The sequence below is a fragment of the Colossoma macropomum genome, unplaced genomic scaffold (assembly GCF_904425465.1).
Source record: "Colossoma macropomum unplaced genomic scaffold, Colossoma_macropomum, whole genome shotgun sequence".
NCBI lineage: Eukaryota > Metazoa > Chordata > Actinopteri > Characiformes > Serrasalmidae > Colossoma > Colossoma macropomum.
This window is the reverse complement of record NW_023494786.1, coordinates 121783-180000: the sequence shown is the minus strand read 5'-3', so window position 1 is coordinate 180000 and position 58218 is coordinate 121783. Positions and strand designations below refer to the sequence as shown.

Sequence of the window (58218 nt, the reverse complement as noted above, 5' to 3'; positions counted from 1 at the left end):
TGAAAGGGTTCTTTGGATTGACGGAAAAAATGTGCATGGATGTGCTATAGATGGTTCTATATAGAACCTTTTTGAAAAGAGTTCTTTCATTGTTGCAGGCTTGACACCGTAACAACAGAAGAACCCTTTTGGGTGCTGCATAGAACCATCTACACCCTTTAATCATGCCAAGGGTTCTTTGAGTGTTCATGGTTTCATATAGAACTATTTTCCTTACTAAAGAACTCTTGGTTCTTTGCATCATAAAAAGGTTCTTTGGATTGATGGAAAATGTGCATGAATGAGCTATAGATGGTTCTATGCAGAACCTTTTGAAAAGCATTCTATATAGCACCCAGAAGGGTTCTTCTATTGTTACAAGCTGTTCTTCTATTGTAAAACTGTTCATGGAATATAGAACCATGTTCTTTACTAAAGAACCCTTTTTAAGAGTGTGTCTTCCAACCAATGACCACTGGGACAAGCTCCAACACCTACAGTGAACTGGCTCCACCCAGTGGTCAGAGACAGAACTGCACACTGAGGTGAAAGCTGTGCATTTTACTGCCTCAAATGAGGTCTGAATGAGGCCTTCCACAAATAAGCACTTTTAAAACGCCTTTAAGAGTCACTACACCTTATTTACCTGTAACCTAGCAACAACAGACATCTGTTATAAAATAAACAGGATCAAAGTAGTATGTAAACATTGTTTAAACGTTTAAAAACAGTTCATACAGTCCATATAGGGAAACTTGGCTGCAATGGCCCATATTCAATATATTGTTTTTGTGATGCAACAAAAAACCAACACATATATCCACCTATTCCTTCAACAGCAGTTTAGCCCCGCCCACTCGTGCGTACAAGGAGTTATAAGGAGTGTTTCAGCCTGGACTGCTTGTTGAATGTGGTGCAATACACGACAACCAATCAGAACAGAGCTCATTTGCATATATCAGTCTTAAAGGAGCAGCTTTTTGGAAAAAGTTGTGTGAAACCAAATTACGGCTGTTTTTTGGCACATCAATGTAATTCTGAGTACTTAAATGTATTTAAAATGACTGAAATGTCTTAAAATCACTGTAATGTCTTCCTCTGTACAAACACCAACTCAACACTGCAAAACAGACGGATTTCCTCACTTTTTAAGCTGAAACAACAAATAATTTCTAAAATCTTACTACTTTTTGCGTATCGCTGTATTAATATTCAACATATCAACAGAAGAGCTGGAGCATTCGGAGCAGGACAGGAGCAGAATGGGAGCAGGACAGGAGCAGAACGGGAGCAGAACGGGAGCAGAACACTGAGAGAATGAAAGGGAAAGTAAACAGAAGCTTTTCGTTCGTTTCTGTGTGGAGTTTTATTTGAGTGAGGCTCTAAAACACAGACAGGGTCTCTAAATAAAGGTAATGAATCAGGTTTTCAGCTGGTAACAGATATTTAATCTAATCCGAGTCGGCGCCTCTTTAAAACCTCAACACTGTACAGTGTTTCCTGTAGAAATGATTACTGTAAAAAAGAGCTATATTCAATCAGCAGGTTAAAACGTGAGGGAGGTTCACTTTCCCGTCCTCAGGCCCCGCCCCTCGGTGGGTGTGGTTTATAATGACTGGAGAAGGGGGCGTGTCCGAAACACAGCTGTCTACTCCCTCTCAGCTATGGCCACCAGGTGAACCTCGATCTCCTCCTCAGTTAGAGTTCTGAAAGAGAGAGAGAGAGAGAGAGAGCGAGAGAGAGACAGAGAGAGGGGGGAAAAGGAGATACAGAGAGAGAAAGAAGCAAGAGAGTGAGAAGAAGAAAGCAGGAGAGAGGGAGGGAGAGAGAGAGATAAAGTGAAACAGACAGAGAAAGAGAGGTGAGAGAGACAAAAAGAAAAGACAGTGAGAGAAAGGAGAAAAAGAAGAGAGAAACAAGAGAGAGAGAAAGAGAGAGAGTTACAGAGAGAGTGAGAGCAAGAGAGAGAGAGGGAGAGAGAAAGATAGAGAGAGACACAGAGAGACAGAGAGAGGGAGAGAGAGAGAGAGAGGAGTGAGAAAGAGAGAGAGAGAGAGAGATACAGAAAGAGATACACAGAGAGAGAGATACAGAGAGAGTGAGAGCGAGAGAGAAAGAGATACAGAGAGAGTGAGAGCGAGAGAGAGAGAGATACAGACAGAAAGGGAGAGAGAGTGAGAGCGAGAGTGAGAGAGAGATAGAGAGAGAGTGAGAGTGAGAGAGAGAGATACAGAGAGAGAGAGAGAGAGAGAGAAAGAGAGATACAGAGAGAGAGAGAGAGAGGGAGAGTATTTGTAAGCACTGTGTCCATAGTTCAATCTGCAATGATTTAAGTTCTTGTAATAAATAAGTATTAAATTAATTAATTAATTGAATCTGAAACACACCTGAATTTGGGGTTCTCTTTACTAACCACGCCCACCTCCAGCTCACTGGACTTGAAGTCCAGCGATAAAACGGACGACAGGCAGGAGATCGCCATCTAGAGCACAGCAGGAGAACAGAAGAGTTAATCAGAACGGTTCTTTAGAAATGAGTCTGAGGCTGCGTTCACACAGCAGGTAAAAGTGGCCCAAATCTGATTTTCTCACCAAATCCGATTTTTTTGTTCAGCTGTTCACATTACCTTTAAAGGTGATCTGTATTCGACATCAGTCTGAACAGATCAGCTCCCAAACCGAAAAAGACCAGTGCTTCACATGGCGGCTCGTCCAGAGGTAAACAGTCATGACGGCCAGTGAACGCCAGTCGCTCCTGGAGCTTCAGTTTCACCTTCACCAGCATCACAGGAGCGAGTATAAAGTTCCAGTGGTTGACAGCTGGACTCATCACCCACAGTGTGTTCGAGTTTGCCGTAAAAAGGGCTCGTTATTCACCCACGGCCACTTCTTCGGTTCGTGTCCTCGGATTCTTTAAACCTTTGATGAGTCTCTTCTAATGTTTTAGTACAGAAACATCAGCCTAAATGTTCATCAGCCTCAGCAGCGCGAAATTATGACGAATGTCGAGTTGGACTGACGTAAAAGTTGCATGAATTCCGATCTGACTGTTCAGACTGAGTCGCGTTGCCGCAGATCGGATGCGTATCGGATTTCAGTACCACATATGAAAGCGTCTCAAATCGGAATTGAAAATGTCAGACTCAGTGTGTTTATCTGTTCACACTGACACACAGACACACATCTGAGTCTCATATGAGGAAAAAGATTGGATTTGGGCCACTTTTACCTGCTGTGTAAACGTAGCCTTAGTCACTCATTGAGCGCAAAACCTCGGGGCAGGTCACACTAACCAGACTCTACCCGTCCTCTAAGCACAGTGAGCGCGAACAATAGGGCCCCAACAACACTATGCTGCAAAACAGTGCTCAAAAACAGCCCCCTTGGTTGAGAAACCCTGGACTATATAACCTACTACCACCCAAAATGCTGCTATATATTTGCTATGCGACGCTATTATGGAGTTAATTTTGTGCCAAAAGTTTCAAATAAAATATTAAAATCCACAAGCAAAATATTAAGCATCAAAATATCCAAAATATGTTGCAAATACAAATAATGAAACTTATTTTTTCAAAAAGATTACTACTCATTTTCACTCATTCTGATATGTTTTACTCATTTCGACAGTCTTGGCTTTAATCGCTGATACATATTTTGCTTCTGAAACTTTTCTTTTGCTTCTGACTATTGGCACTTTTGAACAGGGGGTGGGTCTTAGAAGAGGGCGTTCACCTGCACTTTCTATTGGTCAACTGATTTGGAGTGACAGGTCAACACTATAGTGTATCTACTGGTTCTTAAGGAGGGAAACTAACTAAATCCACAATTTAACAGGTAACACTTATGTTCTTCATCATATTTGAAGTTGTACTGAAAGTAAAAGGGGTGGGGCTTATGCTATTGACACACCCACATTTACATGAGCCAAATCAACTATATACAATCAGTGGTGCATGATTACAACTCTTTAGAATCAAATACTGAAGAATTAAAATAAAAATCTAATTTAATTTGGGTGCAAGAATCAAAAATTATATCAAACGTGAAAATGTGTCGTTATTCCTACTACAATACTGATCATTTCTGATGAACAGATGAAATATGGTAGTTATAATATTTCACTGAGATACGAGGTTTTGTTCATACAGCAGCGATATATGACGTAGTGGTTTCTAATACTGAACACTTTTCCTTCTACGTCCGTCTAACCAGCCGAGTCGAGCCCTGTAATAGTTTCTGTCGTTATCTGTCTGATTTCCTCCTCAGTGTTCAAGCTGGTGCTGCTGTTCTACCTCCACCGTCCTGTCGAAGGTGAGCTCTGGCCTCTTTTTCAGCTTTTTCTCCAGGTAGCTGTTGGCCTCCGTCTGTTTGGCGCCGACGGCTGTGGCCCGGAACCCGCAGAAATACCCGGCCGGGTCACACTTGTACAGCACGGGGCCGAGCTGAGGGTCTATCGCCACCAAGATCATACCTGAGAGAGACCACCAGTCAAGAACAAGTCATGTTTTCACAGCATCCGATCATTAAATCAAAATCACACAGAGATAATTTAACACCTGGAAGCCACAGCCTGCTTTACATTTCATATTTTATATGTTTTATATTTCATATGAGCCCAATAATGTCTATGCAATTTCCTTTGGTGCATGTCAGAGTAGGATATCCAATCATTTTTCAAAGTTTCTGCATTATTAAATGGTTAAGATGTAAACAGAGTCATTCAGAGTGGTTTGGTGTGAAACACTCTGTTCTAGATAAACTTACTGAGTCAGAACTGAATGACTTTGTTTATGTTCCACCAGCTGAATTATGCAGACAATTTTTTTAAAAAATCGCAGGAATTCCCTTTAAAAAACAACAGAAAATCCAAACATTTTTGTTTGTAAATAAATATACAAATTGCATTTAATCAAAAAATATATCTGAGCACTGTTAAATGTCCTTGCAGAGTATAACTACATTAAATTTGTGTCACTTAGACCAGCCACAACAAGCTCTGTGGAGCTCATCCTACTAAACTTGCGCTACTTATTGCGCTACTTTATTGAGTTACTGCAAAACAAACATACAAGATTAAATATATATGTAACTGTCTGTTACAACATACAAACTCACATCATTTCCAAGCTTTAAAGCCCTGTGTTTCAACTAGAACGGCCTAAAAAATGTTCATGTGCACCAACATACTATTGGACATCCCATAGAGGAGCTAGCAAAGATGAGCATTATTATTGAGGTGGGTTTTGTGGCTGAAGGCCAATGTTTCACCACTGATATTGATACCACTTTTACAGCAGAACAGAGTACAGGGCACGAGACAATACAGAGAAAGAGGCGCATGTTGACGATAAACAGTAAACAGGAAGTGGACTCACAGCAGCCGAGCGGCCTCATCTCAGCGTTCTGTGTGTAAACCTGAGAGATGTCCGCGACGCGTCGGCACAGCATGTCCGCCGTGATCTCGTAACCGAACTTATACTTCCACTCGGCAGCTTCGATGCGAGCACGATGGACCTGCGAGCGGCTGTCCGCTAAACAACAACAACAACAACAACAACAAGAGTGTTAGCACATTAGCGCATGAGCTTTTGAAGACAAATAGAAATAGTGAAGCTTACCAGCACCAAACAGAGCATATCGCTGTTGTCTGCAGAAAACCTCGTATCTCCAAAATGGTAACTTTACAGGAGAAGGAAAAAACCTACTTTACTTTTAATGTAAGTCAATGGAACCAGACTTTTTTCCAAGTCATTTTGGGACGTTTCTTTTGGTCCATTCATCTTGAAATTCAAACACATTATAAAGAGTAACAGGTGTTTTCAAATTATGTCAAAAACTGGAAAATGTCAAAATTGGAGATACGAGGTTTCAGCAGCAGTATCCTGGTTTTGGTGGTGTCCAGCTATGCTAGCAGTCTTCTAGCAGGGTTAGCAGACTCTAGTACTGTTATTAGCAGGGGGCTATGAGTGAGTTTGACATGGGGGGGCCACATTTGCTACTATGAATCTGCCACTGAAGTCACAGAGCTGAATAGCTGCTTGACAACAGCTCTGAAGTGACTCAATGGGCTTACTGTAATATTTCTGTTTATTGATCTGAGAAACTGGCACTGAACAGTATGAAGACACTCGAAGAAGTGCTTACTTGTGTTCCCTGATGAAGCTGAAGTCAGATTCTTATTCAAATTTAGCTGTTCCACCTTAAATGGTGCGGCAGTTATTAGCGCCTGCCGCACTGTTTAAGATTAAATGGGCATTTGAAGAAAAAGCTCACGGACTGGAAGCTGACTTCGGCCTCGTTGGACTCCATGGCTAAAATTAGGCTGATATGCAATGTTAGTCCTGTCTCACATGAACATCTCGTAAAAATTAGACAAAAAGTTTGATTTTATGTGGTGAAGTTGTTTTGTTTGCTGTGAATTCCAAAGCTAATGGCGAAAAAAAATGATGCCGTTTTGGAAGTGCGATTTTTTGCCACAGAGTTCTTCAGCTGGGCAACCGTATGGACCCGTGAAAAAACATATGGAGCCCTGCGGAACCGTATGGAGCCCTGGGGAACCGTATGGAGCCCTGAAAAACCATATGGAGCCATGGGGAACCGTATGGAGCCCTGGGGAACCGTATGGAGTCCTGGGTAACCATATGGAGCAATGAAAAACCGTATGAAGCCGTGGGGAACCTATGGAGCCCTGAAAAAAACGTATGGAGCCATGGGGAACCATATTGAGCCCTAAAAAACTGTTTGGAGCCTTGAAAAACCATATGGAGCCCTGGGGAACCGTATAAAGCCCTGAAAAACCATATGGAGCCCTGGGGAACCATATGGAGCCCTGAAAAACCGTATGAAGCCATGGGGAACTGTATGGAGCCATGGGGAACCGTATGGAGCCCTGAAAAACTGTATGGAGCCATGGGGAACCATTTGAAGCCCTGAAAAACCATATGGTTCCCCAGGGCTCCATATGGTTTTTCAGGGTTTCAAATGGTTCCCCATGGCTCCATAAATTTTTTCAGGGCCCCATACGGTTCCCCATGGCTCCATACATGGCTCCAGCCCTGAAAACCGTATAGAGCCCTGGGGAACCATACGGAGCCCTAAAAAACTGTATGGAGCCTTGAAAAACCATATGGAGCCACAGGGAACCATACGGAACCCTGCGCAACCATATGAAGCCCTTAAAAACCATATGGAACCCTGGGGAACCATACTGAACCCTAAAAACTGTATGGAGCCTTGAAAAACCATATGGAGCCCTGGGGAACCGTATGAAGCCCTAAAAAACGTACGGAGCGCTGAAAAACTGTACGGACCCCTGGGGAACTGTATGAAGCCCTGAAAAACCGTATGGAGCCCTGGGGAACCGTATGAAGCCCTGAAAAATCATATGGAGCACTGTGGAACCGTATGAAGCCCTGAAAAACCATATGGAGCCCCGGGGAACCGTATGAAGCCCTGAAACACCATATGGAGCCCCTGGGAACCGTATGAAGCCCTGAAAAACCATATGGAGGGTGGGGGAACTGTATAAAGCCCTAAAAAACTGTATCAGACCCTGGGGAACCGTATGTCCCTGAAAAAGACCCTGTCTGAAAGGAAGCTTATGAGCAAATGGTTTTAGCTTTGAGTTTTTTTTCCTTGACTTTGTTGACTTTGTTGCCATCACATTTTTACTATGTTGTGCCTTTGGGGAGTGAACACATGCTTTATATGTCAGGATGGTTCACTGATAGTTAGGTTTATGTTCAGTCTTATGTGGAATGAAGCATCTGGAAAAAGGTATCTAGCCATGTTAGCCTCTTCAGCCTCAAACTCTGCCTCAGACGGATAACTAACTGTATGCGTATGACTGACTTCGTTTAATGGTGCATAGCGCCTGATTTTGAGTCTTTTTTCAAATGCTAAAATCCGTTAAGTCTCAAATATTAACTATAATCATTCATACACACGTGGTTTTTTTAATGAGGCCCAATACATGGAGCCAATCAGAACAGAGCTTATTTACATAAAGCAGTCTTAAATGTGCCAAAAAAATTAGCTATAAAATTGAAAAATAATATTTTTCACACTGCAGCTACACAAGAGGACCAAATTACACACATGGGTAATGGGTGTTCGTTATTGGTCAGACATTTTACTGTCACAATAGTAATAACAGTAAACTTTACTCGATACCTGCTTCTATTTGATTGTTTTACCAAGTTGTATTTAACCAATCAAGTCACTGATATTTGTCTAATAATATGCTCCATAATCTATGAGCCAAAATTAAAAGTAAATCTTCACTTTTATATAATATAAAATATATTATATATGATGTTTAAAGAGGCTGGTTAAGCAGACAGTACAGCGCTGATGTGCGGTCTGGTGTCAAATTGGTGTTTGATTCGGACAGTGCACAGCGAACTGAAGCAGGGGTCTCCAGACTCGGACCCTGACCTGGTGCAGACTTGAATACAGGTGTTAACATGTCTAAAACGGACTAAAGTAAAAGTTTGATGGGCACCAAAACAAGGTGGGTGCAAAAGTCTTAACTCTCAGTTAAGAAATATCCAAACTGACATTTAGTGAATTTCACAGTATAGTAACGTAAACTGTGGTCAAACGTACCAGTTCATGTGTCACAGTAAAAACATTTTAACCAGAATAGTGATCTGCAGCTCCTCTCACTGCACATGAACTCACTGTTTGAGAAACGTCCTGAAACGGAAATTGTGATTGGCTGTGCCAAGTTTTTTTGTCTAGGGGTCAGCGCTCTGCAAGCATTAGTGTCCTGAACTCAGTCAGGTAGCAGTGGGTTGTCACTTCAGCACTTGCAGTGAAAAGTGGTGAGTCAAATCCCACTCAGCCCTCCATCGTGGTCCTGGAAGCCCTTCAAATGTACCATCCTGTACGTTGTTATCACAGTGGTTTGATAAAAAACCTGGAAAATAGATGATGAGTACCCCCAACACTATAGCTTGGTGAGTACTCACTCACTGGTCATCTAAGTCGCTTATCCTCCTGCGTCACAGGGGGTGCTGGAGCCTATCGCAGCGTTCAATGAACTGGAAGGCAAGAAACACCCTGGACAGGCTGCCAGTCCAACACGGTACGGGTAGTTCACTTCAATGTAGAAATACAATGTTGTGTTTCTTTGCTAGTTGTGGTGTTCAAGGCACTAACGTTGCTAACGTTTACCTGGGCTGCATAAAATAAGCCATTAATTCAACATAATTAGTCATAATGTTCAGTGCACGGGATCCCCTTGCTCCATTGCTCAGGCTCCTACCTACAGCGCCAACCACAGTGCGTTTCAGGTGATGCTTGCACATTAAAATGAATGGGATCAGTCAGTCACTCAGTGAGAGACAGACTGGAGCGGTCCAGCAAACAAGGAGGAGTTCTGACTAAACTATGTTGGGAAAGTTAAAAAAAAGCACTGACTTTAAGTTTCGTGTTGATCTGATTTTAATTATTTAGTTTGTAGCTTTAGTGCTAAAAGGAAAGAAACAAACACGACACCAAACATGTCTTGGTTGAACTTCATTCAGGGGGTAAGTATTGTTTTTACCACACACACACCAATAAACTTCAGCCTAAGCGTACATTACAGAAAGACCAGATACTGACCATAATGTCCAGTCATCACACATCCGATGCGCGACGTGAGGCGGAACATGTTTGTAATAGTAGAAGCATCCAGAAGCTTATCCTGCATGTGTTTGAGGAGAAAGAGAAACAGATATTAATTGAGCAAACAAGCCGAAATGTTATACAGTGTAAACGGTTGAAGTCATTCAGAGTGGTTTGGCGTGAAACATTCCATTCTAGAGAAACTTACTGAGTCAGAATTGTTCACAGTGGTGGTGATAGGAACCAGGCGTCCACATCTAAAAGCTCCCTCAGGGATTTGTGAGACCCCAAAATAAAACATTTCCACTATTTTTCCATCATCAACATCCCATATAAACTCAGAAGACTCGTGTAGGTTCACTGCTGGTTCTGGATAGTAAATAAAATGTCTATATTTGTGTTGTAGTCATGGTGACCCCTGGTTCCTATCACCACCACTGTAAAGACATCTGAACCATTTCACACCAAACCACTCTGAATCTCTCTGTTTACATCTCACACACTGAATTATGCAGGCATTTCGAAAAATTTTAAAAATCAACAGACTTGCCTTTTTCTAGCATGAAAAGGCTGCCAGAACTTACCGGGATTTTCTTCTGTGTGACGACTACAGCGCAGTCTGTTCCTCTGATGCCCACGGAGGTCAGGCCGCTCTGGGCGATGGCCTTGAAGGCATATTCTGCAGGGGAAGTGTCAAGGCAGGATAGTATTTTCAGTATTAAAGCTGCAATAACTAGGATACATAACTAGACCACAGTTAACTACAAGGCTAATAACTACATTACAGTTAACTACAAGGCTAATAACTGGACCACAGTTAACTACAAGGCTAATAACTGAACTACAGTTAAGTACAAGGCTAATAACTGAACTACAGTTAAGTACAAGGCTAATAAGTGGACCACAGTTAACTACAAGGTTAATAAGTGGACCACAATTGACTACAAGGCTAATAACTGAACTACAGTTAACTACAAGGCTAATAACTGAACCACAGTTAACTACAAGGCTAATAACTGAACTACAGTTAACTACAAGGCTAATAAGTGGACCACAGGTAAATACAAGGCTAATAACTGGACCACAGTTCACTACAAGGCTAATAACTGAACCACAGTTAACTACAAGGCTAATAACTGAACCACAGCTGACTACAAGGCTAATAACTGAACCACAGCTGACTACAAGGCTAATAACTGGACCACAGTTCACTACAAGGCTAATAACTGAACCACAGCTGACTACAAGGCTAATAAGTGAACCACAGTTGACTACAAGGCTAATATTTACACTACAGCTGACTACAAGGCTAATAACTGAACTACAGTTGACTACAAGGCTAATAACTGAACTACAGTTGAATACAAGGCTAATAACTGAACCACAGCTGACTACAAGGCTAATATTTACACTACAGCTGGCTACAAGGCTAATAACTGGACCACAGTTAACTACAAGGCTAATAACTGAACTACAGTTGACTACAAGGCTAATAACTGAACTACAGTTGAATACAAGGCTAATAACTGAACCACAGCTGACTACAAGGCTAATATTTACACTACAGCTGGCTACAAGGCTAATAACTGGACCACAGTTAACTACAAGGCTAATAACTGAACTACAGTTGACTACAAGGCTAATAACTGAACTACAGTTGAATACAAGGCTAATAACTGAACCACAGCTGACTACAAGGCTAATATTTACACTACAGCTGGCTACAAGGCTAATAACTGAACCACAGTTAAATACAAGGCTAATAACTGGACCACAGTTGACTATAATGCTAATAACTGGACCACAGTTAACTACAAGGCTAATAACTGAACTACAGTTGACTACAAGGCTAATAACTGAACTACAGTTGACTACAAGGCTAATAACTGAACTACAGTTGACTACAAGGCTAATATTTACGCTACAGTTGACTACAAGGCTAATAGCTGAACCACAGTTGACTACAAGGCTAATAACTGGACCACAGTTAACTACAAGGCTAATAACTGAACTACAGTTAACTACAATGCTAATAACTGGACCACAGTTAACTACAAGGCTAATAACTGAACCACGGACTAATAAACAGACCCACAGCTCGCTCTGCTGGTCAGGCCGGATGTTTAAGGCTGGATTGGGAAGAGTGGAGGAGGATGAGTGGAGGGGGAACAGCGGAGGGGGATGAGTGGAGGGGGAACAGCGGAGGGGGAAGAGTGGAGGGGGAACAGCGGAGGGGGATGAGTCGAGGGGGAACAGCGGAGGGGGAAGAGTGGAGGGGAGATGAGCGGAGGGAAGAGCGGAGGGGAAGAGCGGTTAAGGAGGAGTGAGGATCTCACCGACTTGGTAGAGGCGCCCTTCGGGAGAGAAGATGGTGATGTGTCGATCAAACCCTGCGTTCGCTCCGCGAGACATGATTAAAGACTACAGCGCGAGATCAGCATCAACACGTCAGACTGAGCCCGGACGGAGAGAGAGAGACTCGGAGAGAGAGACTCGGAGAGAGACTCAGAGAGAGCGACCCGGAGAGAGACCCGGAGAGAGACTCTGAGAGAGAGAGACCCGGACAGACAGCGCGGAGAGGGAGCGGAGTGAATAAGCTCTTCTGCTTCCTGAAGCCGATTCTTTCACTTTCTGTTCGCCCGGCCGAGGCGGAGCTTCACGCGGAAGGAAGATGAACGTCTCGAGCTCAAAACAGCGCTTTTTATCATTTTTACATTTCATTTCATTATTTATTTCCGTCTGTGAAACAAAGGTTTTCTTAATTGATTAATCGATTTATTTATTATATTTTATGTTATCCGTCTCAGTCTGGGTCACAAAACAGCTTATTTTATTATTAAACCTTTAATTAAATATTTATTTCTGAATGTATTACTGAATTATTTGTGTCTCAAAGAGCAGAGGAATTCATTATTGACTGCTTTTTCATCTAGTAATACGTTTCAGCCTGAATCATTAAATAGTGCTTATTATTTTATTTTTAATTGTTTATTTAATAATTAATTTTGGTCTGAAACAAAAAGTCGGATTATTTATTTATTTATTTATTTAATTTATTTATTTATCTTTGTCATTTATTTGAGCTTGTATAATATCACAGCAAGTTTATCTATTTATTTGTATATTTGAACTTGTATTATATCACGATATGATTCTATATTTTTATTTATTTATTTATTTATTTATTTTATTTGTAATTTATTTTAGTTTGTGTAATATCACGGTATGGTTCTATATTTTCTTTATTTCTTTTAAATATTTTTATTTTAGTGTGTATAATATCAGTTTAATATCAGTTTCTTTTTTTTATTACTTTTTTATTGTTGCTGTTATGTGTATTTGTGGTAATAAACAGCTCATAAAGTCTCTATAACACACAGAGAGAGTTACATACACTCATCATCACCTACAGCACACACACTGTATCACTTACTGCTGGTGTTTTGTCTCGAGCTCGTCCTGGCCACGCCCCGCCCCCGTGCTCGCAGACACCCACATTCACACACACACACACACACACACGCACGCGCTGCGCGCTGATGGCGGGCCGCAGGGTGGGAGTGTGTGTGAGCGAGAAGAAGCGCAGGAGGATGAAGGTGGCGGCGCTGGCGGAGCTCTGCGCGTGAGTCTCTCTGAAACACTGAGCACCTCATCACACATTAAACAGCATCAATGACCACCCGGAGTGGACGCAGCAGCACATTAATGACCGTTTCCTCTGAACAGGAGCAGAGGGCTGCAGGTGGTGGAGGTCAGTCTCTCAGTCATCACTCACCCAGTACTGATCAGCCTGTTACCTCAACACTTACACCCAGAGCATCGATCAGCACTGACCACTGTCTAACACTGACCACTGTCTAACAGTGACCACTGTCTAACACACCCAGTGTGTGATTTATTTACTCATTTAGTTAGTTTTTTATTTTTAAATTCATTCAAGTATTTATTTATTTAAGAATTATTTATTTATTTATTTATTTAAGAATTATTTATTTATTTATTTATTTAAGAATTATTTATTTATTTATTTATTTATTTAAGAAAGTTTTTATTTATTTATTTATTAAATACAATATAAGATTGTTTATTTATTTTGTTGTTTGTTTATTAAAGTTTTTATTGTAACTGTAATTTTATGTAGTTTTTTACAAGTTCAGTTATTTTATCTGTTTCTATCAGTTAATTGTGTTTTAAGTAGTGTGTGTGTGTGTGTGAGAGAGAGAGAGAGAGGGTGTGAGAGAGAGAGACTGTGTGTGTGTGTGTGAGAGAGAGAGAGAGTGTGTGTGTGTGTGTGAGAGAGAGAGAGAGTGTGTGTGTGTGTGAGAGAGAGAGAGAGTGTGTGTGTGTGTGTGAGAGAGAGACTGTGTGTGTGTGTGTGTGAGAGAGAGAGAGAGTGTGTGTGTGTGTGTGAGAGAGAGAGAGAGTGTGTGTGTGAGAGAGAGAGAGAGAGAGAGTGTGAGAGAGAGAGACTGTATATGTGTGTGTGTGTGTGTGTGTGTGTGAGAGAGAGAGAGAGAGAGTGTGTGTGTGTGTGAGAGAGAGAGAGTGAGTGTGTGTGTGTGTGTGTGCGTGAGAGAGAGTGTGTGTGAGAGAGAGAGAGAGTGTGTGTGTGTTAAAGTGTGTCCACTGCAGGTGGTGTTACTCTTTACTGTCACTCACACCTGCAGTCACCTACTGTCTCTCACTCTCTCTCTCTCTCTCTCTCTTTCTTTTTCCCTCATTGTCTCTCTCTCTCTCACTCTCTTTTTCTCCCTCATCTTCTCTCTCTCTCACTTTCTCTTTCTCCCTCACTGTCTCTTTCACTCTCTTTCTTTTTCTCCCTCATTGTCTCTCTCTGTCTGTATGTCTCTCTCTCTCACTCTCTCTCTCTCTCTCGCTCTCTCTCTCTCTCTCTCACACACACACTCAAGTGAGGACCAGCAAAATGTCCTCACTTGAACCAAAGTGTCATGTCCTATCATTGTGAGGACATGTGGTCCTCAGAAGGATAGCAAGACAAGAACACAAACACACACACTTAAGGCAGTGGTCTCCAGCTCTGGTCCTGAGAGCTCCCTTCCTGCAGAGTTCAGTTCCTGTACTGAGTTAGCTGCCCCGCCCCCTTACTGAGCTCTAATACGTCTGATCAGCCAATCAGGGAGCTGGGAGGAGGCCGATTAGCTGGAGCAGCTGAGGCAGGTTGTGGTTGGAACTCGACTCCAGGGCTCCGTCTAAGCGTCGACTCTGTCATCAGCAGATCGCGAGTTCGATCCCCAGTGATGCTACCGCCGTCTGTGGCCGCAGGTCCAAGAGAGCACGACTGGCCTCGCTCTCTCTGGGTGGGCAGGATGGACCCCCCACTGATGTAACAGAGCTGGCAGTTAGTGTTCTCCTCCAAGCGTGTTCAGCTGTCCAATGGTGCTGCGTTAGACGCAGTGGCACTTCACAGGACTCGGAGGAAGCCTGTGTTTGCCTTGTCCTCCTAGCACTGGTGGTATCATGTGATTTAGGGGTCCTAACCAGTAGGTGGAATTGGAAACGACTAAATTGGGGAGAAAATTGGGAAAAAAATCCCAAAAAGTCCTGGAGGGGGGACCAGGGCTGGAGACCACCGCATTCACTCTGTCTCGTTTGCTCTCAGATAGACCTGACTCAGCCCATGGAGTCTCAGGGTCCGTTCGACGTCATAGTGCACAAACTGTCCGACGTCATCGTAGAGGCCGAACACGACAGCCAATCACAGCAGCTTCTCCACAACTTCCAGGTACTGCGACCAAAAACGGTGCACTTTAAATACTTTAAACACTTTTAAATACTTTAAACACTTTGAATACTTCGAATATGTTAAATACTTTAATGACTGTTTTACGGTCATTAAACACCGTCTGAAACAAGTAATGCGCCTGATTGGCTTCATTCAAATGGGTGTGCAAAAGTATGAACACCCCCGTCATATTATACGCTTTGTTGATTTTCTGTTACTTAATTACTTAACGTATCCTCCACAGAGAACACAGTTAACTACTTTTAGATTATACTGCGTAAGTGTTTTTAGTGCATTTAGTTACTAAATACTGGAAAAGTGAAACATAAAATATAAAGAAATTATTTATTTAGTTAGTTAGTCACCTATTACAATTTAATTATTTGTGTTTGTCAGTTTGTCTATATATTTGTTTGTTTGTTTCTGTCTGGATCACCAAGCATTTTTTATTTCGCTTATTTATTTATTCATTCAATAAGTTACTTAGTTATAAGTCTTGACCACCAAGTACCACTACTTGTTTGTTTATTTGTTTGTTTGTTAAATAGTATATTCATAAGTTACATGGTCTGTTGAATTTCTTATAAGCTATCATGTTCTCTACAGGGAACACACTTAACCCTCTATTGCACGATGTTGCCTCAGGGCAACAAACCCATTTTTCTCACTTCACAATAACATTATACACATTTAATGACAATGACAGGTTTAACAATAAAAGGCAGTCAGTAAAAAGTATGTACTTAGTCATACTATCTCTTAGTGGACACTTTTAAACCTCTTTTTAAACAATCTATATACCTTTATTTTTGTGATGAGAATTTGAAGAAATATGTTTGTTGCCTAGAAGCAACACTGGGTGACAGTGCAATGAAAGCCAGTCACAAGCCAGGTCTCACCACGTCAGGGAACACGGCTCTAAATCATTTCTTCCCATTGCCTCATGCTGCCCAAAAGGCCCCCTGCACACATTATTATTCCCAAAAATCTTTTTTTGAATTTAATAATTTGGTCCATTTTGTGCAAGAAAAGTGAAACTTTTTTTTTTTCCAAAACTTGTTTTCATAATGCATGCTGTAGGGAGTTAAATATGATGTATTCACTGAGTTTAATATATTGGAAAAATATATATATACTTATTTATCCATTTATTTATTATCCAGTATGTTCAATTCTGCAAATAAACAGCAACTGTGCAACTAAATGTGTAGATGTTTTTTTTTCACTTAAACTTTTTTTCACTTAAAAATTGCTATTTGACCAGGGGTGCACAAACTTTAGCACAAGACTGTATGTACTGGTTTACACATAAATAAAATCCATTGCGTTAAAGCCATTATTGTCAAAAGTCAGTAAACAGAGGGCAAAACCTGAGTAAAAGTCTGTATGTATTTATATACTTTAGGGATGACTGATAATATCAGAATCATATTGGTATCGGCTGATAATTAGTTTGAAAAAGTATTGGCAAATGTTTCTCAGTAAAGTTGTTCTCAGGTAGATTTAATCCCATGTTTTCTGTGTTTGATTGCTATCTGTCAGAATTATGTGTCTGCTCACCCTCGGACCGTCCTGCTGGACCCCCTGCCCGTCATGAAGCAGCTGCTGGACCGCTTTGCCTCCTACCGCATCATCAGCAAACTTCAGGACATGCTAAGAGGTCCTACTTAATTCAGATCAATTCAACTGGCCTCTCCAGGCTCCGCCCACAAACCCGCTCTTTTAGAGTTAATAAGTTAGACAAGACAGTTTATATCACAATACCTACATTTAGAGTCGGTTATTCATTCAGCCTAATGAGAAACTGTAGAACAGACTCGGTTTATATCACAATACCTACATTTAGAGTCAGTTATTCATTCAGCCTAATGAGAAACTGTAGAACAGACTCAGTTTATATCACAATACCTACATTTAGAGTCGGTTATTCATTCTGCCTAATGAGAAACTGTAGAACAGACTCAGTTTATATCACAATACCTACATTTAGAGTCGGTTATTCATTCAGCCTAATGAGAAACTGTAGAACACACTCAGTTTATATCACAATACCTACATTTAGAGTCAGTTATTCATTCAGCCTAATGAGAAACTGTAGAACAGACTCGGTTTATATCACAATACCTACATTTAGAGTCAGTTATTCATTCAGCCTAATGAGAAACTGTAGAACAGACTCAGTTTATATCACAATACCTACATTTAGAGTCGGTTATTCATTCTGCCTAATGAGAAACTGTAGAACAGACTCAGTTTATATCACAATACCTACATTTAGAGTCGGTTATTCATTCAACCTAATGAGAAACTGTAGAACAGACTCAGTTTATATCACAATACCTACATTTAGAGTCGGTTATTCATTCAGCCTAATGAGAAACTGTAGAACAGACTCAGTTTATATCACAATACCTACATTTAGAGTCGGTTATTTTCAGCCTAATGAGAAACTGTAGAACAGACTCAGTTTATATCACAATACCTACATTTAGAGTCAGTTATTCATTCAGCCTAATGAGAAACTGTAGAACAGACTCAGTTTATATCACAATACCTACATTTAGAGTCAGTTATTCATTCAGCCTAATGAGAAACTGTAGAACAGACTCGGTTTATATCACAATACCTACATTTAGAGTCAGTTATTCATTCAGCCTAATGAGAAACTGTAGAACAGACTCGGTTTATATCACAATACCTACATTTAGAGTCGGTTATTCATTCAGCCTAATGAGAAACTGTAGAACAGACTCAGTTTATATCACAATACCTACATTTAGAGTCAGTAATTCATTCAGCCTAATGAGAAACTGTAGAACATGACTGAATACAGAAGTCAGGAGAGGCCAAGAGGTAGTTATAATTTTCTGGATTGTTATCTTGAGATAACAAGTTGACTATCTTGTGATCTTGAGATAATGAGTTAACTATCTTGTGATCTCAAGATAAAGTTGTTATCTTGAGATAACGAGTTAACTACCTCATGATCTCTAGGTACCAAAGTTATCTTGAGACAACAAGTTCATTCTCCTGTGATCTCAAGACAACAAAGATGTTAACTTGAGAAACCAATTATCTTGTGATCTTAAAATAACGTTATTTTGAGATAGAGTTAATTATCATGTGATCTCAAGAAAACAAAGTTGTTATCTTGAGATAATGAGTTAACTATCTTGTGATCTCAAGATAATAATCCAGAAAATTATAGAAACAGCTCATGGCCTCTCCGCACTTCTGTAACTGAGTTTAGATCACAATAGCTTTTGAACTTGAAATGCAACACTGGGTAGCGACTCTGAACTCCAGCGTAAACTCATTAGGTTGAATGAGCTCTTGTCCAACGCAGCAGTTGCTAGGATGCAGTTGTGGGCGGAGCCTCAATAAGACAATTCAGTACGGTAAGCATTGTTGGCACAAATACATATAGTAACAGTACTGCACTGCTTTATGAAATGACCGAATAAACATGACGGTGGCAGTTTAGAGATGGATAAATGAATAAACTCCGTTTCAGCAGTTCAGTTTGGTGCAGCTTCATTTTCCTCATTAATTCTCTCCTGTTTTTTTCTCTCTCTATAAAGATAAGAATATTTGCTGCCCTCCATATTTAGAGATCAACACTGCCGACCTGTCCGCCGTCCAGGAAGCAGTGGACAGGAAGCAGCTCACGTACCCTTTGAGTCAGTCAAACAACGAATTATAAAACTTGATAAACACAATCCTGTCATGTTGTGTCAACTGACTACATTTCCCAGCATGCTCAGGTACACTTTTCATTTTCTGCCTGTTTTGTAGTCTGTAAAACCAGAGTGGCGCATGGATCTCGCTCACATGAGGTGAGTCCTCTCTCTCTCTCCCTCTCTCTGTCTCTATCTCTTTCTCTCTCTTCCTCTCTCTCTCTCTCTCTCTCTCGCTCTGTCTTTCTCTTTGTCTGATGCTCATTTCTCCTTCACTCTTCTCCTCTCTTTCTGTCTCTCCTGCTTTCTCTCCCTCTCTCTAACTCTTCTTCTCTGTCCTTTCTCTATCGCTTTCTGTCTTTCTGACTTGTGAAATGTGATTCACTTAGCACCAGCATCTGATTCCTGAACAGTGAGTCATTTATCACTTGATTCTTGGACAGTGAGTCATTTAGCACCTGATATATAAACAGTGAGTCATTTGATTTGTGAACACAGAGTCATTTAACATTTGAATTCTGAACAGTGAGTAATTTATTACATAATTGCTGAACTGGGAGTCATTTACCACCTGAATTCTGAACAGTACGTTGTTGATCATTTGATTCTTGGACAGTGATTCATTTAGCACTGGAATCTGGAATTCTGAACAGTGAGTAATTTACTCACTGAACAGGGAGTCATTTTGCTACAGATTTGTGAACAATGAGTCGTTTAATTCTTAAGATGGCTACTCACTGTTTCTCTCTCTCTCTCTCTCTCTCTCTCTCTCTCTCTCTCTCTCTCTCTCTTTCTGTAGATGTCTCTGATCTTTAATCCAGCAGGTCTGCGAGACGTGCAGCCCCCCTGTGTGCTGCAGAGTTTTGTAAATCATGGAGCTGTGCTGCATAAAGTGTTTGTGGTGGGTGAAGACCATTTCACTGTGGAGCGTCCGTCACTCAAAAACTTCCCCACTGGACCCCATGGTCAGAAAACTCTTCATGAGATCTCTCCATCATCAGTGTGTGGATTAGCTTTTCTTAAATTTATCCTGTTTTGTTCTTCATCTTTAGACAGAGAAACCATCTTCTTTAACAGCCACGAGGTTTCCAAACCAGAGTCCTGTTCACACCTCACAGCTGTAAGTCCGATTAATGTCATCAGACAATTATGCACAATTAATTCTTTAATTCTCCTGTTATTCTACATTTTTTTTATTACAAATAGCTTTCACATTTGTGATTTACATTTTTTGATACAGTTCCAAGACAACTGAGTCATTTAGAACATTATTCTTGAACAGTGAATCTTTTGATTCGTTTGATTCCTGAGCAGTGAATCAGTTAGCATTCAATTTCTAAAAAGTGATTCACTTAGCACCTGAATTCTGAAAAGCGACTTTAGCCCTTTGTTCTTGAACAGTGAGTCATTTAAGACCTGATACCTGAACAGTGATTCATTATCACTCTGTTCCGGAACAGTTAGTAATTTAGCACCTGATCCTTAAATAGGGAGTCATTATTCCTGAGCCATCAGTCAATTAGCACCTGAGCAACTGAGCCTTTTATAACTTGATTCTTCAACTGCAAATAATTTGGCACCTGATTCCTGAACAGTGAGTCATTATCACTTGATTCCTGAACAGTTAGGAATTTAGCACCTGATTCTTAAACAATGAGTCCTTTAGTGATTCCCGAACTGTTCACCTGATTCCTGAACAGTGATTCATTAAGCACCTAAACAGTGAATAATTACACCTGATTGCTGCACTGTGAGTCATTTAGCACCTGATTCCTGAACAGTTAGGAACAGTTAGCACCTGATCCTTAAACAGTGAGTCTTTTATCACCTGATTCTTAAATAGTGAGTCACTCAGCACCTGACTCCTGAACAGTGAGTCGATTAGAACCTGATTCCTGAACAATGTCTCATTTATCACTTGATTCCTCAAGTGCAAAGCATCTGGCACCTGAGTGCTGAACAGTGAGCCATTATCACTTGATTCCTGAACAGTTAGGAAATTAGCACCTGATCCTTAAACAGTGAGTCTTTTATTACCTGATTCCTGAACAGTGAATCATTTAGCATATGAACAGTGAGTGATTACACCTGATTGCTACACTGTGAGTCATTCAGCACCTGATTCCTGAACTGTGAGTCTATTAGAACCTAATTCCTGAACAGTGAGTCATTCAGCACCTGATTCCTGAACAGTGAGTCATTTAGCACCTGATTCCTGAACTGTGAGTCGTTTAGCACCTTATTCCTGAACAGCTGGATGAGACGATTCCTCGGCTCCCAGCCCCCAGCGACGATGCGATGGTTGCCTTGGTGAAGAAGCTGAGGGCGGAGCTTGGAATGGCTCTCTTTGGAGTGGACGTTATTGTAAACATACACAATCACACTCTCACCATCATCGACATCAACATCTTCCCTGGTGAGCACAAACGCATTGAACAACAGTGTAAAGACATCATGATCACAACATGGATTACAATGAAAAAATTCAAGCATAAAAATCTGTTCAAACCACACAATACACTGCGTTAATCTGGAAATCCAGCATTTTCTGTCATTTTTTTGTGTTAAAAAGGCACACCTTCCCATATTTTGGACATAGTTTGAAGAAAGTAGGATTAATCCATTATATAAACTCATATGACATCATTTCCAAATTTGATTTTGGGATTTTTTTGAAAATGAATGGCATGATTCAGAAATTTTCCTTGCAAAAAACAAATTTCTAGCAAAGTCAGAAATGTGGGAACGCTACATATAGTCAACATTTTCCAATGTTACCAACACATCGCTGCTGTCGGAAGAAAACCTCATATCTCCAAAATGGTAACTTTACAGGAGAAGAAAAAACCTACTTTACTTTTAATGTAAGTCAATGGAACCAGACTTTTTCCCAAGTAATCTTGTGTCATTTCTTTTGGTCCATTCATCATGAAATTTGCAAACAATGTAAAGAGCAACAGGCGTTTTCAAATTATGTCAAAAACTGAAAATTATTATTGTTATTCACCAGTTAATTTTTTGCCCAGTTAAAATCCAGCATTGACTGAGCAGTTAAGCAACATTTAAGAGAGAAAATTTCGAACCTGATTTGGCCAAACTTTAAAAACGAATATCTAAAAAACTATTTGGAGCACAGTTTTGAAATTTTACACAGTTGCATAAATTAAGCAGTTTTTTTAGTTCTTTTTCATAAAGATCTGCCAGTAATAACCCAGCAAATCATGTCTGTGGTCTTTTTGAGTTTGAGCAATGTTTCAGATGTTCCTTCACTCTGGTGAAGTCTCCACCCCTCTGTTTCTCACCGTGTGTCCTGCAGGCTATGAAGGCGTTCCTCAGTTCTTCTCCTCGCTCGTCAATCATATCGAGTCTGTGCTGGACCCATCACACACTTCTGAAGCCCAGGAAGATGTCACTGACTCTCAGGTGGAACAGTGACCCTCCAGGGCCACCGTACTCCAGCAGGAACCTGAGGGGAACCATGTACACAATATCTACTTAATAATTATACAGTTCAACTAAATATACGGTCTGAGAAAATATATGATGTAACTCAGTATTATTACTGCTATTATATTATACTACTTATATTATTTAAATAATTCAGTATATATAATAGAGTGATTTCTGCCATCCCACTCGAAGTTGCTGTTTCCAATTTGCATGCTGTTCTGATAACTGTAATGAGGTCATCTATTGATTGTTAGCAATATCAATATCATATTGCTGGACTGCTCGTTCATAGTGCTGACTGTACACAGGTTTGGCTTTCATATCATAAAGAATATGGATCGATCTCAGAACTCTAGCAGGTGCATGTGGTCTATAAACCAAAGATCTTACTGATTCACTTTTACTTGTTCAGTTTCACTTTACGAAGCCTGTTTAGACACAAACTCTATGTGCAGATAGATGCTGCTGTAGAATAAACCTGTATGGAATCGTTCATTATCAAAAAAAACAAATTATTATACGTTCATATGTAATTTTCAGTCTAACTATGAGTGCATTAGCAGTTCAGTGACTTTAATATGTTGCAGATATTTTGTTCCTTTAGCATTACAATTTGCCCTCATCCTCCAATTTTGCATGGAAATAACTCTCAGCACTTATTTCTGTGTACAATTTACAGACACGGCTAAAGTTAAGTGCCTGGAGTCATTTCCATGTAAACTTTACTAAAGTGTCTAGAATTACTACCATGTAAAGTTTACAAAGGTGCCTTGAATTTTTCCATGTAAAGTGCCTGGAGTCATTTCATGTAAAATAAAGTGGCTAGAATGATTTTCATATAAAAATACTGAAGTATCTAAAGTTATTTCCATGTAAAATGTACTAAAGTACAGAAGTGTCTAGGCTTATTTCTGTGTACAATTTACAGAAATGCCTAGAGCTATTTCTATGTAAACTTTACAGACATGCCTAAAGTTACTTTCATGTAAAGTGCCTGGACTCAATTCATGTAAAATAAACTAGAGTGCCTTGAATGATTTTCATATAAAAATTACTTAAGATCTATATATCTAAAGTTATTTCCATGTAAAATTTACAGAAGTGCCAAGAGTAATTTCCAAGTAAAATGTACACAAGTTCCTACAGCTATTTCCATGTAAAATCAACAGAAATGCCTACAGCTATTTCCATGTAAAATTAACAGAAATGCCTACAGCTATTTTCATGTAAAATTTACAGATGTGTCTAAAGCTTTTTTCATGTAAAATGTACAGAAGTGTCCAGGATTATTTCTGTTTAAAATTTACAGACATGCCTATTTTCATGTAAAATTTACAGAAATGCCTAGAGCTATATCCAAGTAAAATTTACAGATGTGTCCAGGATTATTTCTATTTAAAGTTTTTCCATGTACAACTGAAATATCTAAGTTTATTTCTGCAAAATTGGTTGATGAAGGACCCTGTGTAATGCAAAAAGAATAAAAAGTGTATAGACTGAACCACCGAACCGGACTTTCAGTGTGATCGTGCTGTACTTTCATTTTTTTTTTTTTTTTTTTGTTTTATTTATGTATTTATTTTTTGCTTAAGGAATCTTCCTCTCCCCTTCGCATTGCGACACTCCAGCCTATTTGGGAGCCACTACACAAAACCTCCACTTTACATTATGTGAGGATCCACTAAACTTTACACGTTCTTTGCACTCATTTACAAAAAATGTTCTTTAAATAACTGTTCACTGAAAGGTTCTTTAGGGACCCAAATGTGGTTCTTTGACAGCATCATTCTCTCCAAAGATTCTTTAAGAGCGCAGTGTATCAGATCGGCTGGACTGAACCAAATCTCCAGTGCTGAGGGGTTTCAGAGTTCCCCCCTTAGCATACTAATTAGAATCCAGAGGTAACTATGGTAACAGACAGTTATGTAATGTAGTGTCTACACCGACCTACATTTTTATGCTTGTGTGCTTTTGTGCTTGTGAACCTGAAATCAAACTGGTCCTTTTTATCTTGTTATTTCATGTTTTTGATCATATGAAACTTGATTAATCAAATCATATCATTTAAAAACTTTTATTCTTGTTCCATCAAAATGTAAAGACTGCCAAAAGAAGGGGGGGTCAAAGGAAAATAAATAGACAAAACAGAGTTTCCAAACCTGGAGTTCAAAATTGATTAAAAGCTACAAAATGGGATTCCTAACAACCACCTGGAAGAGCTGGTAGACACCAAAACTGCCCCCATCAGATAAACAGCACTTAAAGCTTTCATCTTTGAGAGGGAGGAGAAAATCAAGCTCCACTCTGTAATCTGATCTGAAAACATCCACGGGAGGGGTGGATTAAGGTTTTATGGACTGATAAGTCTAAATATGGAATTGTGGAAGAACTAAAGTTTAGGACCATACCTGAAACCCCACCCCCTTCCAATGTAAGGCCTATAAATTCCCATCTCTACCTTCAGTTTTCCATGATTTTTTTCCAATTCTCACCACCTACCCATCTACTCTCTGTTCTTAAGTCCTATGTCCGTCCTACCACTGTCCAGAAATTGGGTGGGGTGTCCATGTATGTCCAAGCAGAAGCTGCCCAGAACTCCGGCCTTAGTTCTCAGAGTTCTCTCCCCTCCCTCAGTCTGTCACCCCTCACACCACCACCATACGTTGAAGGTACAGTCTGAACTCACAAACTGCATTTGGGATTACTTTGATCCAGTGGCGAACCCTGTTAGAGCTTGGCCTTTAATTTGGGCCATAAATATCAAAAATGGGTCAAAACATGAGGAAAAAAACACCAACTCAACGACAATGCTAACTTCTGATAGCATCCCTATAGGATTCTAGTAGTTTGTTAGCGCTAAGCTAAAGGCGATTCACATGAACACTTTCACTTTCTGACGAGGCTGAAGTTAGCTTCTGATTCAAATTTTCCGTTCCACCTTAAATGGTGCATCGGTTATATTCTGGTGAATAGAAGAACCAGAATATAACTGCTGTACCATTTAAGGTGGAACGGAAAATTAGAGAAAGGCAGTTCTAGATTAAACACAGGTATTTGAAGCATCTAAAAGACATTCCATGTTCTACCCAAAGCTTATTACCTACATTTTAGCATTTACCATGTAGCAGTTTCACAGTGACTTTTAGTGCCCAGGCTTATTTCTGTGCTCAGTTTACAGACATGCCTAAAGTTATTTTCATTGAAAGTGCCTGGAGCCATTTTCATGTAAAATTAACTACTATTTCAATGTAACATTACAGAGATGCCCAGAGTTATTTGCATGTAAAATGTACAAAAATACCCAGGGTTATTTACATGTAAAATTTACAGAAATACCCAGGGTTATTTACATGTAAAATTTACAGAAATACCCAGGGTTATTTACATGTAAAATTTACAGAAATACCCAGGGTTATTTACATGTAAAATTTACAGAAATACCCAGGGTTATTTGCATGTAAAATTTACAGAAATACCCAGGGTTATTTGCATGTAAAATTTACAGAGAATACCCAGGGTTATTTCGCATGTAAAATTTACAGAAATGCCCAGGGTTATTTGCATGTAAAATTTACAGAAATGCTCAGGGTTATTTGCATGTAAAATTTACAGAAATACCCAGGGTTATTTGCATGTAAAATTTACAGAGATGCCCAGGGTTATTTGCATGTAAAATTTACAGAAATACCCAGGGTTATTTGCATGTAAAATTTACAGAGACGCCCAGGGTTATTTGCATGTAAAATTTACAGAAATACCCAGGGTTATTTGCATGTAAAATTTACAGAAATGCTCAGGGTTATTTCAATGTACAATTTACAGAAATACCCAGGGTTATTTCGATGTAAAATTTACAGAGGTGCCCAGGGTTATTTCGATGTAAAATTTACAGAGATGCCCAGGGTTATTTCGATGTAAAATTTACAGAGGTGCCCAGGGTTATTTGCATGTAAAATTTACAGAAATGCTCAGGGTTATTTGCATGTAAAATTTACAGAAATACCCAGGGTTATTTGCATGTAAAATTTACAGAGATGCCCAGGGTTATTTGCATGTAAAATTTACAGAAATACCCAGGGTTATTTGCATGTAAAATTTACAGAGACGCCCAGGGTTATTTGCATGTAAAATTTACAGAAATACCCAGGGTTATTTGCATGTAAAATTTACAGAAATGCTCAGGGTTATTTCAATGTACAATTTACAGAAATACCCAGGGTTTTTTCCATGTACAATTTACAGAAATACCCAGGGTTATTTGCATGTAAAATTCACAGAAATGCCCAGGGTTATTTGCACGTAAAATTTACAGAAGTACCCAGGGTTATTTCAATGTAAAATTTACTGAGATGCCCAGGGTTATTTGCATGTAACTATGGGCCTAGAATTATTTCCATGTGTATTTTACAACATATTAGCATTTTACCTTGTAGCAGTTTCACAGTAGAGAACTCTGCTAAAGAGCCGTTTTCCATTTCTAACAACCTATTAATTAAGCTGCTGCTCATATTCAGTCAGTGACATATCTAGAACCTCCAGAAGGCGTAGAGTAACATTTCGTTCTTTTATCATGAAATGATTTCCCACTAGAAATCAAAACATGACTGGTTGATTTGTCTGACACTGTATAATTATGCCCTAACACTCTAGGCCTTTTCTTCTGCTCCTAAAGTCCTAACCAATAGGAGAGCTCGCTTAGCTATATCTATAGAGGTACTGTGGAGAAAAACAATCCTGATTGGCCAGTTTTCTGCTCATTGTTTAAAAAATTTAGCCCTTTTGTTTACCTTCAAAATTTTTCAATGAAGCAAGAGCAGTACTGTAGTACATGCAGAGTTTAAATTCAAGCATGATTCTGTTGGTTTCTGCCACAGCGGAAGCGAGCTTTCTTCGCAGGGTGGCGGGCTACAGTCTACTCGACAGGGTGGGGAGCTCGGTCATCCGGGCGAACCTCAAAGTAGAGCCACTACTCCTCCACATTGAATGAATCTGTTGAATACAAATGAGCTAAAAATTAGAGACCTTTTTTTAGCTGGCAGAAATGATTAGCCCTTCTCTGAAAGCCTAGACAGCCCTGAGAGTTCCCCTCTGCCTGGAAGCACAAACAGCTTCTAAGACTGAACTTTAGAGGCGTGTCTGCAGATTCTTTGAGGAACTGAAAGTGAGTCTCCTGAAAAGAATGGAAGCTGGAATAAAGGTAAAGAGTGACACACTGAACACTCACACAGCTGAGATTCTGTTTAGTCATCTCTGCTACTACATTGAGAGGGAGGGGAAAGTGTGTAAATCAATTTTTTTGACCAAAAAACTGGTCGAGCGAAACTGGGTGAAATATTTTAGCAATACAAATGAAGAGTCGAGACGAGGGAAGAATCGTTCACATATTTCACTGCGTTTTTATTGATTCACTCAGAGATGTCTCAAAAAACACAGCAGGCACACCGTCTCACACTCCAGCAGGGCATATCAACATGACGCCTTCCCTCCCACAGTTCTTCCCTTTCCTGCTCATAAAGCTCTAATACATTTCCACTGACCAGAGTCAGATCCTCCTGACTTTGTCTGTATTGGCTGGTAACAATAACTCACCATTAAACTTTTAAACATTGAAGTTACCATCAGCGATAAGAAAAATACACTGTGATTATATATGAACTGTTTCTGACTCGTAGCCCAACAAAACAAGCAGAGAAGTTGTGCACAAAGTGTAGATTTCAGTCAGTGTTTTGAAGTTATTATGATATGAATTTTAGTTATTCTTGTGTCTCCAGTCTTGTTTTGCAGAAAAAAAAAAACATCCTTCACATTTTTATTAGTTTATTACATTGAAACAAACATAAAAAGTTAACATAATGCATAATGTAGCTGTAAATAATGATATAAATGCACACTGTTTAAATATTTAAGTAACGTAAATCAAATGTACAGCAAAAATGACAAAAACTTCTGGACTAGTAAACTTTTAGAGCACGGCAAAACTTTTATGCAGCTTTAGTTGCTTGAAACCTACATGAAACTACACTGGACTTGAGTTGCACAATGTGAAGCGTCCTGCAACTCATTTGAAACCCGGCTGTAAACAGTTGCAAGTGTCTCAAGTTCATGAAACCAGTTTCATGAAACAGTTAATCAAAATGTTGCTAATGCATCATATGATCATGATAACACTTCCAAACCTTTGACTTCAAAGCTGTTTTTGTAACCAGCTGCATTAACTAGCCGGCTAACGCTAACAGTAACTGAATGTGTTGCGAGCAACTTTCAGCATACATCAGTCAAGTTGCACGACAACTTGAAACATGCAACTAGTTGCATGAACGTTTTGCCAGCCTAAAGGTTAAAAAACACATTTTAAAGCTGATCTCAGTCACAACCACAGTGGCTACTGTTTTTGTTTGTTTGTTTTAGCTTCAGAGCCGTATTTATAGGACATCATTATTCTTAAAGGATCAAAAAAGCTAATGTTCCTAACAGTAAATTAAAATGAATGGCCATTATTTGGCATTATGCAAATGCAGTCATGCTAATTGGTGGCTACTAGCCATGCTAGCTATGTTAGTTTGTTTGGTGAGTTACAGGAGAGTGAACTTATCTACGTCATTTTCAATAAAAAAGACCCTAAAGAATATTTTCATTAAATCACAAATAACACATTCAGTTTAGGTGTAAATATGATACAGTTTTGTTAGCTTATTAAAAATACATTCATTACATTATTATCAAGATCCTACTTACTGTTTCATTTAACTCAATGTTTTGGTGTTAGTAGAGTTACTATTACTTAAGGAATAAAAAATACAATTTTAAAATTATTACTTTAGTTTTTATAATATGTTAATGCTTGGTTTTAAAGTGTCAGTGGTACACATATTAATATTACTTATTGCAGGACATTTTCATATCCTACCCTATAATCTCATAATGACCCTATAATAGTTAGGACTGGGTATCGACATTCATTTTTCTAACCCTCTACTGCAAGCATCATATGTTTGATTCAATTTTCTCAAATAAAATGGGCCTGATTACTAAAATCAAAAACAATTTTTTTTAAATATAATATACGCGGGGGTCCTTTTGGGGTATGTTGCCTTGAGGCAACATTGTGCAACAATGGAAAGAAGTGATACAGAAGGTTATATAGGAAATTATTTTTTAATCTAAATATTTGGAACAAAACTGAGAAACCACAGTTTCTTGATCTTTTTTACAAATGCTAAATATCACATTCTATTTTAGGCAATTTTCAAAGAAAATAGTTTGTGTTTACATGATAAAAACCTTTTGGAGTAATGTGAACACCAAACAACCATTTGAAATCACAAAAAACTGTGCTAAAACATAAAACGTTAAGTAATTTAATGCAAATTATGGTTCATTTTCTAAACAAAAGGACTGATACCAGGAAAATATATTGGCTTTTCATTGCAACATAATTGACCGGAAAGGGCTTCTGGCCTGTAAAAGTTCCCAAAATAAGAAAAACACAAAATATTTCTAATAAAAAATAATTCTAAATGAAAAACTAAAAAAAAAGCAATGTGGCTGCATCACTTGCTACTGGCTGAATCCATTTCACTACTGCACAATGTTGCCTCAAGGCAACAAACAAATTTCTGATAGCATAAAAACTATTTGTATGACAATAAATATAAAAAAATGACTTCACACAGTCTGAGCATGTGTGAAAACAGACGGTGGATGTCGTGAGACGCAGCAAAACACCATTGGAGCGGCGCTGAAACCAAACACGAAATAAAGGATGTGAATATTCTTCATGTTCTAGATGATGTATGTTCATATTTCCAGGTAAAACGGCGAAATGTTTAAAAAAAAAAGCTGCGGTATGAAGTTTGATTTTTACATTATGTTTACGTCACGTCTTCTTCTGTGAGTTTATTGGCTGACTGCAAAGCAGAAATCTGCAGTGATCCGATTATTGAGTGCATGTATACACACTCATTTTTAAGTGAGAAAAATGGGTTTGTTGCCCTGAGGCAACATCGAGCAAAAAACAGTTCATTTTGAACAAATTACTTGATTACAGCTGAATTGTTCAAATTTGGCACTGTTCTGTACCAAATTTCAATACTGCACTAAAAAATGATGCTTTAAATTAACAAGATTCAAATGTATCCAGTGGTTGCCTGTAATTTTAGCAACAAGAGAGCCAATCAGAATGCTTGTTCCAAAATCTAGACTAACAGAATAGAATAAGTAAATTTTAAAATAGTATGCGTCACGTAGCTAAACTATTTTGTATTTAAATTACGCACTGAAAAAGTATCGTCAGGAATCAGTATTGAAGTCTGTGTATCGGTATTGGTATCAGCATTGAAAAATCGAACGATACCCAGTCCTAATAATGACCATAGGGGGAAAGTGCATTCTTAAGCTGTCCACAAGAGGGCGCTGTTTCTTGGCTGATTTGACTTATTTTGAAACTATACAAAAACTGAATGGATGAGATACAGATCTGTAACACTGAGACACAGCTCACCACGTTACTCAGCAGAGTGTGTGTGTGTGTGTGTGTGTGTGTGTGTGTGTGTGTGTGTGTGTGTGTGTGTGTGTGATGGCTTTAGGAGCTGTCTGAACAGACTGCCTCATCCTCCGTGGCTGGTTTAGTACTGAGAGAACCAGCAGTGACCGTTTCTGAGGGAACGAACGCCGTAAAACTCTACACACTAAAGGTTTTCACTAGAAGTGATTCAACTGCATCAATTTTAGAACATTAGAATCAATTACCATAATATTCACATGAATAAAGTTTGAGGCCGGACGTAGAATTCTGAGTCTGTTTTGCCTGGTGTGCTGTTCTTATTGTCTATATTATGTAAACAGTAAACATTTGTGTATTCAGTGTATTTTTAAACATGCGTTACCAGTCAAAGGTTCAGACTCACCTTACTGAAGGTACATTTGGTCTACAGGCTCATGAAGCTGCTTAAGAACGGCCAAGAGTGTGTAAAGCTGACATCAACTGAAAAAGTCAACTGTGAGTAAAGGTGTCTAAACTTTTTACTGGCTGTGTACCAAAAGAATCAAATCAGATCAAATCATGATGAGAATCAATGCATGTTTAAATAAAAAAATAATCGAAAAAGAATAAAATCAAATCAAATCGCAGGGAAATCTGAGATTTTATGACAGAGCGAATCATTTCCTAAAGAACCAAATCTAACAGACTTGTGATGAAATTTAAGAATTCATGATGCACTGAATCATTTCCTAGAGAATCAAATCAATTTGAAATGCGGAGAACTTGATGCACTGAATCGTTACCTAAAGAGTCAAAAAAAATTAATCTGAACTGCAGTGAAATTTGAAAATTCATCATGCCCTGAATTGTCTCCTAAAGAATCAAAACAAACTGAACTGTGGACTGTAAAATTTCATGATGCTCTGAATCATTTTTAAAGAATCTACTTGAATCAAATGAAATGAATGATGAAAAAAAGATGAAACGTGAAAATTCACAATGCAAAGAATCATCTCCCGAAAGAATCAAATGAAACCAAATTGTGAAATGTGAGTTTGTATGATTCACTGAATCATTTAATTGAGAATCAACTCAAAAGAAATTGTATTATTTGAAAACGTATGATGCCCCGAATCTTTTCCTCGAATTGAATCGTGGAGAATTTTGAGACTTCTTGATGCACTGAATCACTTCCTAAAGAATCGTAAATGAATCAAATCACTGAGCTTCTTCAAACCTAACACACACATTCATACCTAGTACCCTGTAAAGGTATGTGTGGACCCTGTTTATCACACTGCATTAATATCCCAACACACACACATTCTCCCCTCTGAAACGGCGCCTGCTCGGTTCCCCCTTAACAGTCTGACCGCGTTCGAACAGTGTTGGAGCCAGAAAGCACTCGAACCTCACGCAGCGTCATATAGAAACACTATCACACACGTCAGACAGAGTTTACACTGAAAATCTAACACAAACATTAACACGTTATTACCAAAATCAACACGCAACATCGTTACTCAACCCACTGCTATCGATTACTGACACCTAGATTAAGCAACAGCTCCATTAATCCACTTAGAAACAAATACAAAGAATTATTGTATTAATTAGTAGGCTAATAACCTGATTCATTCATAAAATAATGATTATTGATGATTTGGAATGAGCTGGTAAGACAATTATTTATTCTAATCTAAAATACAGAGCTGATATTTACAGGAGAGTTTGGTTTTCTTTAGTTTGTCATCGTAAACATCCATATTATCTACTTGTTGAGGTTGTACTGCCGGCGTCAGGGCCGTTTCTGGACTTTTCGGGGTCCTGCCTCCCGCCCACGGCCCACAGCCCATCATAATAATCAGTGGACGAGATTTTAAAGCAGAGTAGAACGTAATAGATGGAATTAATAAATGTTTGTGGAATCAAAGTCGTTACCTTATTCAACTCTTCGTACTGTCCAGGTTCCAGGCTGAAGCCCAGCTGCAGTGATTGTAGCCCTCACGTTCAAATACAGCTTTTAAATGGTAAATTCGATTGACAGCTCTCTTGTGAAAAGTCACCAATAAAGTAATAGAGCCTGAAACGTCATTTACAAGCCAAACACAACCCAGGGTTTCAGTCACGTGATCTTTCTGTTGTGGCCGCCATATTTGGGACCGAATTTCTGCCTTCGCTGCTCCACACGAACATAACTAGAGGTGAAAGATGGCTAAAATTACTCTCCTTACTTTGGATGAGAAAAAACGTGACCTCGACAAAGTCGATAAAACAGGCTGTGATACTTACACAGCTTCCCCCTGAACTACTGGTCCCACATAAACTGGTAGAAACCTACCAAATTTGTGTTTTCATGATATATTTCTCTCATACACAACCTGAGAGTCTGTCAAAGCATTTAAAAGCACAGAGGCCCACCGGCTCTTCACATCTGGGTGGGTAAAAGATCCCATGGTGTTGCATAAAGAGGAGAAAACACTCTGGACATCAGCTAATTAACACAGATCTGAACAATGCTGGCCTTTAGAGAACTTTAGCTGATGTTAACAGCCGAGAGATAACCAGTCGTCCCCCTAACGGAGCTGCAGACAGCCGGTATAACTTTACTCTCTGTTTCTGATTTAAATGACATTTGAACGGAGAAACATAAGCGTTAAATATCAGACTGAATGTCGTGGGTCGGAAAATGACGTCGTGTTTCGACAGACGTGATTCTGTAAGTTTGCAAGTGCAGTTAGTTCAGAGTTCAGCTCCAGTCCTGAAACCCCTGCACTGCATAACTGTGGTTTCCTGGTTAAAATACCTGATATTATTAGCTAATTAATCCCTTCTTGAGCTGAACGAGGTGTGAACAGCAGAGAGAAACACTGAACTATACAGTGCAGGGGCTCCAAACCTGGAGTGAAAACACTGAATTAAAGGTCTGTTTGTCTCTCGTCTCTCAGCTTCTGTCACGTCTCGCAGGTCAATCATTCACAAAACACAGCTGATCAAAGGCATCGCACAGCGCAGTCGCTCCCTGATTCAGTCCTGAAAATGGCAGTGGCTATACAGTGTGATGTCATGTGAAAGGCGAGAATACTGATGCACTAATATCAGTGACGTTATCACCGAAGGGTGCCTTCCTCGGACTATGCTGGATAGCGCTTGGATAAATCAACAAGCAGCAAACTAACAAAAGCAGCAGCTTGGCGGAGCTCCAGTTCCCCTCCACCATAACAAGAACCCACGAGCTGTATGAACGAGAGCGAGAGGCTACAATCACAGAGGAGCTGAACCACTGACTGCATACAGATCATTCTACTGTATTCATTCAAACTGCGCTCACACAGTGAAAATGCTATTTATTAAACAATGAAGGATTCAGAGCTGAGATATCTGCAAATATTATGTTATGATCTATTTACACTCAAGGCATTAATGAAGCTAAATATACAATCCTCATCATCATCATCATCATTAACCACTAAGTCCAGATAGGGTCGCGGTACAATCACCATTTATTTCTAAATAAATACTTTCTATTGAGTCTGTCCTGATAATCCTGACGATTGAGATGGTTTAAACAACATGTTTTTAATCTTGTTTTTCCTTTTAAAGTGAAGCTGAAATTTTTAGATTTTTTGAGATTTAAAAAATAAAAATTGCTGTCGCACGTTTTCATGTCACCACCGAAACATGGAGACATGGGGAACAGTTAGATCCCATTGTTTTAAAGTAAATGTGTCCCAAAGTCTAAAAACCAGCGTGAAACGTTAAGAATTGACATATTTTCTGCAATCAAGCGTTTAGCGTTTTAATGAAAAATATGATGATTTTACGTGTGTACAGCTGTTCAAAGCTGCTAGTCTTGTACTGGTTTGCATTTTTGAGCTAAAATCGTCACTACCGAAACAGTCACTACTGAAACATTTGGTAAAGTTTGGGTAGAGTTACGATTGTTTTGGTAGTAATAAAATGAAATGTTCAAATATTAGTTTCAATAAAATAAATATAATTAAGGTTTAGAGCAAAAGGATTTTAGTCTAAAGTCCAAGTTCAGTTAAAATCCCAAATGTGTTTCAGCTCTGACTTTAAACCAGTTCAGTAGATTCATCTGTAAACACTCACTGGTTGGAACGTGCAGCCACTGCTGCTCTCACTGGACGTCGGTGAGCTGCATTCGCTCTATTTCCAGGTTCAGCCTGCGTTTGAAAGACTTTATGTTGAACTTTAAGTTGAATTATTAATTGTAATGAATATATTCTGCTTGTTTTGTCCCGTAATGTAGCTGTAACAAAATGTTCTGCTTTATAAATGGGAGAAAAATGTGATTCACTGTGATTAACTGCACTAATGTAATTGACAGCCCTAATATTTATATATATAACAAAATAAATCATATATAAACTAGATTAAATAGATACTTCATGCTCGTAGGCGCCCCCTGGTGGCTCGGAGGCTCTAACCAAACACGTATCACTTATAGCTCGAAACGGCCCTGACTGCAGCGAGGAGCTGTGTGTGTGTATATATGCATGTTTGTGTGTTATGGCTTGTGTCTTATGTGTGTGTGTGTGTTTAACCCCGGCGCAGTTCCCTCAGCTCTGCAGCGACTCTCCTCAGCTGAGCTTCGATCTCCAGCAACTCCTGTAAAACACAAACACATCCTCATTACTGAACTGCTGGATGCAGAGTTTGAACACTCACCATGAATGACGAGCTTCGTTGATTTTCTAAGTGAAAATAAGTGAACACATCATAGAGAACATGGGAGCACACTTAAACATGACATTTTTCTGCAGAAATTATTGGTTAATTTCTGTATTTATTTTCTTTTATTGACTATTTAACTGTTTTTTTTTATGCGCAGAAGTTCTGTTCGAAAGAAAATCAACAAAACCTCATTTGGCCAGGGGCTTTTGCACATGAGTGTATGTGTTCTGATGTGTTCTGGGTTTGAGAGACGATCAAACGCAGTTTCTTGCTCGCCAGCTTCTCATTAGAAATTTCCGTTCCACCTTAAATGGTGCTGCAGTACACTGAGGCACCTTAAACCTAGAACGGATTTTGGAACCTAATGTCAATTTACCTCAGTAAATGATCCTTCATCAAAGAATTACCTCAGACTTTCTCTTGGAGATGTTAACTGAGCAGCTAACAAGCAGCACAGCGAAGCTAATCAGCCATTACAGCTGCTCTATTACAGGCTGATCTAGCGCCGCGTCCCGAACCACAAATCTCTCTGACAAATGAACTTTTTTTAAATAAAATACATTTTTTTTTTTAAATGTAGTATAAAAGTTAATGATGTAAAAAGTAAACATGAAACTTTTTTTACACAAATTCCTCAGTTAAACCTCTTAAAAATATTGTTTTACATTAAAAATGGTTGAAAACTGGTTTAGTGACCAGCTGTTCAACAGATGCAGAGCGACTATGAAACAGGATAAAAAGAGAAAAATCAGAGAAATCATGAGGGAAAAGTGTTATTTAGTCTTAGGTCACCTGTGTAAATGTACAGACTGACTTTTGGAGCTGTGCCTGATATTTTAAGCGTCTTTTTAAGCCCTGAAACCTTTGTTGCACGGTTTCCCCTCCAAATGGAGAATGGCCCCCAACACATTTCAGTGTGTTATAAAAAATTTTATAAAAAACTCATAAAAGTGGCTACCAAAGCTCTTAAACAGTAAACTCGTACATAAATATCAAGCTCAAATTAGTTTCTTACTCATCAGCTTCTCACTGGAATTTTCCGTTCCACCTTAAATGGGGCTGCAGTTACACTGAGACGCCTTAAACGTATCGAAATTTGGCAAATACGAAGCCAACATAAGCGTAAGTCAATAAATTAATCAATTTTCCTTCATAAATGCACCAATTTACCTCAGTAAATGATCCTTCATCAACAAATTACCTCAGACTTTTGCTTAAAGATGGAGAATGAACTTGAAGATGCCGTTCAAAATGGCGGCAGCGCGACTGAGAGCCTGCACTTCTCCAGAGTTTACAGCATTTCAGTGTGATATTTTACAAAAACTAGTAAAAGTGGCTACCAAAGCTCTTAAATAATAAACTAATTTATATAATTCAAGCTCAAATTAGTTTCTTACTGGCCAGCTTCTCATTTGAATTCTCCGTTCCACCTTAAATGGTGCTGCATCTACACTGAGCCACCTTAAAAATCTAGAATGAATTTCCAAAGTTGGCGAATACGAAGCCAACATCAGCTCAAATCAATAAACTCATCAATTTACCTCAATAAATGCACTAATTTACCTCAGTAAATGGTTCTTTATTACCGAATTACCTCAGACTTTCTCTGGCGATGTTAACTGAGCAGCTAACGAGCAGCGCAGCGAAGCTAATCAGCCATTACAGCTGCTGATCGCGTCTCACCGGCTGATCTAGCGCCGCGTCCCAAACCACACACTCCCGCACTTCACCTACCACCCTAATGAGTGCACTTCTAATGGTATACGCGCCATTTCTGTACCCTACTTAGTGAACTAGTAAGCGGTTTGGGAAGCGACACAATAACGCGGCGGGGAATCTCAGCCGTTTCTCATCAACACGACCACAAATCGAGTGAAATCAAGTCAGCGACTCAAACACACCGATTAACGTGCTTTAATCATTTAAACCGTGTTTAATAAACGTGTTTTACTGCCTTCGCCTTGTCGCTCATGGCTTTTTTGTCTCACTACAAACAGCCGGAGCTCTGCTGAATGAACCGCAAGGGGCTGTCCAATATGGCGGCAGCGCGACTGTGACGTCATCGGAACACCGTCCATAGGAAACTGCAGGCATTGAAATGTCGGGGTTCGCTGCTGAATGATCGGTTAGGACATATTTAACACGTCACTCGACACTCGAGTGACGTCACAATGGCCCTCTGTGACGTCACGTTGGGGGGAAAAACCTATAAATATCAGCCCGCAGGAGATCAGTTCTCCACTACTGAACTTCGCAGAGCAGTGAAAGGTCGACGCCTCTCGTCCTGTTACGGTAAATATCGCATGTTTTATTTCTTCAAAATAACTTTGCCACCTTTTTATCGCAGAGTCCCGACTAGAAGCGTGAAAAATAACCATGGAAAGTGATTATATGGAGGACGTAAGAACCGACATAGAGTTCTTGGATCGAAAGATTTCTCGTCTTCACGAAGACGGAATCCAGGCGGCGTGGAAGAGGCTTCAGGATCACCTGATGTACATGAACCAGCTGCTGGTGACCGAGAGGACGGACAGACGGAAAGAAAGAGAGCGGGCAGAAAGAATTACGAAGCTGGAACGAGGCTGGTGGATGGCCAAGGAGGTGCGCCTGTTGTCAAAGGTAAAGAAACTCAGTGTTGACCTGAAGAGAAAGGACTGGCAGTTGGACCAAGCCAGAAAGATGGAGGAAGCGTCCAGAGAGACAGTCGAGAGGGTCAAGCACGGAGAGGCTCCGGAGAAAGACAGAGGGATGGAGGGAGGAGCCCAAAAAATCATCAGCAAAGAGTGGATAGAAAAGATGAGAAACGTTGCTGATGCGCTGGACAAAGAACGTACAGAAGCTCCGATGAAGCAGCTCCAGAAGCCCCAGAAGGCCAATGTGCAGCTACAGGATGAGCTGATGATGAAAGACGAAGTGATTGAGAAGACGACAAAGAAGTGGAAAGCGGAAAAGAAGAAGGTGGAGAACATCTGGAAGATGTCGGACGAGCTCCGCTCCAAAAACCTGGAGGTGAACGTCAGGTACAAGGCCATGATGAAGCAGAAGATGGAGGAGCTGGAGCGCGAGCGGGAGACAATGAGGGATCAGTTAGATGCGATTAAGGAGAGCGAGGACAGGATCCTCTCAGCGGTTCCTCTGGTGGTCATTCGGAAACACAGGCTGATGCAGGAGCTGCAGAAACGCGTGATCCAAATCCCGAGCGAGAACATGAGCAAGGAGGAAAGACAAGAATGGAAGAAGATCCAGAAGAAGAAGTCGAAAGAGCTCGAAAAGCAAAAGAAGGCAGAGGAGAGAAGGAGAAAGGAGGCCTCGAAAGACGAGAGCAGAGAGAAGATGAGCTTCTGGAAAAGACTCTGGTGTTGAAAAGGAGAGAGTGAAGAACCAGAATGTGTGTTTTTCATTTAAAACATCAATAAACTACATCAATAAACACTTCAAATCGTCTCTGTGTGTTTGTCAAAGCAATAATATGCCAATAATACAACACTATAAAACAATAAATAATTATAAACAGAAGAAACAGAATCTTAAAAACACAATAATATGTAATCTGGTTATTTTGTCCTTTGTATTTATTTTATTTTAATATTTATTTTAATGTTTTTTTTAGGTGCAGAAGTTTTGTTACAAAGAAAATCAACAATAATGTGTAATCTGTTTCCTGTACATTACTGACTTAGTAGGAATTCTGTTACTGTATTCTGCACTACTCTTATGTCTCTAAGAGAAGAATATTAAGAGAATAAGAGAATAATATTAATGCAACGCATTCAAATAAATTTCCTTTATGTAGATTATCTGTGCCTGTTTTCAGGGGCAGCGTATTTATTGCATTTACACACATTGCTTTTACAAGCTGTATTTATGCATTGAGGAGTTGCCTTAGTATTGTGTGAACAAGATGCATTTGTGCAGTTGCATCTTTATTGCATTAAGATGTGGCATTTTTATTGCATTAATAAGCCGTACTTAATAATAAGCGTTAAGGACTTAGAAGTGTGTTTTGTAAACAAGTTGCATTTGTGCAATTGCATCTGTACTGTGTTAAGATGTATTTGTATTGCTTTAATATGCTATATTTATTGTATTAAGAAGTTGCAACTGTATTGTGTTAACAAGTTGCATTTGTGCAGTTGCATCTTAACACTATACAGGTGCATTTGCATTTTTATTGCATTAATAAAGAGTACTTATTACATTATAGACTTGCAATTGTATTGGGTTAACAAGTTGCATTCATACAGCTGCATCTGTATTGCATTAAAAAGTTGCATTTGTATTACATTAATAAACTGTATTTTTGCATGAAGGAGTTGCAATTGTACTAAGAAATTGCAATTGTGCGGTTGGTTGTATCTGCATTGCATTAAAAAGTCAGATTTGCATTGCAATAATAAGCTGTATTTATTGCATTAAGGAATTGCAATTGTGTTAAGAAGTTGTAACTGTATTGCATTTACAAGCTATCTTAATTACATATTTATTATTAAAGAGTTGCAACTGTATTGTTTTAACACGTTGCATGTGTGCAGTTGCATGTGTATTGCATTAATAAGCTGTGTTTATTGCATTAAGGAGTTGCAATTGTATTGCATTAAGGAGTTGCATTTGTATTAAGAAGCTGCATTTGTGCAGTTGCATTTGCATTAAGACGTTGCATTTGTATTGCATTAACAAGCTGCATGTGTGCAGTTGCATCTGTATTGCATTAGGAAGTTGCATTTGTATTGCATTATTAAACTGTATTGCTTTAATGAGTTGCAATCGTATTGTGTTAAGAAGTTGTATTTGTATTGCATTAAGAACTCACATTTGTGTTGCATTAATAGACTGTATTTATTGCATTAAGGAGTTGCAATTGTATTAAGAAGTTGCATTTTTGCAGTTGCAATTGTATTGCATTAACAAGCTGCACTAGTGCAGTTGCCTCATTTGTATTGCATTAATAAACTGTATTTTTTGCACAAAAGAGTTGCAATTGTACTGTGTTAAGAAGCTGCAATTGTATTGCATTAACAAGCTACCTTAATATCATACTAATTATTGAGAAGTTGCAACTGTATTGCATTAACAAGCTGCGTGTGTGCAGTTGCATCTGTATTGCACTTCTTTTGTCACTTTATGTTTGTGAAATTTATAACAGGCCTACAATACAACACTAGAAAACAAAACAATTATTTATACACAGGATGCAATTCAAATGCAACTTCTTAACGCAATACAGGTGCGGTTGCATTTTTATTGCATTAATAAGGAGTATGTATTGCATTATAGACATTTATCACAATTGTATTGGGTTAAGTTGCATTCATGTAGTTGCATCTGTATTGTGTTAAGCCACATTTGTATTGCTTTAATCTGCTGTATTTATTGCAGTAAAGAACTGCATCTGTGTTGTGTTAACAAGCTGTAATTGTATTGCATTAACATGCAACATTTGTGGAATGTAATTCTGCAAATTTGATTTTGTACTGAAACTCTAGTCCAGAACGTTACCTCTCCTTCATCTTCCTCATCTTCATCACCATCATTTCCTTCTTCCTCTTCGTCCTCCTCTTCCTCGCCCTCTCCGCGCTCTCTGTCTTCCTCCGTGTATCTCTCTCTCTCGAACTGCCTCGTCCTCTCATCGCTCGCTTTCTCCATCTCTCTCTTCTGCTGCGGCTCTTTCATCTCTCCGCCTTTCTCCTTCTCTCCCTCCGCCTCCGCCTCTCCTTCTTTCTCCTTCTCTCCCTCTGCCTCCCCCTCTCCTTCTTTCTCCTTCTCTCCCTCCACCTCCCCCTCTCCTTCTTTCTCTTTCTCTCCCTCCGTCCCCTGCGGTGTCACCTCCTGCGTCTCCCCTTCCTTCGCTTTCCTCTCCTCCTCCTGCACTCTCTTCATCTTCCGGAGAAGCTCCCGCAGCTCCTCCTCTTTCTCCTCCCTCTCTCTCTCCTTCTCCTTCGCCTTCTCTCCGTCCACCTCCTGCTGCCTCAGTGCCTCCAGCTCTCGCTCCACCTTCTCTTTCTCCTCCAGCAGCTCCGCCTCGTTCTTCCTCATCTCCTCGCTCCGCTCCCTGCAGGTCCAAAGACACATCAACTGTATTTGCATTCAAAATACAAATTTGACAAATTGGGCTTAGAGGCTTAAACTAAAAAAGAGCCAGGATGTTTCTAGCTAAATCACAAAAATCAGGGCAGTTCTTGCTTAGTCACAATAACGGTGACATTTCTAGAGAAAAGAACCAGGACAACATATAATAACCAAAACATTTTTAGGTAAGCCAAGGAACAATCAGGACAATTCTAGCTAAAACACATAAGGACCAAGATATTTCTAGCTAAAACACTTCAAAACCTGGACATTTCTAGCTAAAACACATAAGAACTAAAACATTCCTGGCCAAAACACATAACCAAGATATTTCTAGCTAAAACAATTCAGAACCCAGACATTTCTAGCTAAAACACATCAGAACAAGATATTTTTAGTTAAAACATGCAATAATCAGGGACATGTTCAGCTAATACACATCGGCACCAAGACATTTCTAGCTAATACACATCAGAACCAGCACATTTCCAGCTAGAACACATCAGAACCAGGACATTTCTAGCTAAGACACATAAGAAACAGCACATTTCTGGCTAAAACATACAATAGTCAGGACATTTTTAGCTAAAACACATCGGCAACAGAACATTTCTAGCTAATACATATCAGAATCAGCACATTTCCAGCTAAAACACATCAGAATCTGGACATTTCTAGCTAAAACACATCAGAATCTGGACATTTCTAGCTAAAGCCTATCAGAAACAGGACATTTCTTGTTGAAACTGCTAAGAACCAGATATTTGTAGCTAAAATGCATCAGAACCAGGACATTTCTATTTAAAACACATCAGCACCAGGACATTTCTAGCTAATACACATCAGAATCAGCACATTTCCAGCTAGAACACATCAGAACCAGGACATTTCTAGCTAGAAACAAACACGAATTGGCTAAATGGCATAAGAAATAATTCATTTTGTATATAAACCACACAATCAAAACAGACACTACTTTCTATTTTTAGCTACATTTTAAAATTAATGATTTAAAACCGCTGTTAAAGACTGATAAGATATATTTAAATAATTGATGGATTGAAATATAGCAGATTATTAAAAAGTTAGGTTGGGAGTTTTATGGTCTGCCTGAAAAATCTTCTAACTTATAAGTTGTTTCTAAATCACCAAAGGCTGATATTTCTTCCTACCTTTCCCTCTCCAGCTTCTCCACCTCCTTCTTCTTCTCCTCTTCCTCTCCTCCTCCCTCTTCCTCCTTCGTTCCTGCCACCTTCCTCTGCTGCTCCTTCTCTTTCGTCGCCTCGTACCGTTTCTTCTTCAGCTCCTTCAGCAGCTCCTCCAGCTCTTCATCGTCTTTTCGTTTCTCATCTTTCTCCGCTTCTTTCTTCCGGATCTCCTCGGCCAGCAGCTCCTCCAACTCCCGGGCGCTCTCCTCGTCCTCCTCTTCATCGCCCTGTTTCTCCACCTCCATCCTACCTCCATCCCTCCGTCTCTCCTCCTCCGGCCCCCAGCCTTCTACCTCCTTCATCATCCTCTCCTCCTCTCCGTCCTCCCAGTCGCTCTCGTCGTCCGTCTCGTTGCGCTCGTATCCCTCCTTCTCCCGAGCGTACTCCCTCTCTCTTTCTCTCTCTGAGGGAGTAACACACCGTTCTAGAGTTGGTTATTTGCAGATAGGACACTACAGTGCAGGCAAAGCGATTGATTGTATGGCAACAGGCATGACATGGTGTCTCTTCTGCACTTTGTTTGATGCTCCTGCTGCTCACAGATGCATTGTTGGTGAATATTTTGTTCTGGCGTTAGTAGTAAATTTTAGGTGCCCCTGGTCTAATTACACATGCTCTACGGCAGGCATGTCGAACTGGGGACCTCCCGGGCTAAAGTGCTGTGGAGATCAGCGTTTACCCTCATCTGACGCTCTGAATTCAGTTCATGAAGGCCTTGCTAATTAGCTAATGAGCTGAATCAGGTGTGTTTAATGAGGCAGCGTGCTGAAGTCTACAGTGTTTCGGCCCACGAGGACCAGAGCCTGACACATGTGGACCATGGAGAACACGTCTGTACACTTTAATTCACAACTACGGTTTATTTACCGAATTTAACACATTAGGGAAAATAAATTAAAATCAAATTTTGGCCCTGCAGAAAAGTTTTATATTTCAGTATGTTCTCTGTAGAGGAACTTTCATGCAACTTTTATCTCAAGGTTGGTAGTTTTTCATTTTCTGAGCTCAGATTAATTTGGGTTAGATTGCAGCTGTTAAGAATAGAAAGAAAATGGTACGAACTATAATAATTTATTAATAATTGCTGGATAAAAAACAAAGATGATAGAAATTCTGCAAACATGTAAATTACACCTCATGGAGGACTTTATAGTGAGAATGATACAGCTTATCTAAAATACAAGCTGCAGCTTCAGTGGAGTAACTGAATGTGTTGCATGCAACCATTGTTTATGAGTTGTGTTTCATGTAACTGTCAAGTTGCAAGGAAATTATGTTGCAGGCAATGCACAACATGCAACAAGTTGCATTAAAGTTTCAGCCTAAAAGATCACAACTGTCTCTCTTTCTGGGTGTGTAGGGTGGTCCTCCCTCCCCATGACAGTGCAATGGTAGCATACACAGATGTCTGTTAGCTGACATAACAGAATTAGCAGTTAGCATTCTCCTCCAAGCGTGTTGAGCTGTATGATGTTGCGTCTACGATAATTTTCAACAGTAAGCATCATCAGACTGTTATATTCTATTCGAAATTGTTTGTGCATGACTGACCGTGTTCGGCCAGCTCCTGTAGCTCTCTCAGAAGACCCTGGTGCCTCTGTTCATCAGTCAAAAGCTCATCTGAAAACACAAACAAACACACAGTATATGTATATGTATATGCAGTATATGTAGTTTCTCCAGCCTTAAAAAGTCTAAATAGTATAGGACAACAGCAGTCCTGTGGACAGAAACTGACCAGTGATAAATGGGCTAAAAAGTGGAGTTATGAGATTGTTATTAGCATTATTATTATTAAAGTGTCAGAGAAGCGTAGAATATTTTCCGTGAATGTCATGTCTATTAGAATCTGCACTCACTGAGCACTTTATTGGGAACACCTGTACACCTACTCATTCATTTACTTATCTAATCAGCCAATCATGTGGCAGTAGTGCATAAAATCAGGCAGTTATGCGCAGCAGCTTCAGGTAATGTTCACATCAACCATCAGAATGGGGGAAAAAACATCATCTCAGTGATTTTGACCATGTTGGTACTAGACAGGCTGGTTTGAGTATTTCTAAAACTGACCATCTCCTGGGATTTTCACACAAAACAGTCTTGAGAGGTTCTCAGAATGGTGCAATAATGCAATAAAATAATCAAAACATTTCTAGCTAGAATACATCATAATTCTGACATTTCTAGCTAAAACACATAAGAACCAAGCCATTTCTAGCTAAAACGCCACAGAACCAGAACATTTCTAGCTGAAACACATAAGAACCAGATATTTTTAGCTAAAATACATCAGAAACAGGACATTTCTAGCTATAACACTTCAGAAACAAGACGTCTTTAGCTAAAACACATCAGAACCAGGACATTTACTGCTAGAACACACCAGAACAAAGACATTTCTAGCTAAAACACATAAGAACCAAGCCATTTCTAGCTAAAACGCCACAGAACCAGAACATTTCTAGCTGAAACACATAAGAACCAGATATTTTTAGCTAAAACACATCAGAACCAGGACATTTACTGCTAGAACACACCAGAACAAAGACATTTCTAGCTAAAACGCTTAAGAACTTAGACATTTCTAGCTAAAATACATCAAAACAAAGACATTTCTAGCTAAAACACTTCAGAACCTGGACATTTCCAGCTAAAACACTTAAGAATCTAGACATTTCTAGCTAAAATACATCAGAACAAAGACATTTCTACCTAAAACACATCAGAAACAGGATGTTTTTAGCTAAAGCCCGTCAGAAACAGGACATTTCTAGCTAAAACACATAAGAACTCTGACATTTCCAATCAAAACACATCAGAACTATGACATTCATAGAGCACTATAAACCTGTTTAAAATATTTATGAAAATGGATTACACTTCTTAGGATGCATTATGAACTGTTAACATAATGCATTATAAAATTCAGCCCAGGCTTGCGTAGTGCATTATAACTTCATAAACACATACTTTGCAAGCTTCAAATAAAGTGAAAGAGATGTAGATTATTGTTGACTGACATGATATTACAATCAAATTATAGTGACTTATAAGTTGTATTTATCAGCTATAAATGACACAAATTACACTAAAGTTTATTCAAGCAATGGCCATCATAACACATCATGGCTTACTTTGTGTTTACAATGCAGTATGCAAGCTGGGACTCATTGGGGCTCATTAATAATTCATAATAAAAATATCATGGTTACTAACTTGAACAAAACACCAATATCTTTCACCGAGCACCTGATTTCTGACGTTTAACGAAGTGGCTGCTGGTGGGCGGAGTCAGAGACTCACCTGTCACCTGTCCATCACAGCCCGGGAGCGGCAGATTTGCATTTGTCCTCATGCTGGCATCCTCCAGACAGCTGTTCCCCTGAGGACACATCACACACCGTGACTAATCCACATGAAACAGCAGTTCTGTTTTCAGTTTTGAATATTTTTACACATCAAACTATTGCATGAATATATAAATGTATACAGTAATAAATGTATAGAAATGATTCTGACCTTCACGTCCAGCACAGGCAGACATCTCACTGAAAAAGACATTAAGGATGAATCAAAACCACACCATGATAAATACACCCACTGGCCGCTTTATCAGAAACCCCTCTCTTGCAGCTCCACCTTGCAGGTGTACAGTTAGAGACTGCAGATCATCTGTTGATGTCGTCCTCTAGACCTTCATCAGTGGTCACTTTCTGACCACAGAGCTGCTCTTGTCTGGATATTTGGGTGGTGAACCACTCTGAACCAAGCCGTGACACTGACCTTTGTAAAAATCCCAGCAACAAGGTGCGTGTTTCTAATACAGTGGCCAGTGAGTGGAAGCGCAAGGTCAGCGTTTCTAATAAAGTGGCCATTTAGTGGAAGCACAAGGTTGGTGTTTCCAATAAAGTGGCCAGTTAGTGGAAGCACAAGTTCAGTGTTTCAAATAAAGTGGCCAGTTAGTGGAAGTACAAGGTGGGTGTTTCTAATAAAGTGGCCAGTTAGTAAAAGTATAACGTAGGTGTTTCTAATAAAGTGGCCAGTTAACAAAGGCACAAGGTCAGTGTTTCTAATAAAGCGGCCGGTACACGCTTTAACCTCACTACAGGTGACTTTCTCTGCTCGTTAAAAAGTGAAAGCTGATTCATTACCCACTTACATGAGGCCTGAGAGTGAGGAAAGAGGCTTAAGGGCTCGTTACATCACGTGTCAGTCACTCCACAGCCCAGTCATGTGTAGTATTACTAATAATAATTGTTTCCTCTGGTTACCAAGGTAACCACCAGCTAGGACAGCGACTTTGGTGTTTTTATGGCTTTTTTGTCATCTAGAACTCAAGAAATGACACAAATACTACAGCACAATTGCTATTGCTGACTGTGCTTTGGCGCCCCCTGTGGCGAGAGGAGGAACAGCAGGCTTTGAGCAAGTACAGCCATGTGTATTGCCGTGTGTGTGGTGGTCTTCTGTATGAGGGTGTGTAAATGCAGCTACACCCCACCTACGCCAACCCTAATCTTAACCTCAGCAACCAGAGGATCAGCTTTGGACACCTTATGTAGTAACGTCCCCACAACCAATAAAAGTTGAGATTTCATCAAACTGGAGGGGGGTGGGGTGGAGTGGGGGTTGGATTCCCCTTTTACATCTGTTTGTGCACAATGCCTGAGGAAAACCTGACCGATTACGAGATTAAATATTCCTGCCGCGCTCGTGTCCCGTCACCTCACACGCGACCCGGTAATCCCGGAGAGATTGAGAGGGAGGCTGAGATTACCGGCCTTTCCTATTTCCGTCCCGGTTCAGGGTAACTGTGATTTAGGCAGCGTTACAGCACACAAAACAACTCAGCCACCTTAAAACACATCAGCTTATAAATCAAACCGCCGACGGGAATTTTCCCTCGACCTGCAGTGAGTTCTTTACCATAATCTGATGTTTGTTGAGGAGAACAAGTTTAGAACAGCAACAAAGTGATGGGAGACTCTCTGTGTGGAGAAGAACCCCAACCAGACTTGCACTAAAGGGTTCTGTAACTAGCACTGAGTTAGTTTTGATCACAGAGTTACGGGGAACAAAGAGTCACTTTACTAGACACAGCTTGTGCTTCCACTAACTGGCCACTTTATTGGAAATATCCACCTTGTGCTTTCACTAACTGGCCACTTTATTGGAAACATCCACCTTGTGCTTCCACTAACTGGCCACTTTATTGGAAATATCCACCTTGTGCTTTCACTAACTGGCCACTTTATTGGAAACATCCACCTTGTGCTTCCACTAACTGGCCACTTTATTGGAAACATCCACCTTGTGCTTCCACTAACTGGCCACTATATTGGAAACACCCACCTTGTGCTTCCTCTAACTGGCCACTTTATTGGAAACACCTACCTTGTGCTTCCACTCAATGGCCACTTTATTAGAAACACCTACCTTGTGCTTTCACTAACTGACCACTTTATTAGAAACACCCACCTTGTGCTTCCAATCACTGGCCACTTTATTAGAAACACTGACTGTGTGCTTCCACTAACTGGCCACTTTATTAGAAACACCTACCTTGTGCTTCCAGTCACTGGCCACTTTATTGGAAACACCCACCTTGCGCTTCCACTCACTGGCCACTTTACTGGAAACACCAACATCGTGCTTCCACTAACTGGCCACTTTATTGGAAACACCTACCTTGTGCTTCCACTAACTGGCCACTTTATTAAAAACATCCACCTTGTACTTCCATTAACTGGCCACTTTATCAGAAACACCCACCTTGTGCTTCCACTCACTGGCCACTTTATTAGAAACACCAACCTTGTGCGTCCACTTAGTGGCCAATATACTGGAAACACCAACATCGTGCTTCCACTAAACTGGCCACTTTATTGGAAACACCTACCTTGTGCTTCCACTCACTGGCCACTTTATTAGAAACACCTACTGTGCTGAGTTCTTATGTAATGAATGAATGAGCTCATCACAGTGCTGTACAGTACAAACTAATGCTGACAAAAACGGCTAAAAAAGCTGCATTTAGTGTTTTACTTGTTCATATGTTAATTTGCAGGTCAGTCTCTGTGGGCAGATTTGAGGTCAGCCTGCTTCCACGTGACATACGAGCTAACAAAGCCAATTCAGGCATCCGGAACATTAAATAGGCTGAAAGAATACATATTTATTATGTTATGTTATGTATTTACATATTATGTATTCATTTATTCACTTGTCGCTCCATATGAATGCATTGTGAATGACTTCGAGCTGCGTTCTGTGTATGAAAGGTGCGACACAGAACAGAAGATAACAGGATATTTATATAGAATATTTGAGAATCAAAGCGGCTCAGTGAAGCAGAGGAGACCGCAGGTGACATAATGATGAGATCAGAGCAGATTCACTAACGCAGCGCCTCTTAATGTGGTCATAAACAGGAATAGGAGAGCGAATGGATGGATTTGAGCCTCACCTCCTGCACTCACGCACAGAAACGTCGTCAGGAAGAGGAGCATCCCGGAGAGCCGAGACAGACGCAGGCCTGAGCGGAGCGGAGTAACCTTGAGATCCAGACGCTGTGAAGGCCTGAGAGAGGAGGAGGAGGAGGAGGAGGTGGAGGGATGAAGGCTCTTATTCTGACTCCAAAAACGCGCTCCTTCAATCCCCGATCACCACACAGCTCATTTCATCGCGCAGAACATCTGACCGCAGCCTGGACGAGCTGTTCCTGGGGGGGGAATCAGCAGGGGGCGTGGCCTCAGCGAGGCGCCGGAACTATCCAATAGGAGACGGTGCTGAAGCATGAAGGGGCGTGATGACGGCGAGGAGGAGGAGGGGCTTGTTTTTAGCCCAGCAGGTTGATGCTTCACTTAGAATGCAAGGATAACAATGAAAAGGGGAACTCCACCCATTTTTCAAAATTCCCACATAATCCAGTGGTTAAGATGTAAACAGAGTCGTTCAGAGTGGTTTGGTGTGAAACGCTCTGTTTTAGAGAAACTTAGTCAGAACTGTTCACAGTGGTGGTGATAGGAACCAGACGTCCACCTCTAAAAGCTCCCTCACAGAAAGTTACTACAGGAAATGGTGATGAATTCACTGCCTGATGACTGAGACACTGTTTTATGATAGTTTAGAGAAGATTTTGTTCTAAAACGTAGTTGTGAGGCAAAATAGTCCCCAAAGAAATCGTATTATTTCAGATTTTCCACTATTTTCCATCATCAACATTCCATATAAACTCAGAAGACTCGTGTAGGTTCACTGGTGGTTCTGGATAGTAAATAAAATGTCTATATTTGTGTTGTAGTCATGGCGACCCCTGGTTCCCATCACCACCACTGTAAAGACATCTGAACCATTTCACACCAAACTACTCTGAATCACTCTGTTTACAGCTCACACACTGAGTTATGGAGGAATTTCAGTAAATCGGTGGAGTTCCCCTTTAAGCATTCAGACCTTAGATGCTTACAAGGATTATATTATGATCTGCTTAAACCCAAAGACATTAATAGATTGTAATAAGCATAAAACACAACAGATGTGTGTGTGTGTATATAAGACGTGCACGTGTGTAGATGTGCTTATGTGTGTACATAAAATATAGATATTAATAAGTGTATACACACAATAAATACATACAGTATCATCAATCACAGGGTGTCTGTCCCAAACCCCTAAATTTACACTCATGAAAATAACAGTTGTTTTTCAAAAGCTGTGAAGCTGAAAGATTTATATTTATCATGAGTTTCATATTTAAATAAAAACAGCGGTCCCACATTTTCACGTCACTACCGAAACAGTGTGTTTAGGTCTGTAGGCGGAGCCTTATTTTAGCCACACCCCTGCATGTTAGAGCAAGAAGTGAGGCTGCATCCCTGTCCCTCATGGCCACATGCAGTGCGTCCCAATTCAGGCGCTGCGTCCTTCAAAGGCCGCATTTGAAGGCCGATTGCGTCACAGCGATGCGACTAGGCCGCCCCATTTCAACGGCTCCTTCATATGCGGCTGAGAAATGTTTCCATGGAAACGAAGGGTTCGACAGGTGGATCCTTCGCCAGCCAACACATCCCGAGGTTCACTGCGTGATTCAAGAACATGGCGGTGTCAGCAGAGGAGCGAACGGCGGCTGAGGAGACACTTTAAATGTCAGTACTGGGTTTAAACTGAGGCGAATGGCTAAGAATACAAATCTCATCAGTAGCCGGCGGTGAAGCATCTCCAGCTCTAATAAAGGAAAAAATAAACAACTAGAATCAAAGTTTGTGGCTCCGTCTTTAAAGAACTTTACAAGAACTTGACAGCGTTTCGTGGCGCAACGGTAAAAGCAGGAACGGAACCTTCGAAGGATGCAGCCCCTGAATTGGGACACACTGATGGTGAGCAGTTAGATCCCATTGTTTTGAAGTAAACGTGTCCCCAAGTCTGAAAACCAGTGTGGAACATTAAGAATTGACACATTTTCTGCAGTTCAGCACTTTTTAGTGTTTTAATGTAAAATATGATGATTTTCTGTGTGAACAGCTGTTCAGAGCTGGGTTTGCTGGTCATGTACTGGGTGAGATTTTGAGCTCAAAATGACCCAAAATTGTCACTACTGAAACAGTCACTACTGAAATATTTGGTAAAGTTTAGGTAGCGTTACGATTGTTTCGGTAGTGACAAAATGTAATGTTAAATCATCAGTTTTAATAAAATAAACATCATTAAGGTTCAGAGTCACTCAGAGCAAAAGGATTTTAAAGCCCCAAATGTGTTTCAGCTCTGACTTTGAACCAGTTCAGCAGGACCATTTAAATGACAATCAGAAACAGTGCTAAAATATTTAGACACCCGAGGAGCCGTCCACTGAGTTGTGGTGCTGAAAGTACTGTCCTTTCTCTACAATTGCTGTGTGCAAAATTTTGGGCGTCAAACTGACGTTTTGGAAGTAAAAAAGCCTCGTCTACAGGGAAACACGCTTCTGCACATTTTAACGCACAATTACTGTTTATTTGCTGAACACTCAGATCTGCTCGCTGATGGTATGACCGTATCACACCATGCCACAGGTAGGTCCCCGACGAGCAAGTGAGAGCAAGTTTTGGAACAATGCATTCAGCTCATCCTCTTTAGAGACAGAACATGAACGATCCCAAGAATGCCCACAGTGAAGCATGATGGTGGGAGTATCATGAAATGGAACTGCTTCTCCGTAATAGGGAGCACAAATTGAGCAATGTGCCTGAAAATATTAGAGCAGAATTGAATCTTGTTGGCGAAGAACGAGGAGGAAGACAGATGTTACAACACGACAACAACCCCAAACTTAGGGACTTAGAAACTCAAGACTGGTTTCTAAAACACAAAGATGGTGCCTGCATGGCCTTGCGAATCTCCCGACTTAAAGGCCATTAAAAATTTGAAAGGATTTTAGAAATTTCAAGCTCATAAGTATTTTTGTCCCAATCATTTTTTTAATCTCTCTTTGTTTATACTTACGAATACCTGTTTTTATTAATTTTTATAAGCACAAAGTCAAAAAGACATGGGCCCACATTCATCGAAGTTGTGAGAAAGAGCGCAGATTTCAGCTACGTACCAACTGCGCCGAGTGCGATTCATGAAACTTTCGGATAATGCGGAGATTTGAACGCAGTCAACTTAAGTGCGTGAAATAAAGCGCCAGCCTAACAGCACCTCGTTTACATGAAGCACGCCCTGATTTACGCAGAGGTTTCAGTAGGGAGGCAATAAAACGACAGCATTCAGCAGTTTGTGAGCCAGTGGCTGTGCTGGTAGGCGGAGTCTGAGGTCTGGCTGCGCCCTCTACTGACCAAACTTTATAGCATTAAAATTATGAAACATTATTATAATAAAATAATGAAAGTCTTAGCGTTTTTAAGATATGAGAACAACATGATTGTCTAGTGTAAAATAACATATTTAAAGGCTGTATTATTCCAGTGTATGCGACGCTACTGCACTAGTGGTGTTTTGTGCTGTTTATTTTGTGGGCGGAGTCAGCAGTATAAAATAAAAGCACAGCGTCATGCGCCTTTAAACGAAATAAGGAATAGTTACAGCATTTATTTATACTACTGTGCATGTAAAATAAGTACATCTTTTGTACTGGATAGCCACGTGCACAAGTTATTTGTATTAATATTTTCTATATTCTTATTATTGGTATTATAGATGATGATAACGATGTTAAGTTTGGTTAGTTAAACGCAAATCAGGCACTTGTCAGCTTGTTAAATGTTTAACCAGATGTGAGTTTGATCGTATAGATGCACCAAAATGAGACTGATCAATGATAAAAACGCTGTCGTGATCATTTTATGATCATATTTCATCGTAGGCGCTCGTTTATCAGTATTAAATTCACAGCCTGTTTATTATAAATCTGTGTGACCCAGCGGTACAAAGCAGAACCGAAAGAAAGGAAGGAAAGCAGACGGTTGTTTCAGTAAATAAGGTTTTACTAGATAAACAGACCAGGCTCTGCAGAGAATAAAAAGCAAAACAGAGACCGCCCCCCGTTTTCTCACTTCTCTCTGACACAGTGGCTTCTTAAGACTTCAAGCTCAATGCACGTTTTACAATTCATTACCATACTGGGCTGTACCATCAGAGGATAATAGGAGACTCAAAACAACAAAAGAAAAACAAAAACAAAACAATTATTTATCATATATATATTCATATAAGCACCTTTCATGTTGTGATTCATAAAATCTCTCAACTGGCCTCTCTCGCGGCAGGGAGGGAGGGGCTTAAGAGGATGAAAAGTGAAATCTGATTGGCCAGGTTGGCCTGCCAATCTTATTCGAGGCGGAACCTGACAGGCGCTTTTTCACCTGTCAGTCGTGGCTGAAGTGGGCGGGACTGGTGGGATCCCGTCCAAAGAAATATAGGGAACGGATGAGTCCAGCTCTACCTTTCCGAAAACTACAGCCCCCAGAATTCCCCTCGGCATAAAAATCAGGTTTAAAGGAACACTCCAGCGATTTTCCACATAATCTCGAAAGGCTGACGTTTCTATAGCGCAGAGTCGATTACCACAGACCATAATTTCATCACATTTAGGAGAAGACAGAAAACAGACTGACTGGCAGCACATTGGTAACAGAAGTCAACGGGCAGGTGCTGAAATCTGTAAATAAACATTAATGTAACAGGTTTTTGTAAATTACGCCTCAAATCTGTTCTCTTTCAGAGATGGAACTGGTTCTCCAGAGGGAAAAATTTGAGGTAATTTGTCACCAGCATAGCAGGGTGGGTGGAATTTTCCTGGAAACCGTGAAAAAAGCGAAAGCAAGCAGAATTATGTTGCTCCCATGTTGCAAAGTTGGACAAAACTTTGTACAGCTTTGGCAGGACATTCTCATCCTAACACCAGTATCGTTTAGAGTGCAACAACTGTAGGTTTAAAACTTGTTGGAAGTCTTATCCAACTAGTTGCAGGTTGCCTGCAACATCATTCAGGTGCAACCTGACAGTTACACAAAAGCAATACAAGAACAATCAAAAGTTGCATGCAACTAGTTGAGGGGTTGCCTGCAATATCACTTAGGTGCAACTTGACAGTTAAACAAAAGCAATACAAAAAAAAAAACAATCAAAAGTTGCATGCAATTAGTAGCAGGTTGCCTGCAACATCATTCAGGTGCACCCTGACAGTTACACAAAAGCAATACAAAAACAATCAAAAGTTGCACACAACTAGTTGTGGGTTGCCTGCAACATCATTTAGGTGCAACCTGACAGTTAAACAAAAGCAATACAAAAACAAAAGTTTCATGCAACTAGTTGCGGGTTGCCTGCAACATCATTTAGGTGCAACCTGACAGTTACACAAAAGCAATACAAAAACAAAAAGGAGCATGCAACACATTTGATTACCCCACTAGTCAGCCAAATTAGCATGTCATATTCTCTCAGTCAGGGGGAGAAAATAAACCATCTTTTCTTCTGTTTTCTTGTTCACTAATCCAGTGAAATGAACGGTTTCATGACCTGTTTCGATTGACTGTTTCAACAAGTTGGCACACTTCCAGATGTTGCGACTGAGTTTGAAATGAGTTGCATGTCGCTTTACGTTACGCAACTCGAGTGCAACTAAGTTTCATGTAGGTTACATGCAACTAAAGTTGCTTGAAACCTACATGAAACTTAGGTTTCAGCGTGCAAAGCCAGCCTCATTGGCGGAATTCTGCAACTGCCCACGGACTTCTATAATTAGTGAGTTTCAAGCAAACACGTTTTCATGTCTTACACAAGCACAAAGAAACGGAGCCCCAGTTAGAGTCCATGTTAATCGACTGAACGCTGCAGACTCGGCAGATAGAGATAAAATAAAAAAAAAAATAATCAAAAAACAAATCAAAAACGCTAGAGCGCTCCTTAAAGTGTTTTAGAAATGCGCCTCTGCTTCATAGACGACCCTGTAAATGAATAAAACGCTGAATAAAGACTCTTAGATCTTCCAAAGTTCCTCTTATACCTGAATATTTACACAGAGATTCATGTCAGCCAAACATCAGCATGGGTTTCACGTGAATCCCAGCACGCACAACTGCTGTAGTGATCGTTCGATGAACATTTGGGAATGCAAGTGCTAAGAAATGTGTACCTACACATAACACAGTATGTGCAATAATAATAATAATAATAATAATAACGATAATGTTCATATATAAATATAAAGGTATAAGGGGCACCATTTCATACATACTTGCAGTCCAGCCTTAAGACATTTGCACTCTGACGAAACAAACCCAAATAATGGAAGGGCAGCGGGAGTAGTCAAAGGGGTCGCGACCAAACGTCCACCCGGTTCGTTCGTTCTTTTCTGTGGATGCCCGTAAAAAGGAATGTCAGAGTTTGTGCCTCGTCGTGTCGGAGGTCGTCAGACTGAACCGCAGGTCTACAAAAACAGCGGCCTGAACAGATCCAACAAATCCCGCCTCCCCAGAGATTCTTCATCACAGAACAACAACTCTAAATTAAGATGCCTGTAACAAAAGTCTTCATCAACAAACGGCCGGCGACGACGCAATCGCGGCTTTAGAAGTGTCTGTGTCGCCCTTAAAAATGGAAACGAAAATGAAAAGATTATAAAAAAACAAAAAAAAACAAAAAACAAAACAAAAAAAAAAATAATATCGGTCAACGGAATTCACAAAGTGCCCAAAAGCTTCTCATGCAGCGTGTCAGTACGGAGGGGCAGGAAGTGTGTCTGAAGGTGAACCGGCGTTTCGGGAACTGTCGTGTTTGTGTGTGAATGTCAGGCTACAAGCCCTTAGAAACAGCACCGATCATTCGCTCCCCTCTGAAACCCACACAGGGCAGAGAGCCCACCGGCTCCTCCGCTCCCTTCACCCCTTGCTCACTTCCCCTTAAACAAGGTTGGACAGATTTAAGGCTGATTTATACTCCGCATCTGCGAACGTGTGTGGTCGTCGTCCTCAGGCGTTTCTTAGGTGTCGATTACACACAAATGACGGTTCTTCAAGGGTTCTTTAGTAAAGAAAAAAGCTCTCTGTAGAACCATGAACACTCAAAGAACACTTTGCATCACTAAAGGGTTCTTTTCATTGTTAAAAGTTCTTCAGATTGATGGAGAACGTGCTGCAGCTTTATATATAACCTTTTTTGAAAAGCTTTTTGGGGCTATACAGAACCCTTTTCAAAAAAGTTTCTATATAGAACCAGCTGCAGCACATTCTCCATCACCCTGAAGAACCCTTTGCATGATTAAAGGGTTCTTTGCGTTGCAAACTTGGTTCTGTACCGAATCTTTTTTAAATGGTTCTACGTAGCACCAAAAAGGGTTCCTCTATTATTACAAGCTTGACATTGTCAAAATTGAAGAACGCTTTTTGGTGCTAGATAGAACCTCATACACATTCACCATCATTTTAAAGAACCATTTCACGGTGCAAAGAACCCTTTAATCACGCAAAGCGTTCTTAAGACTGATGGAGAATGTGCTGCAGATGGTTCTATACAAAGCCTTTTTGAGAATGGTTCTATGCAGCATCAAAAAGGGTTCTATTATTACAAGCTTGACATCATAACAGAAGAACCCTTTTTGGGGCTGTATAGAACCATATACAGCCCATTCTCCATTACTCTGAAGAACTCTTTCACAATGCAAAGAACCCTTTCATGATGCAAAGCTTTCTTTGAGTGTTCATGGTTCTATATAGAACCATTTTCTTTACTAAAGAACCCCTGAAGAACCATCATTAAGAGTGTAGGGGTGGGCAATATGACATTTTATCACTACCGTGAAATCGCGCCACAATGCGTCAGGCTTTTCAGAGCATATCGTGGACGCTGTCGGTGCTTAAAGAACACGGAACAACTGCATGTTTGGTTACAAAGAGAGAACAACTAGTCCTGTTTAACTGGATTTATCGCAGTGCAGTGAAAGAAAATGTTCTAAAAAGTCACTGTATTCATAGTTTTTGATAGTATTTGGCACCACTGGTTCTTTAAGTGCTCCAACTTATCAAACCTCCAAAAAACGAATGGCACAACGAATATCGTGTATCGTGAATAGCAGTATAGTAGTATCGTGATACTGTACTTGTATCGCCCAGCCCCAGTGTCGACACAGTTGATAGAGTGCACTGCGTTAAGCGTTCGAGCCAGATTGTGCGTGAAAACGAAGAGGAACGCCTGACGTTTTTCCTCTCTCTCCACAAACGAACGCTCACGTCACTGGTTCTGTAATATTTTGGTGAATATCTCTAACACCGCATCTCTTCTGCCAGCCAACGTTCAAACTGCTCCATTTTGATTCCGCGCAAGTTCTGGATCGGCCCGAGTCCTGTTTGGGCTTCTTCCCCTGCCGACACTACAGGACAGTGATCGCGTGACAGAGAGCTCTGCAGATCTGCACACCCCTGGCAAGTTACATGTTTTGTTGATTTTCTGAGAAAAAATGAGTAAAAACATCCTCAACAGAAAACACACTTAAATATGACTTTAAATTTTAGTGCACAAGTTCTATTTATTCGCTAAGTTTGTCGTATTGGGGGAAAAAACGAAAGAATGAAGCATAGAAATGTGTCATAACTTTTGCACAGGCTTTGTTTTACGTCTCGTTTTCCGCCAAATGTGTTAAATTTAGCAAACAAACAGTAATTTTGAATCATTTTTACTTACAAAAATCAACAAAAGCATGGAATTCATCCGGGGCGCCAAAACTTTTGCACACGCCTGCGAGTATAAACCAGCCTTTAGGCATCATCGGTTCTGTCGCACGAGCAAAGCCATTCATCAACGTCTTCAGCTCATCCACACA

The 58218-nt window shown here is 40.0% G+C and overlaps 3 protein-coding genes across 5 annotated transcripts; 1 reads left to right on the top strand and 2 right to left on the bottom strand.

The window, feature by feature from the left end:
* Positions 1–1326: 1326 nt before the first annotated feature.
* Positions 1327–12246, bottom strand: psma6l (proteasome 20S subunit alpha 6, like). Of its 3 annotated transcripts, none has more exons than XM_036557115.1 (7): positions 11930–12246; positions 10178–10272; positions 9591–9672; positions 5357–5512; positions 4274–4452; positions 2367–2461; positions 1327–1685 (listed from the first exon to the last, which is right to left on the bottom strand). In XM_036557115.1, the coding sequence occupies exons 1-7, from the start codon at positions 12003–12005 to the stop codon at positions 1628–1630; spliced, it is 741 nt and encodes a 246-aa protein (XP_036413008.1). In that variant the 5' UTR covers positions 12006–12246; the 3' UTR covers positions 1327–1627. The 3 variants fall into 3 exon arrangements, with proteins under 3 accessions (XP_036413008.1, XP_036413013.1, XP_036413022.1); XM_036557120.1 differs by lacking the exon at positions 11930–12246 and adding an exon at positions 11689–11784; XM_036557129.1 differs by lacking the exon at positions 11930–12246 and adding an exon at positions 11685–11763.
* Positions 12247–13132: 886 nt separating this feature from the next.
* On the top strand, positions 13133–22448 carry LOC118797196 (inositol-tetrakisphosphate 1-kinase-like). Its single transcript, XM_036556465.1, has 10 exons — positions 13133–13215; positions 13320–13344; positions 15214–15336; positions 16879–16996; positions 18918–19016; positions 19132–19172; positions 19813–19978; positions 20066–20133; positions 21267–21429; positions 22330–22448. Exons 1-10 carry the CDS (start codon positions 13133–13135, stop codon positions 22446–22448), a joined length of 1005 nt encoding a protein of 334 aa, XP_036412358.1.
* Positions 22449–34983: 12535 nt separating this feature from the next.
* Positions 34984–41332, bottom strand: LOC118827026 (prothymosin alpha). The gene is made up of 2 exons (XM_036598219.1): positions 41140–41332; positions 34984–35577 (listed from the first exon to the last, which is right to left on the bottom strand). Exons 1-2 carry the CDS (start codon positions 41311–41313, stop codon positions 35509–35511), a joined length of 243 nt encoding a protein of 80 aa, XP_036454112.1. The 5' UTR covers positions 41314–41332; the 3' UTR covers positions 34984–35508.
* Positions 41333–58218: the final 16886 nt, after the last annotated feature.

Bases quoted from the DNA above. Each gene is read 5' to 3' on its own strand.
- psma6l (XM_036557115.1), bottom strand. From the start codon at position 12,005: ATGTCTCGCGGAGCGAACGCAGGGTTTGATCGACACATCACCATCTTC. The intron at 9,673-10,177 runs GTAAGTTCTGGC...AAACACATGCAG, and splicing joins TCACACAGAAGAAAATCCCG to GATAAGCTTCTGGATGCTTC. The intron at 4,453-5,356 runs GTGAGTCCACTT...GGTCTCTCTCAG, and splicing joins GATGAGGCCGCTCGGCTGCT to GTATGATCTTGGTGGCGATA.
- LOC118797196 (XM_036556465.1), top strand. From the start codon at position 13,133: ATGGCGGGCCGCAGGGTGGGAGTGTGTGTGAGCGAGAAGAAGCGCAGG. The intron at 13,216-13,319 runs GTGAGTCTCTCT...TCCTCTGAACAG, and splicing joins GCGCTGGCGGAGCTCTGCGC to GAGCAGAGGGCTGCAGGTGG. The intron at 19,173-19,812 runs GTGAGTCCTCTC...CTCTTTCTGTAG, and splicing joins ATGGATCTCGCTCACATGAG to ATGTCTCTGATCTTTAATCC.
- LOC118827026 (XM_036598219.1), bottom strand. From the start codon at position 41,313: ATGAAAGAGCCGCAGCAGAAGAGAGAGATGGAGAAAGCGAGCGATGAG. The intron at 35,578-41,139 runs GTAACGTTCTGG...TGTGTTTTACAG, and splicing joins ATGAGGAAGATGAAGGAGAG to GAGTTGCTGGAGATCGAAGC.